At 53.4% G+C, this 68,578-nt stretch overlaps 3 protein-coding genes and 1 long non-coding RNA gene across 6 annotated transcripts; 2 read left to right on the top strand and 2 right to left on the bottom strand.

Annotated features, from left to right (window-relative positions):
- The first annotated feature begins 9,317 nt into the window (after nucleotides 1-9,317).
- On the top strand, nucleotides 9,318-16,094 carry KLHDC8A (kelch domain containing 8A). 2 transcript variants are annotated; one of them, XR_011247466.1, is made up of 6 exons: nucleotides 9,591-10,165; nucleotides 12,813-12,977; nucleotides 13,215-13,430; nucleotides 14,005-14,106; nucleotides 15,052-15,319; nucleotides 15,696-16,094. XR_011247466.1 is itself a non-coding variant. In XM_069544518.1 (5 exons), exons 1-5 carry the CDS (start codon nucleotides 9,790-9,792, stop codon nucleotides 15,243-15,245), a joined length of 1,053 nt encoding a protein of 350 aa, XP_069400619.1. In that variant the 5' UTR covers nucleotides 9,318-9,789; the 3' UTR covers nucleotides 15,246-16,094. The 2 variants fall into 2 exon arrangements, 1 of the variants encoding a protein (XP_069400619.1); XM_069544518.1 differs by having other exon boundaries at nucleotides 9,318-10,165; nucleotides 15,052-16,094.
- Nucleotides 16,095-24,263: 8,169 nt separating this feature from the next.
- LOC138415806 (large ribosomal subunit protein eL43-like) lies at nucleotides 24,264-24,647 on the bottom strand. Its single transcript, XM_069544363.1, has one exon. The coding sequence runs from the start codon at nucleotides 24,605-24,607 to the stop codon at nucleotides 24,329-24,331; it is 279 nt and encodes a 92-aa protein (XP_069400464.1). The 5' UTR covers nucleotides 24,608-24,647; the 3' UTR covers nucleotides 24,264-24,328.
- An 11,164-nt stretch (nucleotides 24,648-35,811) lies between these two features.
- Nucleotides 35,812-55,492, top strand: NUAK2 (NUAK family kinase 2). Of its 2 annotated transcripts, none has more exons than XM_069544515.1 (7): nucleotides 35,812-36,164; nucleotides 45,156-45,276; nucleotides 48,257-48,408; nucleotides 48,694-48,759; nucleotides 50,622-50,741; nucleotides 51,199-51,331; nucleotides 52,122-55,492. In XM_069544515.1, exons 1-7 carry the CDS (start codon nucleotides 35,919-35,921, stop codon nucleotides 53,216-53,218), a joined length of 1,935 nt encoding a protein of 644 aa, XP_069400616.1. In that variant the 5' UTR covers nucleotides 35,812-35,918; the 3' UTR covers nucleotides 53,219-55,492. The 2 variants fall into 2 exon arrangements, with proteins under 2 accessions (XP_069400616.1, XP_069400617.1); XM_069544516.1 differs by lacking the exon at nucleotides 35,812-36,164 and adding an exon at nucleotides 43,597-43,669.
- Nucleotides 55,493-62,199: 6,707 nt separating this feature from the next.
- Nucleotides 62,200-67,446, bottom strand: LOC138415962 (uncharacterized). The gene is made up of 2 exons (XR_011247465.1): nucleotides 67,336-67,446; nucleotides 62,200-63,046 (listed from the first exon to the last, which is right to left on the bottom strand). It is a non-coding gene; the product is annotated as an uncharacterized lncRNA (long non-coding RNA).
- Between the last annotated feature and the right edge of the window lie 1,132 nt (nucleotides 67,447-68,578).

Raw genomic sequence — 68,578 nt, 5'->3', positions numbered from 1 at the left:
CTGCCGGTCCAACCCGTAGACCCTGGTCCTCGTCCTCCTAGCTCCATAAACAGCCCCAGCACCTTCAAACCCATTGCACATCAGGTTCAGACAAAATCTGGGGCTCCAAGGGAGGAAGGGAAGGAAAGTCAGGCCGTGGAAAGCCCTCCTCCTAATGCAAGCAGCAATGACCAACAGAAAAGCAGTAAGTGTGATTTGCTAGGTGAGCCGTACTCACCTCTGGGCAGGGGCCCTGGTTGAAGGCAAGACAACAGCCTCCAGCCTGAGCATCTGTCCTCTCATGAGACAGTTTCGCTGGGGAGTGGGGGCCCCTGCAGGAGGGGAGCAGGCGAGCCTTTTGTTGAGGAAGGCCTTATTCCTGGGACCCGACTGCGTGTCCGCTGCCCTGCTCACTGAGAACCCGCCAGCCGGAGAGCCAGCACCCCCCACGGGGCCCCCAGCGCATACACACACACACACACGTGCACGCCTGTGCCCGCCCTGACAGGCAGGCCGGCCCATCTGCCAATCAATCTTCCTCGCCCAACGCCCAGCTGGAGCAGCGGGACTGGTGTGTAAATCATTCAGAGCCCTCTCTCAGCTTTGCCAGGACATGGAGCTCTTTTTAATTAAGAAGAATGGAGGACGCGGCTGGCTCTGGAAATGGCGATATTAACTTACTAATGGGTGTTTCAAGAGCTGTGTTTGAGTGCTCCACGGCTGCCTCCCCCAGCCGGCAGCCCCCAGCTCCTCTGCAGAGCCCCTGGACCCCCGGGAAGGCGTTGCTATCCTCCAGGTCAGCAAGGGTGTGGGATACGGCCCACCCCAGCCCACCCCCAACGCCCATCCAGGCCGTGGCCTGGTGACCTGGATAAACGCACCCATTTTTTTATTCTTAGAGGAGGCGCCAGAATCAGTGTGTCTTGAGCCCTGAGTCCTCTGCCTCCTGTTCCTGCAGCCTGTGGAAAGGCAAGAGGCACCCCAGAAATGTCAGGGTCCAGGAGGACAGGCTTCTGTGTGGGTGCCCAAGGTCTACCAGGAGCCAGCCCCTTAGCAGCAGTGGCAGCTCGCCCAGGTCCCCGGGTCCCTGGCTGAGCTGGGGAAACGAGGCTGGTGGCCACAATAGCGTCAGGGGAAGGTCCCTAGTACGGTCCCTTCTGGGGACAGAACCCTGGGGAGTGGGGAGCACCCACGAGCGCCAGGGAGGCCAGACCTCTGTAAGGTTGCCCCACCCAGAAGAACGTGAGGATGTCCATTCTGGAACTGCCTGCTTTGTCGCTCTGGTTAAACGAAGATTTCTCTAGGGCTTCCCACCCTGCATGCCCGTTGCGGAAGGACGCTCCAGTTGGGAGAGACCTCAGGCCACTGTCTACTTCCCTCCTCTCTCATTTCACAGACACCAGAATAGATATGCTTGGCCCAGAGGTACACAGCCTGGTTATGACAAGATGTGAGCTGGAACAGAGGTCTTTTGACTCTCAAGCCCTGTGTCTTTCCTATTTCCAGTACCTCCCAGGGGAGGTGACACCAAGGTCTCTCACCTCACCTCATGCTGGTATTTAATTTTCTGATGCTCCCGGGGCAGGAAATTCTTCCTTTTTATAAGCCAGATCCTCAGGCTTTATTACAAGCCCCATTTCCTCTTACAATTTCCTCAATAAACACAGAGAAGTAGCCGAAGTCTTTCCGAGAAGGCTCCTCTTCCTGCAGTCTTTATCATCTGATGCATTAAGGAGCAGAGGAATCTGTGCTCCCCAGCTCTTCCTTCTAAACTGTGTATCTTGTGAGTCTGAAAATCAAGGACCACCCTGACAACGCCTTATCTGTGACCCACTTTCCAATGTCCCGGTTTTACCTAAACGGGCAGAGGTTGCTCCCAGGCAGACAGAGGCGTGGATGGTGACCCCTGTTTCGTCCCTCTAGGCTCCAGGCTCTATGCTCTGTGCTGAGTGTCGTGCTGCGTGCCAAGCTCCGGGCACTGCACTCCGTGCTATGGGGGGGCAGGTAGTGGAAGGAACGTGGCCGACTCAGCCCTCTGGCTGAGGCTGCATGGTCAGGAGGTGAGGCCCTCTCTCTCATTCGAGGGCATCCTGAGGGGCCCCAGACTGCCACCCCAGAGGCTGGTGGTGCCGTGGGAACAGATGCGGATGACAGTTGTGACTGCGGCCCCGGCGCTGCCCTGGCTCCACTCAGGTCCGCTCAAGCCCTGAATCCTTCCTTGGGGCTGAGCAGGAGGGGGCTCTAATGAGGCTTTTCCAAGTTGGGGGAGGGATCGACCCTCCCCTTAGTCTGCTGTGGCCTCTGTCCTAATTCGATGAGTCATCCTCGCCCCCGGCTCCCTGAATCCAGCCCAAGCCTCAGATGAGGAATAAGAAGGTGATTATCTACAGGAAGAGCACAGGCTGTTCTCCTGATCAGAACACTGCTCAGACTGCAGTGGAAGAGAGTCCAGTGCAGTTCAGCCAGTTCAGTCGCTCAGTCGTGTCCAACTCTTTGTGACCCCATGAATCGCAGCACGCCAGGCCTCCCTGTCCATCACCAACTCCTGGAGTTCACTCAGACTCACGTCCATTGAGTCCGTGATGCCATCCAGCCATCTCATCCTCTGTCGGCCCCTTCCCCTCCTACCCCCAAGCCCTCCCAGCATCAGAGTCTTCCAATGAGTCAACTCTTCGCATGAGGTGGCCAAAGGACTGGAGTTTCAGCTTTAGCATCATTCCTTCCAAAGAAATCCCAGGGCTGATCTCCTTTAGAATGGACTGGTTGGATCTCCTTGCAGTCCAAGGGACTCTCAAGAGTCTTCTCCAACACCACAGTTCAAAAGCATCAATTCTTCAGTGCTCAGCCTTCTTCACAGTCCAACTCTCACATCCATACACGACCACAGGACAAACCATAGCCTTGACTAGACGGACCTTAGTCGGCAAAGTAATGTCTCTGCTTTTGAATATGCTATCTAGGTTGGTCATAACTTTTCTTCCAAGGAGTAAGAAGGCGGCATTTATTTCACGGCTGCAGTCACCATCTGCAGTGATTTTGGAGCCCAAGAGAATAAAGTCAGCCACTGTTTCCCCATCTATTTCCCATGAAGTGATGGGACTAGATGCCATGATCTTTGTTTTCTGAATGTTGAGCTTTAAGCTAACTTTTTCACTCTCCACTTTCACTTTCATCAAGAGGCTTTTCAGTTCCTCTTCATTTTCTGCCATAAGGGTGGTGTCATCTGCATATCTGAGGTTATTGATATTTCTCCAGGCAATCTTGATTCCAGCTTGTGCTTCTTCCAGCCCAGCGTTTCTCATGATGTACTCTGCATAGAAGTTAAATAAGCAGGGTGACAATATACATTCTTGATGTACTCCTTTTCCTATTTGGAACCGGTCTGTTGTTCCATGTCCAGTTCTAACTGTTGCTTCCTGACCTGCATACAGATTTCTCAAGGGGCAGGTTAGGTGGTCTGGTATTCCCATCTCTCTCAGAATTTTCCACAGTTTATTGTGATCCACACAGTCAAAGGCTTTGGCATAGTCAATAAAGCAGAAATAGATGTTTTTCTGAAACTCTCTTGCTTTTTTGATGATCCAGCGGATGTTGGCAATTTGATCTCTGGTTCCTCGGCTTTTTCTAAAACCCGTTTGAACATCTGGAAGTTCATAGTTCATGTATTGCTGAGACTTGGCTTGCAGAATTTTGAGCATTATGTTACCAGCGTGTGAGATGAGTGCAGTGGTGCAGTAGTTTGAGCATTCTTTGGCATTGCCTTTCTTTGGGATTGGAATGAAAACGGACCTTTTCCAGTCCTGTGGCCACTGCTGAGTTTTCCAAATTTGCTGGCATATTGAGTACAGCACTTTCACAGCATCATCTTTCAAGATTCGAAAGAGCTCAACTGGAATTTCATCACCTCTACTAGCTTTGTTCATAGTGATGCTTTCTAAGGCCCACTTGACTTCACATTCCAGGATGTCTGGCTCTAGGTGAGTGATCACAGCATCGTGATTATCTTGGTCGTGAAGATCTTTTATGTACAGTTCTTCTGTGTATTCTTGCCACCTCTTCTTAATATCTTCTGTTTCTGTTGGGTCCATACCATTTCTGCCGTTTATCAAGCCCATCTTTGCATGAAATGTTCCCTTGGTATCTCTAATTTTCTTGAAGAGATATCTAGCTTTCCCATTCTGTTGTTTTCCTCTATTTCTTTTCATTCCAGTTAGCTAGGAGGAAATATCCTGTTCAAGACACAGACCCAGAAATGGCTGGATTTCTGGACGGGTGTGGGCTCTGGTAAGGTGCCTCCCTTGTGAGACTGGCACCTGCTAGTCAGGCTCTCTGGCCAGAAGTATGGAAACCTTCTGTCGCAAGGGGAAGAAAGCACACTACTCTTTACAGAGGACCTGCTGCCTGCCCCAGAGCCACACCTGGCGTCTTGTTCCCCGCATCATGCTAGAAAGTAGTTTCCTTCTTCCCTTTCTCACAGACGAGGAGCTGAGATTCAGGACATCAGGGATTTATTCAAGGTCACACAGCCAGGGTTGGCCGAGCCAGGATTCAGCCCTGTCTGTCTGACTGACTGACTGTCTGACTCCAGAGTCCACACACCTTCCCAAGGCCGCCTGCCTGCAGAGAGAGAACTGCACCGGGATGGTGGCGCGGCCCCAGTGGAATGCGGGGTGCCGTCCCCCAGCATTGCACCCACCGACGGGAGGGTACACTGTGTTTCTGAAGACGGAGGAGGAAGCTAGCGCAGCACTTAAGAGCTACACAGCTCCCCTTTCCCCACCCCCAGCACAGCTGTGCTCTACGCTGGACCAGCCCCTTGAGGCCCTGCACACACATACGTCACCCTCAGTATGTCTGGCTGAGACTCAGCCTACTTTCCTGGGCAGAGACTGTCCTCTCACCAACACCCTCAGCTTCCCCACTACCTACCACAGAGTTCAGTGAAGGCCAGCCCTTGCATATCTGATAAACTCTATTGATGCTGAGTCAGACTGTGCAGTTTCTTGTATGTAAATTAGGCCTGCTGCTACTGCTGCTAAGTCGCTTCAGTCGTGTCCGACTCTGTGCGACCCCAGAGACGGCAGCCCACCAGGCTCCCCCGTCCCTGGGATTCTCCAGGCAAGAACGCTGGAGTGGGTTGCCATTTCCTTCTCCAAATTAGGCCTCAATAAACCCAAAACCTGGAGAAGGAAATGGCAACACACTGCAGTATTCTTGCCTAGGAAATCCCATGGACAGAGGAGCCTAGGAAATCCCATGGATGACCCCACAGTCCGTGGGGTTGTAAAAAAGTCAGACCTGACTTGGCGACTAAACAACACCCGAAAAGAGACTTCTTTAAAAATATACTTAACAAGTATTTCTGGGGCTAAATACCCCTTCAACCAATTTGACTGATGCATCGATATCACAATAACAAAGGCTCCTGAGTATCGAAGGCTTCATGTTTAGAGACTTTCATGAACTTCCTCTCCCCACCTTCCTACCTTTCCAGTGCTACCTTATAACCAAGGCAAAAACTCAAACAGTATCTAAAGAGGAAGAGAAACCCAGACCAATGAACACAAATTCTGAATGCAAGAAGGGTTTAGGCTTCTAAATCCTTCCTCCAAAGAGGAAGACCTTCCTGACAGGTAATGTGGTTACACACGGGAATGAGCTGGTGAGGAATCAAAGGGGATCACTGGACCCCCACCTCTGCTTGGCACTGCGTAAGTCCCCAGCCTGGTGCACTCAGCCCAGACATGGAAACGGCAGGTGACTCAGGGAATCCTAAGTGGCGGTTGCTAGGTTACAAGCTTTCTCACTGTACGTTCAGTGTAAGGACTAAAGGATGTCACCTGGCTGGGAGGAAGAGCTGTGGGGGAAGGAGCGGGGGCGATGCAGAGAGGCCGGGACTTCCAGAACAAGCAATGAGGCCATGGCCTGGAAGGCATCCTGTCTTAGTACTTTTCCACGGGTCTGACTCCCTGGATCCCACAGTCTTCAGAGCATGATGCTTGCAGGACACGAACATTAGGTTAGAACTGTCCTGTTCTGGGGGCTGAGTCTGGTCCTTTCCCAGCTATGCTGCCTGGCCTAGACTATATGGCAACAGGGAGAGGGTAGTCCCTGAAACCTCTGAGGGCCCCTGCTCCTTCCTTCACGGTAATTGGGCTGAAAGCTGAGAGGAGAGAAGTTTGATGCCCTTAGTAATACACAGTTCTTTCATTTGTGATTTAACTGGAATACAGTGAGAGGCGTTGGAATTCACCAACTAGACCCACATGAATGGTTCACATGGTCATAAGTCAATTACTTCATTTCACTAAGGCCCAGAGTCCTCATCTTACAAAGCAGATACTGATACCTGACTGACAACATTTCCTGGGGTTGTTTTCAAGATTATAGGAAAGCGGATGTGCAAGTTTATTTCAAGTTAGGCAAACATAAAGTAGTATGAGCTTTATATACCTGCTCACTGAGCTGTCCCAGCTGGGGTGGGTGGGGCCACAAGAAGCCTTGCCTCACTGCTTTGGTAGAAGGCTCAGTGGGCAAAAGAGGCTGAAGGCGGACCCACACAACAAACCCCTCTGAGGAATACGTGCGGCTTTCAATACTCCTGATCACCATGTCCAGATCTTGTGAAGACAGTTTAAGTTGATGGTTGAAGGTTTATTCCCAATTCCTCTGGGCAGACTGTGGCCTCCAGGAAAAAGAGAAATGTTTGTTGCTTCCAGTGAAACTTCATTAGTGCAGATTACATTTTTTTTGAATTTATGCATTCTTATTAAATAAACAGAACATTACTTTCGAGGAGGGGGAAATATTTCCCTTCCTCATCTTGAGTTCTTTCTGCTGGTCTAATAATTAAAAGAATACAAGATTATCAGCAGGGATAAAAAGTTTAACTCACATATCCAGAGGTCCCATAGCAATGGGACCCCCAAAGTGACCAGGGCAGGTTGTTTATATATCATTTTTAGACAAAGAAACAACTATTTGTGAAAATTTAACAAAGGAATTCATGGCTGGTATGGCAGACTAATAAAATAACAAAATTTGTTTATACAAATTTCTTAGCCTTGAATTCCCTACCATTCCTCTGGTGGTGAGGTTGCTTTCTCTCCTCTTGGTTTGGGTAGGGTACTTTGACATGGAAGAATTATTTCCCACTTTCAGAGGTAAAGAAGGAGTTCAGAGTGTTTTTCAACATCAATTTTTTTCCCGCCATCTGTTTCTTAAATAACTAACTTAAAACAGTCAATATGCCATTGTGGTATATCTCGGGGTGGCCTGCTCTGAGCCCCAGCACAACCATCCTCTGTGAGGTTCTAGAGGTGCTTAATATGTAAGTACAGAGAACTCAAACTAAAAAGCAGTGGAATTTCTAAGCCAAGAATCAAGATATTGAGATGGGCCTATCAGGAGCTGTGACTTCTGTTTCCCACAGGAAGTCATTTCTCAGTGAGGGGCAAATTCCCTTTTCCTTGGTTTTGTTGACAGTAGTTGTAATAGTTACGGCATGAATGGCGATGTACCAGGCCCTTGCCGTGTGTCAGAAGCTGAACTGAACACTTTGCAAATGTCTTCTCTTTTAATCTTTGCAGAAATCTACAGTGATGTATCTATACCATGGAATGCTCCTCAGAAACAGAAAGTAGTGAACTGGTGATATATGCAGCGACTTGGATGAATCTCCTCAGAATTATGCTGGGAGCAAAAAAAAAAAAAAAAAGCCGATCCCAATAATATTCTCTTTTTTTTGGGGGGGGGGGTGGTGGACCATCACTGTGGGATCTTAGTTCCCCAACCAAAGACTGAACCCCAGGACCCAGCAGTGAAAGTGCCAAGTTCTAACCACTGGACTGCCAGAGAATTCTCTACACAACATTCTTGAAATGACAAAATTATGGAAATAGAGAATAGATTAGTGGTTGCCAGGGGTTGGCAAGACAGAGGCAAGAGGGAAGAATGTATGGGTGTAAGAAGGCAACGTGTACATCTGAAACTAACATAGTGTGAACCAATTATAGCTCAACTTTTTTAAAACAAGGCAACAGGAAGAGTTCTTGCGGTGCTGGGAATTTTCTGTATCTTGACTGATCACTTCCATATTCTGGGTAGGATATCATTATACCATACATCTTGCAAGATGTTGCCATTGAGGGAAGCTGGGTAAAAGGTGTAATGTAATTTCTTACAACTGAGAGGGAATCCACAATTTATCTCAAAATACAAAGTTTAATCTAAACAAAATAAGGAAACTGAAGTTCAGAGTAAGTAGTTAAATTCTTTTAAGAGTCAGAATTTAAATCCAGGTCTGTCAGATTCCCAGGCCTGAGTGTTTCAAGACTTGGCTCTGTTCAGCAGAACTGCCTAGAGGGACCCCAGAAACCTGCAGTTCCCCACACCAGGGGGCTCACCGGCCTCAGGGGCACCTGTTACTGCAGACTGCTGTCCTGATAAGGCCATTGCCGGTCTTGAAAGAATTATTTGGCAAGCCCTGTGGGTTGGTGCTTGAGGGCCCAGATTCGGTACCCAGGCTTTCCCTTCCTAAGGCGTGTAAAGAAGGACGACGTGGAAGGGCCCACTCGCGTGTTCGCCTTTCCACTTTTGTCTCTGGCTGGCTGTGTGTCTGCCAGACAGCATTTCTCAGTTTCTCTGTGGATGTGGCCGTTGCCGGGCGGAGGGTGTGGTGCGATGTGTAAATTACGCGTGTGTGCACAGGTCAGCGTGTACACTGTTTGGGGGGCCCTGCGTCAGGTCTGTGTGTCACACCCACATAACTCGTTACTATTAGACTAAACCATCAGACAATACCTCCCCCAAAGCGGAGCCCACTGTTGAGCCAGTCTGTCACGAACTGGGTCTGTGTACTGTAGATAAACTGGGTAATTGGACTCTCCGCCTCTTCACCCAAAACAAACACTCACAAACCGCCCACCCCGCCCTGGAGCGAGTCCCGGCCCGTCATCCGGATCCGCGGCTCTAGGGCCCCGTTTTCCCCGAACAGGAGGCAAGGGGGTGCGCGCCTCCCGCCGGGCCCTTCCCCTCCCCCGCGGCCGGAGCACCGAGGCTTATGTAAAGCGGCCGCGGGGCGCACGCGGCTTCCCGCACAGGTGTGGCGGCCGCGGGGAGGCTGAGCGCGAGGCCGCCCCCACCCCGGCGGCAGCTCGGCTCCTCCTGCCGCTGCTCACTTGCTCTCCGCGTCCGCCTGGGCGGCGGCGGCGCGCGCCGGGCGGGACGGCGCGCCCCCTCCGCTGCGCCCCGCGCCGCTCTCGCGTAACGCGCTTTCCGCGCCCCGCCGCCCGCCGCCCCCTCCGGCCTGGCTGTGTGAGCGGCGCGCGGCGGGGGCGGGAGTCGGCGCGCGGGGAGAGCCGCGGGGCACGGGCGGCGGCGCCCGGCGGGGTCCGCTCCTCGCTTCGCCGGGAGGCCGCCCGGCGCCCGGCGCGCAGGGGCCCTCCCGGGCCTCCGCGCGCCCCCGGGTCTCGGACCCGCGGGGGACGGAGCGGCGCCGGGGAGACGCCGCCGCGTCTTCCCCTGAAAGTTGGCCGGGGCGGGGGCCTGGGAGGCCAGGAGGCCGCGCGCGGGGCCCCCGCCGCCCTTGATTCGCCCGGCTCATCCCGCGGGGCCGGGCGCGGACGTCGCCGGGCCGCCGAGCCTTGAGGGAGCGAGAAGCGCCGGCCGGCGTCGGGGCCCTCGCCGCGGGGCGGGCGGCGGCGGACCCCGGCGAGATGGAGACGGCGAGGGGCGGCGCGGAGTAGCTGGCCGACCCCGGGCTCGCTCCGCGCTCGGCGGGGGCGCGGCGGGCGGGGCCCCGGGACTGCCATGGAGGTGCCCGCCGTCAAGGACTTCCAGTGGAAGCGCCTGGCACCGCTGCCGAGCCGCCGGGTGTACTGCTCCCTGCTGGAAACCGGGGGGCAGGTCTATGCCATCGGGGGCTGTGACGACAACGGCGTCCCCATGGACTGCTTCGAGGTCTACTCCCCCGAGGCCGACCAGTGGACCGCCCTGGCCCCGCTGCCCACAGCGCGGGCCGGCGTGGCGGTCACCGCCCTGGGGAAGCGGATCATGGTGATCGGGGGTGTGGGCGCCAGTCAGCTGCCCCTGAAGGTCGTGGAGATGTACAACATCGACGAGGGCAAGTGGAAGAAGCGGAGCGCGCTGCGCGAGGCCGCCATGGGCATCTCGGTCACAGCCAAAGGCGAGTGGGGCCAGGGCTGGGGGCGGGCGGAGGAGGGGTGGGAGGCCCCGGGAAAGGGGTGGAAGCCAGCCCTGGATGAGGCCACTGTCAGAATTACGTGGACACTGAAGCTAAAGACCCGCTGGCCTGGTTTCATAGGTGGGAAAACTGCGGCTCAGGCAAGTGAAGTGTGTGGTAATTCCGCATGATGCCAGAGCTCCACCCCACCCCAGCAGCCTCCTCCCAGCAAGGTGGGCAAGCCGGGCTGAGGGGAGAGCCAAAGGGGAGATCCAAAGGGCACTCTGTCAATACCCCTGTGGATACCTTCATTCAGCAGAATGGTTGGGCCTCCCACCCACAGCAGCAAATCCCTGGAAATGTGCCTTGCAGGTGCCACCACCTCCAGACACATATTTGGGGTCCTGGGCCTGTTCATGCCATCTTCATACCATCCCCAGCCCCCACAGGGAGGGTCTTGGGACCTGATTCCAGGATCGTGTCCCTACAGTCTGCCTCCTAATCTCAGAGGTACTGATGAGTAGAGACCAAAATGTTCCTGAGGGTCATGCTCCTGCAGCTCCTTGCGCAGGCTCACTAGGTTCTCAGGGCATGGGAATGCTCACCACATAGCTTTATGCTTTTTATCTCAGTTTCTCCAAGCTCATCCTGTCTGTCTTTTCTGGCCTGGTGTATCCCAGAGCAGGGAAGGGGCCCTGGAAACTGTCTTTCTAAAACACAGTTTTATGGGAAATGGCCCAGTAGGAGTTAGGAGACCCCAAATGCAGATCAGACAGGCTTAGAGGTTTGCATTCTTACCTCCTTCGCTCGCAAAATTATTTCAGCTGCCTGTCAGGTCTACTCTTAGGTCAGAAATCAGCATTTCTTGAGTACCTGCTCTGTTCCTGGCACAGTTCTAGGTTCCAGGTGGGAAGGAAAGAGGCAGAAGATCCGATCCCTGCCTTTAGGAGCCCAGGTCTTACCAATGAAGATCAGACAGAGAAACTCAAGAAGCCCTCAGGGCAGAGTAGCCAACAGAGCCTCTTGAACTCCGAGTAAGAAAGATGGAAGGCCTGGAGGCCCATGGGGAAATGGAGAGGGAAAGGGGAGCCCTTTATCCCCAGGCCTCAAGAAGTGGTGCTGAACGGTTAAGAGTCCTTACCATAGGTGCTTAATAGGTATTGACCCCTTTGACCCTCAGAACTTGTCTGATGAGGCAGGTAGTACCACTGTCCTCATTTTACACAGAAGCAGTGTGGGGCCCAGAGAGGTTGAGTAACTCGCCCAAGTAACAGCCTGCAGGTGATGGTCCAGTCTGTGCTCTTAACTGTGGCGCTGAATGGGCTCAGCAGTTAGTTTACTAAAAATGTACATGCTCGTGTGCCAGGCTTTATACCAGATGCTGGGGCCACAGATTAACAAATTTCCAGGACCTAACAATCTATTGAAAGAAACATACAAAGGTTATCCCAGTAACAGTGTGTCAAGCAGGGTGGTGGCCACAGGAGCCACCACCTTCAGCCCAGCCTTGCAGTTCAGGGACACCAAGATGATTCTGAAAGGGTAAGAATCGGACGCAGGATTGGTAGTGTGGCGTGGAGCGGCGGGTTCCCAGCTTCAGCGGTATAGGTGAGAATAGGAATGGGAGACGCAGAGTGTGCGTAAGGTGAATGTCTCTTTAGCAAGCCCCATCTCCTAGCCACAGGCGAGGGTTGGGATTTCTGTTTTCTCTCTTTAGTAAGATTGGAAAGCAGAAAGAAGTACTCCTTCCTGTAATTCTCTTGAAAAATAAAAGCCTCTTAGAGCCAGAAGTGGTGAGGACTGGCCTCTAGTAGACAGAACCCCAAGCAGGGATGGGTCCCTGATAGAAGAGGGCTCTGGGGGTCGGGCTGTGTCCTGAGCGGGCTGCCTGAGGTCCTGAGGTGAGGGGAGCGTGGAGGCTGCGCGGCCTCCCTGGTGTGCTGTGTCACCTGTGGCCACAAGCAGTAGAGAAGCTCTCCTGTCCTCAGAGTGCCCAGATTGCTGCCTGCTCAGAGCTTCTTTCATCCAAAGCCTCTCTCTCCTTCACCCCTAGCCTTATCCCATTCAGTGCAAGCTGCCTCCTGGAGCCCACGAGCTTTCCTATGTGTCCAGGAGGATGGCCTTCCCCTATCCAGAGAAAGAAAGGGACAGCAGCAGGCCAGTGTCCCGCAAGGCCAGTGGCAGCAGGGCTGACCTCATCTCCAAAGGCTCCCTCTAAGTCTTGAGTTCTGGTCTGGGAGTGCCTGGCATCAGGCTGCTCCTGGAGGGCGTCAGGGAAATACTGTCCCTCTTTGGCATCTCTCTGGCTGCCCAGGAAGGAGAATGGGGGGAGCGATAAGACCTGCAAAGGGTTGTCCAGGCCTGGACTCCACCGCAGTCTACCTCTGGGCATGGTTTGGCATCTTGGGCTTAACCAAGGGCCAAGCAGCAAGGAAGGTAAGGCACGTAGGCCTGACGTGGTTTCAAGAAGACCCAGGCTTGAGTGTGGCAGGAGCTTTTAATGGTGCCACCAACCCATTCTCTGGCAGAGCAGTGGTTGGGAATGTGGCCGGGTTTCAGTGCTGGGATTCAAGGGGTTGACAGAGCCTGGCGTAGCAGCTGAGTGCCATGGGCCTGTCTCACGGTGTCTGCCGTGTGGCCTTTCTCCTAGATTACCGCGTGTATGCAGCAGGCGGGATGGGCCTGGACCTCCGTCCGCACAATCACCTCCAACACTATGACATGCTCAAGGACATGTGGGTGTCTCTGGCCCACATGCCCACCCCGAGATATGCCGCCACCTCCTTCCTCCGAGGCTCCAAGATCTACGTGCTGGGTAAGGACAGACTGTCTGGCCCATGCCCGTCTCTCCTTCCCTTCTGGATCAGTTCCTGTTGGAAGCAGTGTTTGTGTGCCCAGCATATCCTGGGCACTGGGGTTAATCACATTGCCCCCCCCACCCCCGCCTCAGGGAGCTTCCTATGTGATCGAATAACAGTGAGAAGGGGGAACCCAGCCCCAGTCCCCAGGGGCTTACTCTCCTGCCCAACCTGTGCCCTGCTCTGGCCTCCAGGAGGACGGCAGTCCAAGTATGCGGTCAACGCCTTCGAGGTCTTTGACATCGAGACTCGCTCCTGGACCAAGTTCCCCAACATCCCCTGCAAGCGGGCCTTCTCCAGCTTTGTGACCCTGGACGACCGCTTGTATAGCCTGGGGGGCCTGCGGCAGGGCCGGCTCTACCGGCAGCCCAAGTTCCTCCGGACGATGGATGTGTTCGACATGGAGCAAGGTAAGCTGGACACCAGGCCCTAACGACCCACCTCCCTTCTGCCCAACCCCCACCTTATCCCCATCCCAGCCATCTGCCCTGGGCCCATTTACCCAGAGGCGTGAGCCTTTCAGAAGTCTGAACGCTCCTCTCCATTCAGGGCTACTCTTGGGATCAAATTCTTTCATCTGTCCAGGGCTCCCTCTGATTGGCTGGCTGTTTTTATCAAAGCCTGTCCCAGCTGTTGCTCCTTCTTACAACATCCAGCCAGGGCCAGGTGAGGGAGGGCTTTGAAACAGAAGGATGCTGACTGGGACACTCTCGGCCTTTCCAGCGTAAAGTCTGTGAAGACAGAGGTGGGACAAGGTGATTCATGCTAAGAGCTTGTGGTTCCTTGGCCTGCAGCAGGCATGGAGAGGGTCGGTTGAGTGCCATTTCACATGGCAGGAGGCACTGTACATGCCCTGAGCATACAGGGTAGATGGAGTCGAGGTGCCGCCCAGGGTGAGAGCGGTTTGGCACTCGTGCGTATCTGGCAGAGGCAGTCAGCATCTCATTCTCTCTGTGTTTCTCCTGACATCGCCCACGCCTGCAGGGGGATGGCTGAAGATGGAGCGTTCCTTCTTCCTCAAGAAGCGGCGGGCAGACTTTGTGGCCGGCTCTCTGAGTGGTCGGGTCATAGTGGCTGGAGGGCTTGGTAAGGATAGAGCCTCCAGGCTGCGGCCTGGTGCTCCGTGGACTCTGGATGTGCATGAGCAGAAGAGGGTGCTGGCTCCTGGCACACTGCCTGCCTACCAGCTGATTCCAAAGCGCTCTCTTCCTCCCATCCTTGACGTCCCGCCTCCATGGGTGGGCCTCAGATACGGTCTCTCCGTGCTCTTACATGGGGGAAACTGAGGCTCAGAGAGCATAAGGGACATGCTGAGAACCATGGGACACAGGTGGGCAGAGCCCAGGTCCCCGGGGCCCTGTCCCGGGAGGGCTGGAGGTAGAAGGGATTGGCCTTGGTCCTCTTTGTCTTCTCCCTGGACACTCAGCTCTATCAGAGAGAAGGAAAGCAGTCTGATCGAATCAGCTGTTCTGATGAGCTCAAGATGCGTTGAATGAGCCCTCCCAGAGATCAGGGAACTTTGATGGTGGTGTCCCACCATCAACTAGGGAGCGATAAGTGGGCAGTGGGGCTCCTGGGAACCCAGAGTTTACTCAGTGTGGACAGATTCCCCGACTTCACCATGCAGGAAAGGAACTTGACGTGAGCTAGACCGTGTGAACAGCTTCCTTCGTCACGGGCAGGAGAGAGGCAGTAGTGTCTAGAAACAGGTGGTAAAAGCAGGCGGTGGGGGAAGAAAGCTGAGTCTTTCATCTTGAGGGGATGGAAGGACCGAGAAGGCAGCAAGGGCAGAGTGGCTGTTTGACAGAGGGTGGGGAAGGCCTGCGGCCCAGGGAGTCCAGGGTGCTGGGCTTCTGCCTGTGGTTCCTGAGGGAGGTGGGAGGTGGGTCACCTCCCCCGGGGCGGAGGGAGGGAGGGCGGGCAGTGGGTCACCTTCTGCCTGTGGTTCCAGAGGGAGGGTGCAGGTAGGCCCTTCCCCGGGGCGGGCTGGTGGCTGGATGCTTGGTGAGGCCCAGCCCCTTGCACTTTCAGGGAACCAGCCCACAGTCCTGGAGACGGCTGAGGCATTCCACCCAGGGAAGAGCCGCTGGGAGGCCCTCCCCGCCATGCCCACGCCCCGCTGCGCCTGCTCCAGCCTCGTCCTCAGGAACTGCCTGCTGGCCGTGGGCGGTGTCAACCAGGGTCTGAGCGACGCGGTAGAGGCCCTGTGTGTCTCGGACGCCTAGCTGCCTCTGGGTCAGGCCACAGCGTCCCGGACTGGACCACCCTCTCTGAACAAGAGTTGGGGCCACTTGCCCGGGTACCAGCTCCTGTCCGCAGCCAGTCGGGTCAGGCCCCGGGGCTCTAAGTGACCTCTCCACCTCCAAACCCTACCAACCCACAGAAGCTGGAAGACGTGTCTGGGACGCGGCCACCCCTGCTCCCCACTGGAGCCGAGATGGCCAGGGCGGGGAGTCCTCACTTAATGCTCAGGCAGAGAAAGGGACGGGAGCGCCTGCCACTTCCCCGCTGTGGGCTCACCTCTGCCATCTCCTGGGTTCTGACCCAGAGCATGGCTGCTCACTGCTGTCCTTTCCCTGGCTCTGCACCCATCCGAGGGTCTCCTGGGATGAAAAACAGACAAGGGCTGTCCCAAAGCCCTCTTGCCTCCCTTGATATCCATCTCTTCCCTGTAGGTGGCCGGCTGTGGGCCTGCCCCGAACCCCACCTGTTCAGCAAGAATGGCCCTGGAGCTGGAGGCGGCTGGCTTGGGAGGGAAGTCGGGTTCACGGGGGCCGGCCCAGGTTGGCCGCCCTGGCTGGAAAGGACCGGTCCCGCTTGGGGCCCTGGTGGGAATGTAACGACGTGGAAGGGGCAGACTGCTAGCCCAGGATCTGCTCCCCACCCTTCTCCTCGCCCCGTTTCTCCTCCGGGCACCCCTCCCCGCCAGAGGCCTGGCCCTGTGTCACTGATGGGCCCGGAGCACTTCCGTGTGAAACTTGCTCACTGACACTGTGGCATCCACATCCGTGAAGGGTGGATTTGCTGCACCCTGGTTAACAGCAGGAGCACAATGATTAAACCCTATATTCCTATTTTCCGTGGCACCCTCATGCTGGGGTCGGGTGGATGGGGTCTGGATGCGTGGAGGGGACCCCATAAAGCACGTTCTCAGGCCACGTGGCACCCTGAGGGGCCACTCGTTCTTGGCTGCTCACTCTGAGAAGGTTCCTCCTTCGAACCACCTCGTGCCGATCACTCCTAGGAAAACAGCACGCTTTCCGTCTCGGCAGCGTTGACGCGCCGTGCGTGTGCTGGGAAAAGGTTGCACTCGTTAGCTGACCTCTTTGTCAGGTTACCCTCGACCTGACCTTTGTCAGGCCTGGCCTTATCTCATGCAGCTCACGCTCGTTTCTGTTTTGCCCAGAGCAGAAAGAGAATGGCTGACTGATGTGAAAACATAGAGGATGTGCCTCCTCTTAGCTGGTACAGCGCCTCTTCCCGATTCCAAGTTGTTCTTAAAAGCTGTGCTAACACCAGGACTACAAAGATGAAAAAAATACCTGCCCTGGAGGAGCTGCGGGGGAGTCAGCACTCACTACGCAAGGGTATCATCATGCCTCTTGAGGCAGGAGCTCCCGAGGGGCCAGGGGGAGCCTCCTGGAGGAGGTAACCCCTCCACCAAACCTTCAGAGACAAGGGGACCCAGGCTCTGGACAGGATGGGGTTTTTCTTCCCTTTCTCTGGGCACGTGCTCTTCTTTACTGGGCCCTGGAAGGACACTGCCACCTGCTGACCAAGCTGTTCCTTCCCACCCTAGCATTGCATGGCAGCGGGTGCCCCCTGGTGAGCAGACTGCGGGAGGCCTTCCCCACTGCATCCAGACCCCCGCCCCACTTTAGTTTAGCCCTCTGAGAGACTGTTAGGAAAGGGGGCTGTGGAAGCCAACACTGTGAGGAATGGATGATATGTTAGGGAGAGCATTGCCAAACCCAGCCCTGGCTGCCTCCTGGCTCTGCCCTGCCTCCTTCCCTCTCAGCACCTCCCCAGGAAAGGTATTTACAACTGGGGCCCCTCCACCCTTTCTGATAGGAAGCCTAGCCTGTGTGTAGGGGGATTTCCAAGCACCCCAAATGGCACCAGACATGTGGATTGGACTGACATTTCAAATAGTTGGGGTTCCTTGGGGGTACAGCCTGCCCCAAAGGTTCTCTTCCCATCGTGAGAATAGGGGACTGACCGCTGGAATGTGAGGGCTGTCGGACTCAAGCTGGTGTCTGCTAGGATTCACCTGTTGGAGTCCACGCTGGGAGGACTGGGGGAGCTCACTGAGGAGCGAGGGAAATAGGGGGTATCAGGAGCATGCATCACAGCTGTGCCCTGTGGAGCTGCGGAGGGCGCTCAGCGTCGGGTCCAATGGCCTGGTGCCAGGCCTCAGCCCCTCTCCACTGGAGCCCTTCTCATCCCCATACCTCAGCCTGGTGCCAGGCCTCAGCCCCTCTCCACTGGAGCCCTTCTCATCCCCATACCTCTCAGGGTCCCTCTGCTTTCTTGTCTCTGCTTCCCAGCCTGTGAAACAACAGCAAGGACAGTGCCATCTCACCTGGTGCTTCAGTCCTCAGGTTACCCCTGGAGTAGGCAGCATCCTTGTATTTTGCCCTTGAGACAACTAAGGCTCCAAGAGGTTATATAACTTGTCCAAGATCACAAGCTAGTAAGTGTCTGAACCAAGTCTGACTCCAAAAGCTGTGACCAGAGCACTTCATTGCCTCAAGTGCAATAGCACATAGAAAAAGGGAGACAGTCAGCTGTACTGCACTATATAAGGGGCTCAACATGGCAAACCTGGGAAGATAAAGGCTTGGTTTCCCGAGGAATGAGTGTTTTCTGTTGTTGAGGGAGAGACAGAAGTGTTCTCAAGCCACTGGGGGACAGCACACACACAGAACCCAGGGAGATGCAGGCAGTGCCGGTCTGGGGGCCTTACATGCCTTGCAAAGGGCTCTGGACTTGATCCACATGAGACACTGGGAGCAAATTAAGGATTTTGACTGGAGAAGCATCATGGGACCGTCTTCTGAGAAAAATGAAGTGAGTAAAATCACCAGGGCATGTCTAAGATCACAAAGGACCCCAGTGGGTTTCCCCGGGGGTCCAGTGGCAAAGAATCTGCCTGCCAACACAGGGCACACAGGTTCAATCCCTAGTCTGGAAAGATCCCACATGCCAAGAGCAGCCAAACCTGCGAGCCACAAGTGCTGAAGCCCACGCAGCTCAGAGCCCGAGCTGCTCACAGCAACTGGAGAGAGTCTGTGCACAGCAATGAGCACACAGCACGGCGAAACGGGGACAATAATAACATCAGGTAGTTAGGGTAGGGAAAAGGAGTCCAAAGCGGCGGTGGCTAAAAGACAAGGAAGAGAAAAGCCCGCGAAGATAGAACAGAGGAAGGTCAGAGGAAGGTCTGAGGACCGAGTGAGCACTTCAGGTAGAACAGCACTCCTGACTAAGCCCAGCTTGCAGAGGGCAGGCCCGGGGGGAGAAAAACGTATAAAAAGAAGCCAAAGGGCTCTCCGCGGCCCCCGCCCAGGGCGCTCTTCACTCCGTGTCTTTGGATCTACGTGCCCTCACGACTCGAAGATGGATTTTCCTGCTATCTTCTAAGTAAAATAGAGCTGTAACACTGATTTGTCTAAGAGCTATAACACGGTCTGTTCGAGACCTGAGAGCTATAACAGGGTCTGTCCAAGACTCGAGAGCCATGACATGCCGAGGGGGTTTTACCGCCCGTCCCTCCAAATCTCTGTTGTGACGAGACAAAAACCAAGGAGCATACACTCACCTGACAATAATAACAATTTTTTTTTTTTAAAGAATGAAGCCCAGTTGGTGTTGGAGTCCTCAGAAAAACATGTGGGCCAAACCCTTCAGGTCTCCTCTGGAGGGAGGTCCGACTGCTGTGCGATCAAAGTGGCAGGAGGGTTTGGGACCACAGGGAGTAGACTAGCCCCTCCTCTCCATTGCTGCTTCTCCCCCAGAATTCCTTTCTGATGATCTCTTGCATTTGATTGAGCTTTCTGGCCCAGAGAGACCCTCACAGGAGATGGGGTACCGTCGGCCTTTTCCCATCTCCAGCTTGTAGAAGAGACTAAACCAGCCGCCCTGTGACTAACCCGAGCAGTGCAGCTAACAAGTGATGGAACGGCTAACGTGTGACAGGAAGGAGATTCGAATTCAGCTTGGGGGCGGAGGGGCGTGCAAACCCCCTCCCCCACCGTTCTGAGCTCTGCAGGAAGACATGGCACCCCCATCCCCACCCCCACTCCCAGTGTCTGCAGAGCCGGACCAGTGCTCAGGTGGCCTCCAACTCCAGAGAGCTGGAGAAATCTGCTTGGTGAGATCAAAGAGTTGCGTGGGCAGGCACCTCTTGTTGGAATTAAACAACTGCAGAAGCGAAGGCAAGAGGCGGAGCACAGGCAGGAGCTGAAGAGGCCGCTCGTAAAAGCACGCAGACAGGTCGGGCAGGTGAGTTTCCTAGGGCTGCCATAACAAAACACAGCAGACTGGTGGCTTCAAAAACAACAGAAATGTACTGTCCCACAGTTCCGGAATGGTGGGGGGGTCAGGGGGGAGGGAGGAGTCTCCTTGCCTCTTCCTAGGTCAGAGGGCTGAGCTGGCCTGCGAAGGCATCCTGGGGAGCCTGCTGGAATAACTGGGCCTCAGGGGAAGCGGGGATTTGGCGCCAGAGCGCACAAGGGAGTGGGGAGTGATGTGAAAAAAGCGTGGAAGGCAAGCTGGAGTCCATGAAGACCTGGAACGGTGGATGAGTGCCTCGGAAGAAGGGCGATGGTTCAGCTAGTCCAGGCTCCCCTCCCTACCTAAGGTGCAGGAAGTGACGGGTGGGGGGTGGGCACAGGGGGAGCTGATCTCTGAGCAGGGCCCAGGCCAGCTGGCTTGAGAGCACAGTGTCTCTACAGAGCCTGGATTCTCCCTCCGGGTGTGATCCTTCAACGCTTGAAACTGTAGGCTGTTTCCCCAAATATTCCAGTTCATCTGAGCTCAGCAGGCAGGTGCGTGCCTGGTGTGAAGATGCCCCAGAGCCCACGCTCCTGATGGCATGGATCGGAGCACTGAGAATCCCCCGGCCGCAGCCCAGAGGCCAGAGTGGCCCTCTTTCCAAGACCAAGGGAGCCTTTACAGTTCTCCGCACTTGGCATTTCACCCCAGACGAGCTTCCTGCCAGCAGGCTCTGGGCCAGCCGGACTCCTGCACACACACATACTTACAAACATACACACACGTGCAAGCTCATACGCATATACACACACACATACATCTTTCTCCCTTTTCCCACCTCTCTCTCTTTCATGCTCACACACACCTCAAACACCCACATACCCCTCACTGTAACACAGACCTTACGCACCCACACATCTTTACACTCACATAATCACATGCTCACAGACACGACTCACACACTTCCCTCTTATGCTTCACACTTGTCTCATACCCTTACAGTACAGCTCACACTCACCCGTGCCTTAAACTCATACTCACACACCTCAAACACACCTCACACTTTTTACACGGTTGCATGGACCCCACATGCTGGTGCACACATTTTCTCACGCATTTACACTCTTACACCTTGCACTCACACATATAGCCCTCACACTTATGCTGTGGTACACACCCTGGGAGCAGGTGCCTGGGCTCAGAACCCTTTCAGTGTGGATGGTGAGTTGCTAGCACAGGAGCACCCGCTGCTTTGACATCCACCCTGCGCCCCCTCCAGAACCCCCTGCAAAGTTTGCCGCAAAACAGCCAGAGGAACGTTCACGCCCTTGTTTCCCTAGGAGCTTGAGCAAGACTGGGATTCTTCAGTTTTACAGGAAACAGAGACCCAAAGGAGTCCTGTGATCTCCCCATTTCATCACGTGCTCCATAAATAGGGGACCAGGTCTTCCCTGAAGTTGAACGGTTCTTTGAAGACCTACAAGACCTCCTAGAACTAACACTCAAAACAGATGTCCTTTTTATCATAGGAGACTGGAATGCAAAAGTAGGAAGTAAAGAGATACCTGGAGTAACAGGCAAGTTTGACCTTGGAGTACAAAATGAAGCAGGGCAAGGGCTAATACAGTTTTGCCAAGAGAACGCACTGGTCATAGCAAACACCCTCTTCCAACAACACAAGAGAAGACTCTACACATGGACATCACCAGATGGTCAATTCCAAAATCAGATTGATTATATTCTTTGCAGCCAAAGATGGAGAAGCTCTATACAGTCAGCAAAAACAAGACTGGGAGCTGACTGTGGCTCAGATCATGAACTCCTTATTGCCAAATTCAGAGTTAAATTGAAGAAAGTAGGGAAAACCACTAGACCATTCAGATATGACCTAAATCAACTCCCTTATGATTATACAGTGGAAGTGACAAATAAATTCAAGGGATTAGATCTGATAGAGTGCCTGAAGAACTAGGGATGGAGGTTTGTGACATTGTACAGGAAGCAGTGATCAAGACTATCTCCATGGGAAGGAAATGCAAAAAAGCAAAATGGCTGTTGGGGAGGCCTTATAAATAGCTGTGAAAAGAAGAGAAGCGAAAAGCAAAGGAGAAAAGGAAAGATATAAGCATCTGAATGTAGAGTTCCAAAGAATAGCAAGAAGAGATAAGAAAGCCTTCCTCAGCGATCAATGCAAAGAAATAGAGGAAAACAACAGAATGGGAACGACTAGAGATCTCTTCAAGAAAATTAGAGATACCAAGGGAACATTTCATGCAAAGATGGGCTCGATAAAGGACAGAAATGGTAGGGACCTAACAGAAGCAGAAGATATTAAGAAGAGGTGGCAAGAATACACAGAAGAAATATACAAAAAAGATCTTCATGACCCAGATAATCATGATGGTGTGATCACTCACCTAGAGCCAGACATCCTGGGATGTGAAGTCAAGTGGGCCTTAGGAAGCATCACTATGAGCAAAGCTAGTGGAGGTGATACAATTCCAGTTGAGCTGTTTCAAATCCTGAAAGATGATGCTGTTAAAGTGCTTCACTCAATAGGCCAGCAAATTTGGAAAACTCAGCAGTTGCCACAGAACTGGAAAAAGTCAATTTTCATTCCAATCCCAAAGAAAGGCAATGCCAAAGAATGTTTAAACTACTGCACAATTGGCATTCATCTCACATGCTAGCAAAGTAATGCTCAAAATCCTCCAAGCCAGGCTTCAACAGTAGGTGAAACGTGAACTTCCAGATGTTCAAGCTGAATTTAGAAAAGGCAGAAGAACCAAACTGCCAACATCCGTTGGATCATTGAAGAGGCAAAAGAGTTCCTGAAAAACATCTACTACTGCTTTATTGACTATGACAAAGCCTTTGACTGTGTGGATCACAACAAATGTGGAATATTCTTAAAGAGATGGGAATACCAGACCATCTGACCTGCTTCCTGAGAAATCTGTACGCAGGTCAAGAAGCAACAGTTAGAACCAGGCATGGAACAACAGACTGGGTTCCAGATCAGGAAAGGAGTATGTCAAGACTATATATTGTTACCCTGCTTATTTAACTCATATGCAGAGTGAAAGTGAAAGTGAAGTCACTCAGTCATGTCCAACTCTTTGCGACCCCAAAAACTGTATCAGGCTCCTCCGTCCATGGGATTTTCCAGGCAAGAGTGCTGGAGTGGATTGCCATTTCCTTCTCCAGGGGACCTTCCCGACCCAGAAATCGAACCTGGGTCTCCTGCACTGCAGGCAGACGCTTTAACCTCTGAGCCACCAGGGAAGCACAGTACATCACGCAAAACGCTGGGCTGGATGAAGCACAAGCTGGAATCAGGATTGCCAAGGGAAATATCAGTAACCTCAGATATGCAGATGACACCACCCTGATGGCAGAAAGTGAAGAAGAACTAAAGAGCCTCTTGATGAAAGTGAAAGAGGAGAGAGTAAAAGCTGGCTTAAAATTCAACATTCAGAAAACAAAGATCATGGCATCCAGTCCCATCACTTCATGGCAAATAGATGGAGAAACAATGGAAACAGTGACAGACTTTATTTTCTTGGGCTCCAAAATCATTGCAGATGGTGACTGGAGCTATGAAATTAAAAGATGCTTGCTCCTTGAAAGAAAATCTATAACCAACCTAGACAGCATATTAAAAAGCAGAGACATCACTTTGCCGACAGAAGTCCACATAGTAAGAGGTATGGTTTTTTCAGTGGTCATGTATGGATGTGAGAGTTGAACCATAAAGAAAGCTGAGCTTCGAAGAATTGATGCTTCTGAACTGTGGTGTTGGAGAAGACTCTTGAGAATCCCTTGGACTGCAAGGAGATCCAGCCAGTCCATCCTAAAGGAAATCAAGACTGAATATTCACTGGAGGGACTGATGCTGAAGCTGAAACTCCAATACTTTGGCTACTTGATGTAGCCAAACAGCTGACTCATTAGAAAAGACCCTGATCCTGGGAAAGATTGAAGGCAGGAGGAGAAGGGGACGACAGAGGATGAGACGGTTGGATGGCATTACCGACTCGACGGACATGAGTTTGAGCAAGCTCCAGGAGTTGGTGATGGACAGGAAGGCCTGGTGTGCTACAGTCCATGGGGTCGCAAAGAGTTGGACACGACTGAGCAACTGAACTGAACTGAGGTCTTCCCTGCTTACTTCACTTGCTCAGCACACACACTGAGCAAGTGTATGGAAAGATCCTAATGCCCAGTCCTGGCTCCTGAGACTTTTGTGGGTTTTTTTTTTTTTTTTCATGCAAACCTCCCAGCCACCTACCTCCCCTGAAGAGGAAATATCTGACAGATGACTCAGAAGGTCGGTGGGGTGAGGGGCTAGGGGCCAGAAATGTCTGAAGACTTGATGCCTAAGGTGACGCTTTAGAAATGATGGGTTTTCTGGGTGGCTTCAGGAGAGCTCCGTCTCTCTCAGGCTGGTGGGGTCACTCTCCCTTCCCTGCACTGTCCAAGTTGCTGCTCCGAGGTGACGAGGTGGACGGGGAGTTCCCGGCTTGCTGCTGGCGGCCTTCTCACCTGCTGGGGCCCTAACTGGGCCGTCCAGACTCCAGCCTGGGTCGGCTGCAGAGGTGCGGCCGTCCCAGGAGGGCAGGGCTCCGGGCCCATCCACTATCTCCAGGACTCATCTGCCTTATCTGGAGGGCCCGAGGGAGCGCTGGGGGTCTGACAGAAAGTTGAGTCTGACTCTCTGAGGTCTCAACTCAGGTTAGCAATTCACATTTTTTTTTTTTAGATAAATTAACCCATTTATTACAGGCTAGCAACGTTATCGATGGTGGCGCTTCTACTGGTCCTTCAGTTCCTTCCGTCTTCTGATGGCGGACTTGACTGTGACAGCAGAGGTGGTGGTGTAGGTCCAGGCACCACCAGCTACTGTTTTCATGCAGGAGCCACAATGCCAAATGCCCACAGCTCTTCTCTTCATCTTCGTTTTGCCACAGAAGGAGCAGGCATACTTGGCGTGCTGGCTGATTTCAATTTTCTTCACCATTTTTCTGAGGGAGGCACCATAACGGGTCCCGTACTTGCCCACGATTCCGACCTTCTTGGTGCGTTTTGCCATGTTAACGCAACCTAGATCATAGCCCAAGAGGGCAATTCACATTCTTAACAACACATGTTTATCAGGGAAGAACAACTGCCAAAGCCTTTCCCAGCCTCCCCGCTCCGGATCAGCACCCCATCTGTAGAAGCAGGGACTGGATTGGAGCTCCCCTTCCGATCTGGTCTTACCTCAGACCTCAAGCCCCAGCGCCTCAGGGAAGTCGACTCAACCCTGGGTGGAAAACGACCACCTCATCGCTCTCTTCCAACCTCCCTCGCCCACAACAGATCATGGCTGGATTCCCCTGCCTTTGGGGAAATCGCTCCCGTCTACAAGTTCACCTACACGGTTACAGAGCTTAGACACCGTCCCCAAGCCCTCCTGGTCCTTCCGGTGATTCCTGGCCCCGGTTCCTAGGACCCTCCACCAAAGCCCTGCCCTTCCAGCCACCCCTCTGCACCTCTGCCTCTGGCAGCCCCTGGGAGACCACTGGGAGCAGGCAGCTCCCTGGACCACCCCTGCCGCTTGCCTCCACTCCCCGCCCCAGCCCAGCCACTCCCAGAATGTAGAACGCCCCCTCCCTTGAGTACACCCACCTCACCCCCTGCACGCAGGTTCCCCTCAGGACATGGCGATATCAGTGACGCTTGTGGGCCCACAACACTCTATGCCTAACCCTCGCTAGGCACCCAGAGCCTAAGTGTGTAACTGAATGGAATAAAAGTGCAGCCAATGACTGAGCTGGATGAATGTCAGACATCCAAGAGCACAGAGAGCACCAGCTTTGAGAATAACCTTTACAAAGCCCCCCATCCTCCGAGCACAGATATCTGACTGATGTAAGGAACCAGAGCTGGGAAATCAGCAGGATTTTAAATCCTCCTGCTTAGGGCTGGGTTCCCTCTCCCCTTTGCCTCAGGCTTTTCCAAAGCTATGCATGACAGCCAGCCCGTTAATCCAGGCTGGAGGTAACAGCCCCAGCGCCAGACTGTGCAAGCGGCATTCAGGGCCAAGGGAAGTGCTAGCTGCTGCTTTCCTTCCCGAGGGCCAGGAGCTGGTGACCTGGTGAAAGAATGTGCTTGGCTAGGGGTGTACATTCCAGGATCAGCTTGGGAGGCAAAGGGCTCAGGCCACAGGTGGGAGCCAAGCACGGGCAGATCCTCCTCCTGGGCACCCCGGGCACCCCGCCCACCCCTGCCCTGTGTGGACCTCCCGGGACCTCCCCGGGTGCAGGGCGGCAGCTGTGGCGCAGGCCAGGAAGAGGAGGGCCTTCAGCCCCTTCAAGGGAACAGCGTTTCAGTGGAGTCTGAAGTACCGAGTGCTGAGCCACAGTAGCTGCTAAGTCACTTCAGTCGTGTCCGACTCTGTGCGACCCCATAAGATGGCAGCCCAGGCTCCCCCGTCCCTGGGATTCTCCAGGCAAGAACACTGGAGTGGGTTGCCATTGCCTTCTCCAGTGCATGAAAGTTAAAAGTGAAAGTGAAGTCGCTCAGTTGTGTCCGACTCTTCGCGACCCCATGGACTGCAGCCTACCAGGCTCCTCTGCCACAGTAGGCACAGCCGTAAATCCCCGGCCACTGGGGAGCCTTTTCCAGCTGACAGAGAGCATCTGAGTTCAGGATCTACTCTGATGGACAGGAACCTAGCCTCAAGGGGACTGAGTCAGCTGCCCCAGGTCACGTGGCCAGCATGGGGTGGGGCTCCTCAGTATGGAAACCCATTCTCTGGCTGCCATTCTGAGTCTCATGAACCCCCTGCTTCATCTGGATCAGCAGCCCTAGGATCTAACCCAAGGCTCTGACTTCACAGGGTCAGTGATGGATCAGTCAAATATGGGGTATGAAAGCATGGATCCCTGTCAAGGTAGGAGTTTATTTTTATTTTCTTATTCTCCATCTCAGTCCATCAAGCATCTCAGTAACACACTAGGATTGGTTGGTGGGAAGGATTCAAACTTGGTGACTGGATACCCAGCGGATGAATCCCATGAGAGCTTTTGCCCCAGTCATAAGCTTAAGTGCTCCCCGCTACTTCCCAACCCCACAGCAACGTGAGTTACACAGCCTCAGAGACTGAGAAAAGAATACAGAAGTGAGGGGCAGAAAAAGATCTTCTTATTTAGCCATTAACAAATGAGGTAAGGAGGCCCCTTGCCAAAATAACTAGAAGTTCTAGACCTAAACTGACACAAATACCTACCCACCCCACCTCCCAGCTCTCAGAAAGAGCCCTTGCCTGCATTAAAAATCAGCAGTGAGAGTAATTCAAAGGCCCTCCTTTCCCCCAACCCCAGAAAGGCTGTTCTCTCCCTCCCCCAGCACAGAGCTCCCGCCTCCGGTGGTTTCCAGGACCACTTCCCAGCACTGGGCTTATCTGACAGTTCTTTGTCCCAGATCAGATCAGCTGTAGCTCAGGGAGTCTGAGAAGCTCCCGTGCTGTCCCAGCTCCCATCCGCAGAAACACATGCTTGGGTGTCTGCCAGAATGGGAGGCTGGGGAGGAAGGAGACTGGGGAGGACCAGAGTCCAGCAAAACCCCGAGCAGACTGAAGAAACATCCGTCTGACAGCTTCACGTCTTGTTTTGTCCGACAGCCGGCCCACGGGGAGGTCATGAGGTGCATTTCAGGTTGAGTGAACTATGACTTAGCTTAGGCTACTGGAAACTTGAGCCAATCAGGAATCCTCTCCGGGCTTCCCTGGTGGCTCAGCGGTTAGGAATCCACCTGCCAAAGCAGGAGACGCATGTTCAATCCCTGGTCTGGGAAGATCCCACGTGCCGCCGAGCAACTGAGCCCGTGGGTCACAACTGCTGAGCCTGTTCTCTGGAGCCCGGGAGCTACTGAAGCCCGCAGGTCCTAGAGCCCGGGCTCAGCAACGAAAGGAGCCGCTGCAGTGAGAAGCCCACGGCCCCGAGAGAGAGCAAGCAGCTCCCGTTCGCTGCAGCTAGAGGGACGCACAAGCGGCACCAAAGACCCAGCACAGTCAAAAACCAAGTACATTGAAAAGAATCCTCTCCCAGCCAAAGCCTGGTGGCTGAGAGTGCTGTCTTTGGAGCCAGACTGCCTGGGCTCCAATCTGGCTCCACCACTTGCCAGCTCTGTAACCCCACAAGGGCAGTTACTTAATTTCTCTATGTCTCAGTTTCTTCATCTGTGCAATGGGGATAATCATATGTTAGAGTCTACATAGAACTGTGATCAGGAGTGAATTCATTCATGCGGTAACGAGGGCACAGTGAGTGTTAGCTGTTCTAAGGGGAATGATTCTTTTTTTATATAATGTTATTTATTTTTGGCTATGCCAGGTCGTCGCTGCTTCACGGGCTTGTCTCTAGTCGCGGCAAGCGGGAGCCACTCTTCGTTTCGGTGCGAGGCCTTCTCGCTGTGGTGGCTTCTCTCGTGCCGAGCACCCTCTCTAGGGCGCTCAGGTTGTAGTGGTTGTTTTGCCGAGTGGGGTCAGAAGCTCATGGGTGATGATCACAGGCCCTTTTGGCAACGGTTACAAAGGTGCTCAGTCAGCTTCGGAGGTGATGTTGGTTCTGGGCTCCATGTCTGAGGCCAGGCTTCAGTGGGCTTAGCAGTTGCAGTTCCCAGGCTCCAGAGCTCAGGCTCAATAGTTGTGGCGCATGGCTTTAGTTGCTTCAAGGCGTGTGGGATCTTCCCAGATCAGGGATGGAATCTGTGTCTCCTGCATTGGCAGACAGTTTCTTTACTACTGAGCCACCAGGGAAGCCCAAAAGAGAATAATTCTTACCCAGAGAGGTGCCAAGAGACAGGGCTACTAGTGGCCGAGTGGAGCTTGGAGCGCAGGGTGTCAGACTTCTGAGTCAAAACATTGTGTCAGGGGTAGCAGAAGGAATAGGGCTCCTGAGTGTCCTGTAGTGAGGCGATCAGTTGCCAGGTGGGCCAAAAAAAAAAAAAAGGTGTGACTGAGATTTCTAACATGTTACTAAATACCACAGGACAAGTTACAGCAGAGTCGAAATGGAACTCAGTTTTTTCAATCCAAATATCTTGCTATAGATGAAGAAACTGCCCTCCAGAGAGAAAGTCCTCAGCCATGACCACACATGGATAGTGGTAAAAGAGAAGCTGGAATTCAGGACTTCTCTAGAATCCTTGCCTGGAAAATCTCATGGACACAGGAGCCTGGTGAGCTGCAGTCCATGGGGTCGCAAAGAGTCGGGGCTGACTGAGTAGCTAACACTTTTTTTCCCCTGCCTATGCCTCATAGCTTGCAAGGTTCCCCAACAAGGGATCGAACCTGGGCCTTGGCAGTGGAAGCATGGGGTCCTAGCCGCTGGACTGCCAGGGAATTCCCTGGAACCCAGTGTGGCGTCTGTGCCACGGCCATAGGTGCAAGGCCTTTCACCAAGGCCTTAGACATGGAGCCCAGAACCAACATCACCTCCGAAGCTGACTGAGCACCTTTGTAACCGTTGCCAAAAGGGCCTCTGATCATCACCCATGAGCTTCCTGACCCCACTCAGCAAAAGTGCCCACATCAGTACTCACCCTCTAGCGCCCTAACCAATCACCTATGCCAACTTTCCAGAGGGAATTATCTTTGTTTTGATAAGAAAAATTCACTACTAATCCACGAAGTGTCAGCTCTCTCTTGAACCAGCTTGCTGTTCTAACTTGTGTCCTGTCGACTTCCCTGGGCTGTTAGGAGGTCAGCTGACTGTGCTCACAGCCCTCGCGTTATCTCTGGTCTTAATAAACCCACTCCTTTCTGCAGCACCCGCGTTCGGACTGCCATGCCACCCAGGACTCAGGTTCATCTATGTGCATTTCCCCTGCTGCTGCAGGTGGGAGACAGTGCAAGTTGTCCGGCTTGCAGAGAAGAGCTAGCTTCTCCTTGGTCACATCTTTCCTAGGCCTGGCCTGTGAATAACATTAAATTTCCCATTTTAACGGACAGCTTGGGGACTGTTTTCAGAGTTGGTAGCACAAAATTTCCCAAACTCCTGATAAGGCTTACTTATTTAGATTATAAGTAGCTCATCAGTTCCATCTTGTATTTCCAGAGCCCATCTGGGTCCCACAAGACAGCGTGATTCTTAGGGACTTGAGCTGTGATGTCAGACTGACGGGGTCTGCCTCCCAGCTCTGTTACTTCTAGCTAGGGCTAGGTGGTCTTGGACATGTATATTGAAGGTGCTTAGAACCAGAACTGGCTCAATAAATGTTATATAGAAAGTAAAGTGAAAGTGAAAGTTGCTCCGCCGTGTCGCTCTTTGCGACTCTAGCCTAGAATACTGGAGTGGGTAGCCTTTCCCTTTTCCAGGGGATCTTCCCAACCCAGGGATCACCCTAGGTCTCCCGCATTGCAGGCAGGTTTTTTACCAGCTGAGCCACAAGGGAAGCATAATATTGTACCTAGTACTGTAGTTGCTCAGCACATATTTGTTGAATGAAGGGATGAATGAATGGCTCATTAAATGAACAAACTGCCTAAACAGACATATACCTGTGGTGACAGCTTTCAGTTCAGTTCCTCAGTCATGTGCAACTCTTTGCAACCCCATGGACTGCAGCACGCCAAGCTTCCCTGTCCATCACCAACTCCCGGAGCTTGCTCAAACTCTTGTCCATTGAGTTGGTGATGCCATCCAACCATCTCATCCTCTGTCGTCCCCTTCTCCTCCTACTTTCATTCTTTCCCAGCATCAGGGACTTTTCAAATAAGTCAGTTCTTTACATCAGGTAGCCAAAGTATTGGAGTTTCAGCTTCAACATCAGTTCCTCCAATGAATATTCAGGACTTATTTCCTTTAGGATGGACTGGTTGGATCTCCTTGCAGTCCAAGGGACTCTCGGGAGTCTTCTGCAACACCACAGTTCAACAGCATCAATTTTTCAGCGCTCAGCTTTCTTTATAGTCCAACTCTCACATCCATACCTGACTACTGGAAAAACTATAGCTTTGACTAAACGGACCTTTGTTGCCAAAGTAATGTCTTCGCTTTTTAATATACTAGGTTGGTCATAGATTTTCTTCCAAGGAGTGAGCGTCTTTTAATTTCATGGCTACAATCACCATCTGCAGTGATTTTGGAGCCCAAGAAAATCAAGTCTGTCACTGTTTCCATTGTTTCTCCATCTATTTGCCATGAAGTGATGGGACTGGATGCCATGATCTTTATTTTTTGAATGTTGAATTTTAAACCAACTTTTTCTCTCTCCTCTTTCACTTTCATCAAGAGGCTCTTTAGTTCTTCTTCTCTTTCTGCCATAAGGGTGGTGTCATCTATATATCTGAGATTATTATTTCTCCCGGCAATCTTCATTCCAGCTTGTGCATCATCCAGCCTGGCATTTCGCATGATGTACTCTGCATATAAGTTAAATAAGCAGGGGGACAATATACAGCCTTGACGCAGTTTTGAATCCATCCATTGTTCCACGTTGGTTCTGTCGCTTCCTGACCTGCATGCAGATTTCTCAGGAGGCAGGTTGGGTGGTCTGGTATTCCCATCTCTTGAAGAATTTTCCACAGTTTGTTGTGATCCTCACAGTCAAAGGCTTTGTCGTAGTCAATAAAACAAAAGTAGATGTTTTTAGGGAACTCTCTTTTTCTATGATCCACCAGATGTTGGTCACAGCTTTGGGCATTCCATAAAACACGCTAGGCTTGATTTTGTCAGCAGAGGGCAGCATTGAGTCAGAAATGAAGAATTCAGTCCCAGTTCTCTTTTCAGAGCCCACCTCCCAGTCTTGGAAGGCCACTTCTAATGAGCAGGTTCACAATCAAGCAGTTCCTCTAGCCCTTGAAAAAGAAAGGGCCATCCTGTCCACCACCCGAGAGTGACAGTTACAGAGGGTTATAACTCAGAGCTCTGAGGAAGGGAAATACAATGATTGTGGTCTCAGGCAAAGCAGTGGTAAGCTGAGCCCTCCAGCTTGCACCAGCCCTTTTCCCAGAGAAAAGGAAAGAGGAGTCTAGGCATCTATACACAGATAAATCCCAAGGCAAGAGATGCTCTAGGGCCTGGGAGCCCCCCCAAAGCTCAGCAGATCCATAGAGCGCTCAGCTGGCCCTCATCTACCTTTCTCCCCTACTGCTCTCTCAGTACCGCCCCTCACTCTCACCCCACTACCCCATCCCTGAACGTCTCTCATCACAGTTTACTCTCCCTTTGGTCCAACTGGCCTCCTGTGAAGCCCTCCCTCGAACCCCTGAGCCAGAATAAGACCCATCATTTTAACCGTACGTGGCATTTTGTGCCTGTCTCTTAAAAACAATACATACATTATTTAAATTTATTATAGTTTGTTTTCATCTGTCCAAGAGAATGACAGAAGTAACACTATAGACACAGGAATGTGAAATTTGTGACATGAGATGAGGCATAGGGCAATTGGTTGCAAGAAGCTGCTTATTTTTTGGTTAACACATGAAAGTTTTCCCTTCATATTTTCTTCAAGCATTTAAGTGTTCCTCTTGTGCCCTAAATTTGTGCTAGCGGCCCAACCACCTACCTAGTTTTCTTATTTTTTATTTTACCTTTCAAAATTTTTATTGATTTACAATGTTGTGTTATGCGCTGGTCTTGAGAGCCTTCCCACTGTCTGCTTTGGATTAGATGGTAAATTGTTTACTTATCTTATATCCCTTGCTAAACTGTAAACTTCCTGAGAGCAAGGAGCTAATTCTTGACCATCCCTCAAGAGTCACCTGAGATCCATTTCTTTTCCAGGAGAACTGCTTTCTCACCACTCCCCACCTCACCCCCAAAGTATGGCCTTGATATCTCTCACCAGCCCTCCCACAGGCACCCTGCGCTTAACCCATCACTGCAGTCCTTACTCTGAGCCGTCTTAACATCCGCTCCCGCTGATATGGACCCACCCAGACACAGGCACAGATTGTGAAGTGTGTCAGGGCTGGGACGGATGTGTGTTTCTAATTGTCTTCCCAGCGAAGCATCTAGCAGGCTCAGTAAACCATTAATCCCAGAGCCCCTCACACCATGATCACCAAGGGTAAGCTCCTGCGCGCCCACCTTCAACCGGACGGCTCAGCTCCGCCCAGCCCAGCCGCCTAGGCACATCCGCGCACATGACCCAGGAATTCCCCGCTATCTGCCGGCAGCCAAGCTCCCTGACGTAATCCCATCCTCTGTCAGGCATTCTCACTCTGTGACAGACCAGGTCTCCCTTCCAGGAGTCCGAGCATTGAGTGTCAGCAGTTAGGGTCATTTCCGAGTCTCATGCCGTTCCGGCTCTCTGTTTGTCTGCCCCCCAGCCTGTCTGCTGCAGACAGATAGCAGCCCCGTCTATTCATGACTAAAGCCCAGCCGTCACCTTGTCTGGAACTGAGGCGGTCTCTTTTCTCTGAAGACTTTGGCTTTCACGGCTTGCCCCCTAAAAGGGGGTTCACATTCTGATCAAAGGAAGCTGAAGTGGGGGTGGGGAAGGTCCAAGAGGTACAGGGGACCCCTCTCGGCGACCCCTGCCTCATCCCCCACCCCTGCAATAGTCGGTTTAGGTGGGAACAGAGGGAAATCCCTCGAGTCTTTGAATTCCACTGCATATGCATTCTTTTAGTTCATAAACGTGTGCTGAGTGCCTTTTTGTGCCTAGCAATGGGCTGTGTATTCGGGATGCCTGGAGTCTAGATTAGGTCTAGATTAGTCTGGACTTCATAGGCATCTGGATCAAGCTTGAAAGGAAATTTTAGATTCATCTGTACAATTCTTTCACCTTACTTATGAGAACATACTGATTCATCTGGCTGTCTCACATCTTTCAGGTCTCAGCCTAAAAGGCTCTGTCTGCAGGAAGCTGCCCAGACCAGGCTCTTCCAGAGAGGGCTAGAGGTGCCCTCCTGAAATACACCCCAAGGGCATTCTGTTCTCCCTCCTCATGGATACATCTGCCTCTAGGATTTGCTTGTTTATTTCTCACTAGATGGAGAACTCTCTGAGGGCAGAAGCCACCCTGTCACCTTCAGATCCATAGGTAGTACCTAGTAGGCACCTGTATTTGTAGAATGACTAAGTGATGGGATCAAAGGCCACAGACGCGGCAGGTATCAGTCAGAACGAGAATTCAGGGGTCCTAACACGCTGCCCTGTGGCCGCTCTTATGTTACCCATGCCTCCTCTTGAGAGCCCTTATCTATCTAAATGGCCCCAGACAGACAGATCCCAGGAATGGATGCTAATCTCATTGCTGAAAGGAAACAGCAGGTCAGGGGAACGTTCACCTGGACCTCATTCTACTTTCAGATGATTCAGAGCCAAAGGGGAGGCTGCAGAGAGGAGAATGCCAGACTGGCTACCAGCTCCTGTGGCTCTCCAGGTTTGGGGTTGGTACCACCTCCTGTGGCTCTCCAGATCTGGGCTTGGTTTCCTGAATAAGCGGATCCTCTGCAGCGACAAAGGAAGCCAAGGGCCCCATTCTCCAGCCCTAACTCACACTAGAAAGGACAGTGGAAGTAGGAAAGTGGGCAGACTAAATACAAAATTCAGTCACGGGGGTCTAGTCCTTCTTGGTCCTCAGCCTGCCCTGAATACACAGCTGGAGGCAGCAGCATCCTCCAGGGGTTTCTGAATCCCAGCTCTGCCAGCTTCTTACCAGTTGTGTGGCCTTGGACAGAATAATGCACCCTTCACAGGACTGGACTACTATGAAGACTCAGGGGGAAATGTTCCTTTCTCCCCATTACATCCCATACTTAGAGGAAAGAGGCGAGCCTGTGGGTAGTCTCTTCACTCTAAATGACACTCACAATGGGGATTCTGGACTAAGGATTCTGCTCCAGACCTTAAAAACCAGGCTCAAAAATCACAGAAAGGAAAATTTGAGCCTTTTCTGGTAAGCGGCCTGAGGTGACCCCTAAAAATGGTGCACTATTCACTTGACCCAGAAAACCCCACAAAATCATGCAAATCAAGAGGTTCAAATCTTCGTATTCACTTTAAGAACACTCGTGAAACAGGCCATAAAGGGTATGCATATCCGGAAAGCCACCAAGTACCTGAAGGATGTCACTTTAAAGAAGCAATGTGTGCCATTCCGTCGTTACAACGGTGGAGTTGGTAGGTGTGCACAGGCCAAACAGCGGGGCTGGACGCAGGGTTGGTGGCCCAAAAAGAGTGCTGAATTTTTACTACACATGCTCAAAAATGCAGAGAGTAATGCTGAACTTAAGGGTTTAGATGTATATTCTCTGGTCATTGAGCAAATCCAAGTGAACAAAGGCCCCAAGATGTGGCGCAGGACTTACAGAGCTCACGGTTGGATCAGCCCCTACATGAGCTGATCCTGCCACACTGAGATGATCCTTACTGAAAAAGAACAGATTGTTCCTAAACCAGAAGAGGAGGTTGCACAGAAGAAAAAGATGTCCCAGAAGAAACTGAAGAAACAAAAACTTATGGCCTGGGAATAAATGCCGCAAAAAATAAATGCAAATAAAAGTAAAAAAAAAGAAAAGGAAAACTTGAATGGGCAACTATTTACAAGTTAAATAGTAGGAGTGTAATATATTTTTTAATGAATGGATGTTTCCCTTTGGCTCTGCCTCCTTCCCTTGCTTCATCAGTTCTACCACATCCTGAGGAACTCACTCAACCTTAGAAGCCTTATTTGCTGAAGAAGTAGGAACTTCCCAGAACTGCATGTCTGGGATACAGTTAAGGTTGATCCGACCGAAAGCAGAACTCAGAACCTTGAAACGGCTCTCCCCTAACCCTCCAACTCGAGAGTTTGCCTCCATTCCAATCCATCCCTTTTTCCTCCTTATGGTCTCAGAGAAGTAGTGGAGTGACTTTATGGATTTTGACTTGGGAGAAGCAAATTACTCAGGATGGAGAAATCCTTTGGGGGACAGTATCATTGTCAGTTTGCCTCTGGCTAACCGAGAACAGCGCGATGAAAGGACAACAGGTGGCTCTAGGCAGTACCAAGAGCCTCTGAGAGGCACAGAGCAATGTAGGGGCTCTCAAAGCGTCTGGGTCCCGGCAGCATCAACCCCAGCCCGCCCCGCCCCAACGGCCGCCCCAACGGCCGCCCCGCGCGCCCCTGCCGCTGCAAGGCACCCCCGGAGCCCGGGGGGCGGGGCTCCACTGTTACTCTCCCCGCAAAGCGCGGGGGGGAGCCAATGCCAGCGGCCCTGGTCACGCGTTCCGGGCGGCCCGGCCAATGGACGCCGGGGGGCGTGGTCCGCTGCGGGCTCGCGGCGTTTATAACCGCTTGCAGCTCCGCGCCGGCTCGCGAGCGCAGGTGCAAGCTTGGGTTCCCGGGCGTAAGCGGCTCAGGTGTCCGGGTCTTCGGTTCTGTTGAGCCGCCGACCCACTCCGCCCGCGCCGCCGTCTGGCATGGAGTCCTTGCCTTTCCCCCGGCGCCTCGGCCCTGCGCCCTCGGCCACTGCCGCGCTGGCCGCCGAGCTGGTCCGGCCCCTGGCCGACGGGCTTCTCAAGTCGCCCAAGCCCTTGATGAAGAAGCAGGCGGTGAAGCGGCACCACCACAAGCACAACCTGCGACACCGCTACGAGTTCCTGGAGACCCTGGGCAAGGGGACTTACGGGAAGGTGAAGAAGGCGCGGGAGAGCTCCGGGCGCCTGGTGAGTGCGGCGCCGGCCGGCGGGCTCCGGGCTCGGCCACGCCTGTGGAGGGACGGAGGGTGGGCCGGGGGCCAGCGCCCTGCTCGGTGGGGTTGCCTGCCTTCAGTCTCCATCTTCGTGTGTGTGTGTGTGTGTGGTGGTTTGTGCGTGCGTGCGCGCGCTGATGGTGTTTTCTATACATTTGTCCATGAGTATAGGGACAATGGTCGTGGACTTGAGAACCCGAGCAACTCTGGTCAGCAAGTGATGGTTTCCAAAGTGAGTCAGGGTGAGGAGGGTCCCTAGAGATGAGACTTCAGTGGAATTTTGTTTGTAACAGACTATCCAGTGGAGTAGCATGGAAGGAGGAAGTAGAAGGCACTTGATCTTAGCGGGGGTAGTGCGTATGTGTAGCCGACTGAATAAAGGGATGAGGAGTCCAGTTCCTCAGTTCAGTTCTGGGAGTTTGGCAGCCCAGGAGACGATGGAGACATCCCTCCCTCCTGAGGGGCGTTGGGTGGGTTTGACATTTAGGTCCTTGCCAGATCTGACATTCAATCAAAGTTTTATTATGATGTGTTTTTAACTCTGGTAAATGTGAAACCAGGCTCTGGTGAAAGATCCACTGTGCCCCAAGGTACCTTTGGATTTGGGGCCTTTTCAGGGACGTGTCCTGTTCATTTGGGACGTAGGTGTGTATAGCAGTAGTAATCTGTGGGTTGTTCAGTTGCTCAGTCATGTCGAACTCTTTTGTGACACTATTGACTGTATAGCCCACCAGGCTCCCCTTTCCATGGGATTGTCCAGGCAAGAATACTGGAATGGTTTGCCATTTCAGTCTCCAGGGAATTTTCCTGACCCAGGGATCAAACCCGCATGTCCTGCATTGCAGATGAATTCTTTACTGCCGAGTCACCGGGGGGAGTCCTTTAATGTGTGTCCTTATGTAGTTTATTTTCTCTGTACTTAGTTTCTCCTTTTGCAAAAATGAGGAAAATATGGGCTCCCTCAGAGTTTCTATGAGGATTGAATGAGGTACAAATATGAATTTAAATTGTTTCCTGACAATAGACCCCTCAATGAGAACTGATTTGGGAAGACTAGCCCTAAAAGGATGGCAAGTTTGCAGAAATTAACAGTGGTTCCCTAACTTGAGCTTAATGTACATTGGAATCACCTGGGTGCTTATTGAAGCACCTTCTCTGGTTCCGAACTGGGAGGATTTCATTCTGAAGATCTAGGATGGGGCCAAATAATCTGTATTTTTTTTTTTGCCACACTGTGCAGTATGTGGGATTGGGGATGAAACACGTGCCCCTACGGTGGAAGCACCGAGTCTTAACCCCTGAACCTCCAAAAAGGTCGAAAGTGAAAGTATTCGTGGTTTAGTCGTGTCTGACTCTTCGTGACCCCATGGACTTTAGCCTGCCAAGCTCCTCCGTCTGTGGGATTTTCCAGGCAAGAATACTGGAGTAGGTTGCCATTTCCTTCTCCAGGGGATATTCCCAACCCAGGGATCCAATCCAGGTCTCCCGCATTGCACGCAGACTCTTTACCATCTGAGCCACCAGACAAGTCCCTAAATAATCTGTATTTTAAGAAGCCTTTTAAAAACAGGTGGTTTAGGGATTGTTTTGCCAAATCCAGTTGGGTGCTGGTTATGAGATGTGCGTGTATGCACGGCCGTGGTTTGCCTATTGGCTATGGCAGCAAGTCACCTCCCTAGATTGTTTGCTTTTGCAGCCAGTAGCTGGTTTGAAATTCAGGAAGTCATTTCATTGGTGAAGGAGAGTGGATGCTGGGGAAAGGGAGTGGATTATGGCCCCATCAATAGAACCGAGTATGTTTTTCCTGCTGACGCCTGGCACAGTCCCCAGGTGCCCACTGCCAGGTTACAGCTATTGGGCAATCATGTACTTCCTGACTTTCCTTTTCTTTCTCTTTCTATAAAGTGTAATGGCCCAATAAGCCTCCAGGCTTGGGACTGCTGGACCCAGGCTTTGTTAGGGACTCAAGTGAAAAGTAGCTGCTTGTGGCTTGTGGCTCATACCTCTTGGGGGGCAGACTGGATTGGGGAGGAATGGGGTGGCCCAGAAACTGAGGCTGAAATTCAGAAACCCATTAAGCTCTTGACCTGGGTCACTGCGTGTGTATGCCGGTTGTGTGTATGTAAAAGAGAAAGAGAGAAATCATTGATTCTGGAATGAGATGAACCATCTTTCAGTTTGCAAACCTCAGTGGCTGTAGGCAGAGATTTCCGCTCTTATTACATCAGAACAGAGAATTCAAAGGTGCTCCCTGGCTTCATGTCTCTTGTCTCCAGGGAGCCGAGATAAGCAGGAATGGAACCTGCTCCCTGATCCATAGATCACCCTGTACTTCTGCTGGGAGTTTGCTCAGGGCCTCCAGCCTCCTTGGAGAGCAGCTCTACACGATGCTAAACTCTGGTTTCTCTAAATTCTGGGGAGGAATCCTCTTCTCCACTGCAACCCCACTCCTGCCTCTGCAGTGTCCTCCCTGAAGAAAGACTGACCTGGTGCCCCAGGAGAGGAGTGTGGGAGCAGCCCACGACCTCCCCCAAAATGAACCAAGGTCTTTGGGGAGGAGGGTCAGAGGAAAGCCTGCTGGGTGACTTCCGCCCCATTCCCAATTCCCAGCCTGTCTGATGGGATTCTCAGGGGCCCGATGGGATTGTCTGCAGGGAGGGGCAGGTGGGCAGGACTAAGGGCCACTCCAGGAGGACATTAAAAGAAAAATAAATATTTGCTCTGGATCTTCTAGCTCTGAGTGCATTCCTGGTATCCACATGACATTTCCTCCTGTGACTCTCCTAGCTCTCCTGACCTACGCCCTCCCCCAGGAAGAAAAGCACCTGCTGGGTGCCTGGAATGGTGGAGTCCACCACAGCTGTTAGGGTGATCTGCATAGAGTTCTTACCTGCACGAGCAGAGTGGAGTCCCAAGGGAGAGTGATCTGGGCCAGGGGAGCTTCTGTCTCATTTTTATATTGGATTGTTGCGTGGGATTTCAAAATGTTTGAACGCGACCGATATGGTCTGATCCCCTCATTGACAGATGGGGAAACTGAAGCCCAGGGAGGGCAGGTGACATGTCCCGGGGGTGGTTAGTGGCATGCTTGCAACATTGGCTCCTGACTTGACCACCCAGTGCGAGATGACCAGGCCTGAGTCTCTAACTGGGAGCTGGCTCTGGGCTGAGCCTGGGCTTGCCTCAGTTTGCTTTGTCATTCCAGCAGCTAGCTCTGACTGCCCTTCCCAGAGCTCCAGGCACACTGAGAGTGGGAAGAGTCTTCGGGAGCAAGCCCCACCCCCACATCCTCACTGCCTGCGCCCAGGGATCCTGAGTGGGTGAGCTATACTACATTCGAGGCTTTTGCTTTGTCAGGAAAACTGCTCCGCTCATCATCAAGGTGCAAGCATTCAAAATCCGGGCTCTGCTCCTTCCGAGCCGTGTGACCTCTGTGCGTCTCAGCTTCCTCATCTGTAAAGTGGGGATTGTGATAACTCCTGCCTCGTGGGGGTTCTCCTAGGGTTAAATGAGGTAATGTGCATGGTAGCTGACATGCGTGGTAGTGGTGTTCCCTAGCAGGGCTGGCTTTGTCACGGTCCTCCTCTCCCTCTCCTGGGGAAGGCAGAGTCCCTCCATCCTGGGTCTGTCCTGCCCTGAGGAAGAGAATGGCATGTGCTTCACTTCCCTAAGCCCTTTGGCCTCTGCCTTGTTCAGAGTCCCAGTCTCTCCTTTAGCCCCTGATCCAGAGAAGGGCTGCCACCGGGCCAGGTGCCAGAGGCCTCTTCTGAGTGATGCTGCCCTCCCAGCGCCTGCTGCACCTGCCTGCTCAGGGCAGAGAGAGAGACTTTGGCTGCAGGTGACTGCTGTTCCTGGGCTTTGGCCAAGCCGTGCAGGAGGGCTGGGTAGGGAAGCGCTTTGTCTGGCAGAGCGGGCTGGAGGGTGGCAAAGAAGGGGTGGGCACAGCATGGGATTTAGGGGAGGCAGCACCCCCTCTCCTCAGAACCCATTCCTGGTCCCTGCCGGGTTCTCTGGAAGGCTTGGTGGGATGGTGAGCCACCCCCAGGCCTCTCTCCACCCTGCCAGCCTAGCCCAGCTTCTCCTCTGTAATCTAAATGGGTCATCCTCCAGCTCTTCAACCTGCCTCCCAGAGGCAGCTGCTCCGTGAAAGGCCAAAAAGGAGTCAAAGATCTTGGCTCCAACTCTGGCTGATAGCTATGACCAGAGATGTCCAATTTGTACCCTCTCTCTTGTCATCTGCAGCCAGTACCTGTAGGTCATCTTTTTCTAAGATCTTTCTGCCATCCTCTCCTGAATGCATATTATTCTTGATCTGAGTTCCTATGGGGATTAGAAGGAGAGAAGGCAGTGTTTAACCAATTGATCTCAGCACCCATCTGTCCAACATGTTTGTTTATCTGTAAGTGGGTTGATGGTGGCTGGTGGTGTACAGCCCAGCCCAAGGCAGGGTGTGGGGTATTCCCTTCCCCAGGGGTTAGAGGCAGGCCAGAACATCTGTAAAGACCTTTTGTCTTCTGAGATGGTAGCTTCTTCTCACAGCAGCCCTCCATCTTGGACCCTGACAGCCTGGCCTTGTTGAGGAACCTGGGAAGAGCCACCTTTCTGGACTTCAGTGTTTGCATTTGCAAAATGGGATAGGGAATTGGCCATGCTGCCTTTCAGGCAGGCAGGGCCGCAGAGGCAAGAAAACCACTGGGCTGGTAGCAATAGGAATTTTGCTCAGGCAGGTTAACACGGTTATGGCATGGGGCCTCTGAATAAGCCCATTATAACAACCCTTGGCCAGCACCTTCCTGGCATGATAGCAGGTGACCCATTTCTGAAGAAGCTCATCAGAAAATGCTGGAGTTTAGAAGTGAGCTTAGAGATCCTAGTGTGCAAATTCACGAATAGTTCCTTTCCTTTCTTTCTGGTGTGTTCTCAAACCTTTCTGTCTGCCTGGAATGCCCTTGTTGTCCCCCTCCAAAAGCCTATGTGCCTTGGCTTGGTGAGCCCCACTGTTCCTCCAAGATCTAAAACGAAGCTTTCTCCCAGGGGTAATTGACCTTGCTCCTCCAGGCAAAGCTCTCCGGTGCTCTTGGAGCTCCCGGGTGGGCAGGGATCTCAATCATACTTGACTGGATCAAGGGCCTTGGTACAGGGACTGTCCAGTTTTTATCTGAATCCAGCACCTACTGCAGTGCCAGACATGTAGTAGGCGTTCAGCAAATGTTTGGAGAATAGATGCCCTTTTATTTTTCAGATGAGAACATTAGAACTAGCCAGACCAGTTAACCAGATCATTTAAATGACTTGTCTTGAGTTGCATAGCTCCAAAGGGGCAAATAAAGATTAGATACCTGGGCTCTTGGCGCCCCTCCACTGATCTAATGTTCACATTTATATTGTCATTATTGTGTTTCAGTTTCCTGGCCCTTCTGAGTAGGGTGGCCATGTAATATAACATCTCAGCCTGAATACTTCGGTGAGTAAGAAGGGCACTGTTAATTACATGGGATGAACCAGGATTGTCGGTACGCAGGTGGCTTTCCTGCCTCTGGGTGATCCATTCAGCGACTATCTTTCTCTTCCTTTAGTCTGGTCACTATATTTTAATTCTAGAGAGTGGTTCCTCAACTATCTTGCTCATAAGAACAAAGGTCTCTCAAAATGAGTTCTAGTAAACAAGGTTGACTCCACCCATGCCTCACAAAAAGGGCAGAAAATCTTATTTGGGCACTGGTCCCGTAGGTCCCAGGGATCAGCCCAATGATGTAACCAATAAATATTTATTTGTGATTTGTGTTCACCAGTAAACAGTTGAGTGTTTTCTGTATGCTGAGCTCCTTATAAGCCTGAGCTGTTGCTCTATCTTATATACTTTGACAGGCTCTCCAGCAGTTAGAGGCCTGTCTGGTGGGGCTAGGGTGGGTGGGGGAAGTGCCCCAGGCCCACCAGGGCAGTGACACATTGCTCTTCTTGTCTGTCACTTGCTTGAGGACTGGTGGTGGCTCGATGACGTAACCTGTTTCCTTCCTGGGAAGTGCCAGCCAAACTGTGGTCTCCTAAGACCTCGCATAGATAATGGGGCCAGAGCATGAGCTGGCAGGGGGATGGAGCTGTCCATTGAGGACGAACAATTCTGGTTTTAATTGTAGGCTTCCAGAATGGATTTCAGGGTTCAACTTGTGCACCCTGTATCCCCGCAGTGACTCCTCCTAGCACCCCTCAGGGCCCTTTCCTTTTCTGAGACCTCTCTTCTGTTAGGCCTGCCTTCTTTAGAGCTCTGAGCCCGCCTACAGTGATTTGCTTATTGCGCATGTCTGTGTGTGCACAGTTGTACACCTGAGATATGCCCAGGTTTTGCATATGTATCTTAAATTCTCAAATATTTGTTTCATTATCTAAGTATGTGATTTATATGTGATTTTCCTTTTACATAAATAGATTCAACTTATGGCCCTTTATCTGAAGAGCTCGAGGTATTACCTGATTTTTAAAACAAAGAATTTAAAGAGAGAAGAACGAGTCCATAATATCTCCCCTTCAGGGGGAGAAAAAGGGTATAGGAGAGGTGATCAGGAGCCAGGCTGCCGGTTGAAGCCTGTAGTTGGAGGAGGATTTAGGCCCCTTCCCCCGTCCCCACCCCCTGTCCAGTTCTAAGCTGGGGATTTTTCTGCTTCGCTCGCTCCTCGGGGTCATTTGGAGCGGGAGGGGTGGAGGGCGTGAGGAGACGCCCGGGGCGCAGCCGGCCCTGCAGCTGCAGCGGGGCCCCCGCGGGGCGCGGGCGGGAGGCGCCGAGGGGGCCGCCCCTCCCGCCGCCATTGGCCCCGCCCGCCGGCCGCCCCTCTCCCAGGCGCGCCGTCCCCGGCCCGTTGCTGGGGTGACCGGCCCGGGCATTGTGAGCGCCCCTTTGCCGGATCGCGGCGGTTCCGCATTCCTGGCTGAGGGGACACAGGCCCGCGGGCGCGTCAGAAGCAGGAAGCCTTTGTCTGCCCAGAGCCCGGGGAAGGCGTGGGCGGCCCCGCCCCCGGGCTCCTTTTTCCGGCTCCTTTGAACCTCGAGGGGCGGCAAACCCTCCTGGGGGATGAACCAGGGGCCGTTTTCCCCGGGTTTCTTACAACTCGCCAGGCTCCGGGGAAGGGGGGGGTCTTGTATCTGCCACCCGTGCGCTCGCAAAGACCTGTCGCAACGGCCCACGTCGGTGACGCCTCGCCCTCCCCCGCCCGGCCCCGGTGCCCGCCTTGCATCTCCGTGGCCCGTGGCGTTTATGCGGTCGTTTCACAGAGGCAGAGGAGGAGAGCGTGGCAGACATCCTCCTTAGTCCAGCCCGGTTCCCCGACTGCCCGCACTCCACGCGCGCGTTTCCTGTGTCGCTGCTCCGTGTGGCGGGACAGAGGCTGGGACCCCTCTGTGTGTAAGAGCTGTGCGTAAGCGGCTTCTTGGCAGTTCTTTCTCCATTTCCTCTGCCTCACTCCACCCTTCCTGAACCCACCGCAGGTACCAGCCAGAGTTTAATCCTTAAATGGCATGTTCACCTTTACAGACAAGGTAGCGAAGCCCAGGGGACTCTGTTTAACCGTCTGGTTGTTTGGTGCTGAGGGAGAGACCTTACTATTCACCTGGATTGAAAACGCTAGTACTTTTTTCATAACTTTTTTGAGTGATCTTTTTGTAAGCAGGGACTTCCCTGGTGGCTCAGACAGTAAAGCGTCTGCCTACAATGTGGGAGACCCGGGTTCAATCCCTGGGTCGGGAAGATCCCCTGGAGAAGGAAATGGCAACCCACTCCAGTACTCTTGCCTGGAGAATCCCACGGACGGAGGAACCTGGTGGGCTACAGTCCATGGGGTTGCACAGTGTCAGACACAACTGAGCGACTTCACTTTTTTATGTGGGGTAAGACATATAAAAGTTACCATTGTCATCATTTTAAGTGTACAATTCAGTACATTCACAGTGCTGTGCATGGTTACCACTATGCGTTTCTAAAACCTTTTCATCATCTCAAATGGAAGCTCAGTATCCACTAGGCAATAACTCTCCATCACCTCCGCACCCCCACCCCGGTAACCAGCCTCCTGCTCTCTGTGCAGTGCGTTTGTCTGTCCTGGTTACTCAGATAAGTAGAGGTGTGCAGCATTTGCCCCTGTGTGTCTGGCTTCTTTCACTGAGCATGCTTTCAGGGTTCGTCCGTGTTGGGCATGTATCGGTACTTCATTCTCCTTTGTGGCTGAATAATACTCCATTGTGTGAACATAGCATATTTTGTCTGATCAGTCATCGGTTAATGGGCCTTTGGGTTGTTTCCCACCTTTTAGCTAGAGACTGTAGCGAAGTAGAGGGCTGAGGTGGAAAAAGTATCAGGTGGAAAAAGTATCAGACGTGGGTCAACAGTGCAAGCCAGTCTGTGCCAGTGAGTGCCTGTGTGATGTTGAACAGGAAGGAAACAGCCTCTCTAGGAGCGCGCTTCCTCACCTGGAAATGGGGATGGTGGTGCTTTCCGCGCCTGCCTCTCAGGCTGGTTGAGGCCAGTTCATTGTCAGCTGCAACAAATGGCTATTCAGTGCCTACTGCGTGCCAGGCACCGTGCTCGCCACCCAGAGGGGAGCAGAAGAGGCCCAGTCCTTTTCTCGTGGCGGACCAAGATAAATTTGCTTTGAACCACGAAGCGTCGGCCTTACAAGTACAGGTTGTTACCTACCGTCTTCACCTATCCATACTCTGAGTGAGGTCATCGGCTTATCCTCATTCCTACTACATAAACCGTACCCAACCCAGGCAAGAATCTTTGCCAGAGAAGGTTCTCTCTAGCCTCTCTGCTGCCTGCCCCAGTGAAGGGTAGAGAGGCTTCTCTGGGTGCAACCTATGGCCTTTGTAGCAGCGGGAGGCAGATCACCAGGGTCAGGGCTCCCCCAGAGTGTCCTCAGGGATGCCTTTGCCTGCCAGGCCTTCCTCCTCACTCTCCTGCACCCTCTGCTCCCAGGTGGCCATCAAGTCAATCCGGAAAGACAAAGTCAAAGATGAGCAAGATCTGATGCACATTCGGCGCGAGATTGAGATCATGTCATCGCTCAGCCACCCCCACATCATTGCCATCCACGAAGGTACAGAGGCAGGGCACTGAAGCGGAGAGAGTGTGTGCGTGCGGAGAGAGTGTGTGCGTGCGGAGAGTGTGTGTGCGTGCGGAGAGTGTGTGTGCGTGCGGAGAGAGTGTGTGCGTGCGGAGAGTGTGTGTGCGTGCGGAGAGAGTGTGTGCGTGCGGAGAGTGTGTGTGCGTGCGGAGAGTGTGTGCGTGCAGAGAGTGTGTGCGTGCAGAGAGTGTGTGTGCGTGCGGAGAGTGTGTGTGCGTGCGGAGAGTGTGTGCGTGCGGAGTGTGTGTGCGCGTGCGCGTGCGGAGTGTGTGTGTGCGCGTGCAGAGAGAGTGTGTGCGTGTGGAGAGTGTGCGTGCGGAGAGTGTGTGTGCGTGCGGAGAGTGTGTGCGTGCGGAGAGTGTGTGCGTGCGGAGTGTGTGTGTGCGTGCGGAGAGAGTGTGTGCGTGCGGAGAGTGTGTGTGCGTGCGGAGAGAGTGTGTGCGTGCGGAGAGTGTGTGTGCGTGCGGAGAGTGTGTGTGCGTGCGGAGAGAGTGTGTGCGTGCGGAGAGTGTGTGTGCGTGCGGAGAGTGTGTGCGTGCGGAGAGAGTGTGTGCGTGCGGAGAGAGTGTGTGCGTGCGGAGAGTGTGTGTGCGTGCGGAGAGAGTGTGTGCGTGCGGAGAGTGTGTGTGCGTGCGGAGAGTGTGTGCGTGCGGAGAGTGTGTGTGCGTGCGGAGAGAGTGTGTGCGTGCGCACGCGCGGTCGGAACAGATGACACACAGGAGTAGAAAAGGGCATGGGCTTTAGGCTTGGGCAGGAGCTGGATTTGAAACCCAGCTGCATGACCTTGAGCAAGTAATTTAATGTAGCCTCTGGGTCTCAGTTCCTCTTCTGTAAAATGAGATAATCTCACCTACGTCACAAGGTTGTTGCAAAGATCAAATTTAATGTCACCAAGTACTCGGCTCAGGAGAGGAACTCCACAGATTGTAGGCATTTTTGTTCTTAGGTTTCCCATACTTAAACACTGCCTCCCCAAACCCACTGAGAGCCTTGGCACTGTGGGGGTAGCTGAAGCATACGGAGACCTGCGCCTGTCTCAGGCGTGTGGGTGCTCTCTTTCTTTGTACGTCTCAAGAGCCAGGCCTCCTGTCCTCTGAATCATTCCCACCGTGAGGCCGGTTCCTACCCGTCCTCGTATCTCGCAGCCTCCTCTTGTACTGACATCAGTGCTGGCTTCCCACCCTAGCTACCCTGCTCCCTGTGACCCAGACAACAAAGTGAGCGAGAGATGGTGATGCGGGAAAGACAGGGAACGGCCTCCACACACTCCTGTCTCCTGGCAGCCTCTACATAATATCAGTTAGGCAGGAAGCGAGGAATGGCAGGAGCAGCAGGAGGGAGGAAGGGAGCCTGAGACTTTGCTCTCAGCCTGAATATTCCTGATGGGAGGAAGAGAGGTCTCCTCTCTCACGTTCTGTTTAGAAGAAGGCTTAAGAGCAGAACCACCGCCATGGTCCCCTGGCCTGACCCCGTCCCATGAGGAACCCAAGCAAGCGGCTGAGAAGGCTAGTGGTTATCTCTGCAGGGTTGTAGAGACCCACAGGGTTGGAGTCTCTAGGCAGGCCCCAGCAGTCTGGGCCACGGTGCTCTCCTGGGAAAAAGCACAGTCTTCCTGGCCAGATACCCAACTGCTTGGGAGCTCGGACTCTCCCTAAGAGTAGCCTCCTCTCTCAACTCCTTCTCCCAGGCTAGACAGGAATCGCTCTGGGGTTGACTGAGCAAGCCAGACTCATAGGACCCGCTTGACACGAAGATGCAATATCACGGACATACATGTTTTGACACACACCCAGCTGAAGGGCCAGTTTGATGAACCAGCCGTTCCCTGCTTTTCCAGGAGAACAGACGAGGCCTGTGGGGGCAAGCGGGCCCCTCCCACACGTGGAGATGAGCCAGCTGAAACAGGCTGACCGCCAGGAGCCCAGCGAGTCAATTAATTATCAGATGTTTATTGATTGTTTCTGTGTACAAGGCCCAAGCCTGAATACTCTGGACGGGAAATCAAAGAAGTTCAGAGTGATGAGTGTCTCAGCTCTCCATGGATTACAAACCACTTTCATATGCTTTTATCGCTCTTCTGATCTTCTGAGTATTATTTTTCAAGTTTATGCATGAGGATGCTAATAATAAAGGCAATGGCACCCCACTCCGGTACTCTTGCCTGGAAAATCCCATGGACAGAGGAGCCTGGTGGGCTGTAGTCCATGGGGTCGCTAAGAGTTGGATACGACTGAGCAACTTCACTTTCACTTTTCACTTTCATGCATTGGAGAAGGAAATGGCAACCCACTCCAGTGTTCTTGCCTGGAGAGTCCCAGGGATGGTGGAGCCTGGTTGGCTGCCATCTATGGGGTTGCACAGAGTCAGACACGACTGAAGTGACTTAGCAGCTTAGCAACCATCTATTGAGTGCTTGCTTGCTTGTCAGGCTCCACACCAGCTCGCTCAGCCAGCCTGAGAGCTGTCACTTGTTTTTATCTTATTTCTCGCCCCAGCCCTGTGAAATTGCTGTCATTATCCCTCTTCATATGAGGAAACTGAGGCGCACTGATTGAATGACTTGCCATGGTCACCCAGCTAGTAAGTGATGGGGCCAGGATTTGAATCCCAAACCTATGTCCTTACTGAGGTGTCTGGAACAGATTTGCTGAAGGTCACCAGACAAAAAAGTACTGAGTTCTGAACCAGGGAGCCTGACTTTTCATTCTTATCCAGCGATGTCTCAGAATTTGTAGGGTAGGTTTAAGAATGCTCAGAAGCCTGAACTTCCAAGGAGAGGGAAGTGAGCCAGTCCTCTTGGCCTGAACTCACTGCTACTGGGAGGTGCTGGGAGCATCGGCGGGCAGCATCCTGCCCCCTTGCAGTTGTCCGGTTTGGGGCCGGGAGGAGGGTGTGACCCGTGGTGGGAGCGTGCCCCCCGCAGGGCCTGACTCTGTGCCTCGCGCTGCCCCAGTGTTTGAGAACAGCAGCAGGATCGTGATCGTCATGGAGTACGCCAGCCGGGGTGACCTGTATGACTACATCAGCGGGCGGCAGCGGCTCAGCGAGCGTGAGGCCAGGCACTTCTTCCGGCAAATCGTCTCCGCCGTGCACTACTGCCACCAGGTGGGCGGGCCCTGGGCCCGGGGGCTGGCTTTCCCAGAGAGGTCCCGAGACTTGCCAGGACCACACAGGGAGCGAGAAACAAAGGCGAGATGGGAGTGTTGGCGCATCTGGCTTCAAGTCTCTTGGCTGGGGTTGGAAGGACCCATGGTTTGTTGTACCGGTGAAGCTGGGCTCCCTGCCTGTCTGTGCTTACCCCACCTTTCATGCTTCCTCACTGTCCAGACTAGGTCTTCATGTCCGTCTCCCCTCATGGCCTTCCCCTGACCCCTGCCCTCCCTCTTTCAGAACGGGGTTGTCCACCGGGATCTCAAACTGGAGAATATCCTCTTAGATGCCAATGGAAATATCAAGGTGAGCCTCACTTCTTGTTTAAAACTGCCCCCCACCCCTCCCCAGATCGTCTGCACTGGCCCCACCTAAGCATCTTTTAGTCTCCAGGAGGTTCCAGGAGGAGTTGAGTCCCGGTAAGGACTCAGCCACCCTCCATTTCAGCACTTCCTTCTGTGGGTTGAAGACTGAGGCCTCATGATAAGGCGTGTCTTACCCAAGGGCCCATGGCTAGCAAGGTCAGCTGGAACCAGTCTTCTAACCCCCTCAACGTCACAAGGTTGAAGGAGTCCAGATCTAGGGTCGGTTGCTGCTCACAGCCTTGGGACTGGCAGGGGGAGGCCGTGGCCTGCGTGTTTCCCACCTGCACGTGTGCACAGAGATGCAGGCACACATACGCACGCACGCGTTGCACTTTAATCTGCTGCCATGAAGGAGCCCTTTGCACCCTTCACCACAGCAGGCACTCCCGCACCAGCCTCCTGCCTCCTGCTGCTGCTGAATCCCCATGGCTAGGTAGTTAAATTTAGGTCTGAGAAGTTCGTGTTGACGTGATAAGCTCGGATCTCAGGGCTGGAAGGGGCAGACAGCAAGAGCCGGCCCTGAAGACACCTGGGAGGGCTCTGACTCTGCACTCGGACCCTCCGCAGAATCTTCCCGAACCCAGGTCACAGCCTCTTCCCCAGTGGCCCCTGACCTGTGCCCTGAGGTGCCCTGAGTTCATTCTCCTTTCCAATTCCCGGAGTAGGTGGGGCTCGCTTTGATGCTAACCAGGGAGGGGGAGGCCAGAGCCAGTAAATGCACACAGTCCAGGCAGGCATGAACTTTCCCATCTGTACCAGTCATCTGCCTTGTTATGGGCGTCAATAGGTAACTGCTTGATAAGAGGCCAATAAAACCCATAAAAGAAGGAGTTCATAAACAGCTCCTCCCCACCCTGGACACACGTGACCCTCTGCTAGGGAGGAAGGCTAGGAGCGAGAGGGCATAGGTCTCAGCCTCTGTCTGAGGAGAGCTGAGGGAAGGGTCTCTCTAAGGAGCGAGAAGATGGGCTTGGGGGCCCTCAAACCCCCAGTATCCGAGGGCTCAGGAGGCCCTTCCTGTAAGAAGATTGCGTCTCCTGGGCCATAATGATGGCCCTGATCTCTGCTCTGCCTTCCCTGTGGCTTCTCAGATCTCCTGGGCTGACCCCAGTCCCACCACCACTTTCCTACCTAGATGTGGGCCAAGATGAGCCCTTTGCTGGGAAGGCAACCCAAGCCCATAGGTAACTGTGTTCTGAAGTCCTTGGCACTGATATGAGACATTGTCTCTCCCCCTCCAAGTGAGAGCCGTCCTTCAGCCATTAAGTGGCCACTAGTCCCATCCATGGGCCGCAGCTGGGCAAGGAGCCACAGAAGGGGTCGGGGCAGGTGGTCCACGTGGGGAGCATATGGACATGGCAGCGTGGGGAGACGGAACTGACAAGCAGGGCCCCCTGTGAGCCATTGGAAACCGTACGGCTTTATGGAAGAGGAGACCTCAGGGCAGTGGAAGGCTTCCGGGGGAGGTGGGCTCTCTGGGTTGGTAGGGTGTGTGTAGGCCGAGTGAGCGTCCCTGGAGTGGAGAGCAGGCTGAGCAAGGGCCTGGGGAACAGTGAGGACTCTGGAGCTGCCCTTACCTCTGCCCAGGCACACCTCGTAGACACAGCCTCTGAAGGGCGCTTTCTTCCAGGGCCTGAGCTGTGTTGGTAGTGCCCAGTGTGGGGTAGAGGCTATGGGCACCCTTTCCTCCTGCCAGGGCCTGTGTTTCCTCAGGGTCTGGAGAGGGGCAGACCAGGAGCTACAAAACAGTCCAGGCCCCTAACCCTAACCCTAACCCTGTCTGTGTCTGACCCAATCCTACAGATCGCTGACTTTGGCCTCTCCAACCTCTACCACCAAGGCAAGTTCCTGCAGACGTTCTGCGGGAGCCCCCTCTACGCCTCGCCGGAGATCGTCAATGGAAAGCCCTACACAGGACCAGAGGTGAGCACCTGGCCTCCTAATCTCTTGGCTTAGACCTTGAGAGAGGGATGAGCTGGTTTTCTAATGATTCCCTTTCTCAGATTGCAAGACTCACTTCCCCACCAAAGCAGTGCCTAGCCAGTTCTGTAGCTGGGAGTAGCAAAACTGGCATGAGCGCTCAAGTCCTCTGACCTCTGACCCCTGACCCCTGACAGCGTGGCTCTGTGCCCCACACCTTCTGCATTCCTGTTGCCTTTCCTAGCCCCCGGCCAGCCTCCCCAAGCAGAGGCAGGTGACGCCTCCCTCCATGACTTCCAGTCCCTTCTACAGTATGGCCCTCTTTGCCCCTGGGTACTAGAAGGAGGTGGTCCCTGGATGCTCTGGGCTCTGGGTTCCCCCTCATGGGTACTGAAGGCGAGCCTGGAGCCATTTGCCCTGCGGCATGAGGACCTCCTGGCTGACCCCGTCTCTCCCTCAGGTGGACAGCTGGTCCCTGGGCGTTCTCCTCTACATCCTGGTGCATGGCTCCATGCCCTTTGATGGGCAGGACCACAAGACACTGGTGAAACAGATCAGCAACGGGGCCTACCAGCAGCCTCCTAAACCCTCTGGTGAGTGAGGGATGTGGGCATTCTCATCCAGACCCTGGGTGTCCTTTGCTAATTCCTGATGCAGGAATTAAACAGTGACGTAAAGTGAAGCTTCCCTGGTGGCTCAGACTGTAAAGAATTTGCCTGCAAAGCTGGAGACTGGGGTTCAATCCCCGGGTCTGAAAGATCCCCCCGAGAAGAGAACGGCAGCCCACTGCAGTATTCTTGCCTGGAGAATTCCGTGGACTGAGGGGATTGTCTGCAGTTGCAGCCTGGTGGGCTACAGTCCATGGGGTTGCAAAGAGTCAGACATGACTGAGCGATTTTCGCTTTCACTAAGTGAAGACGGCAACCCAGTGTAGCTGCTCTCATCTCCCTGCCTCCTGTGTCTGTGACCTGCAAGGAAGGAAGGGCTAAATCTTCCTTTATGGGCATGCTTATTTGGGAAGTGCTTCCTAAAGCCTAGTCTAGATCCTCTCTGCCACAGTTGTCTCATTGCCTACTGCGTTTGTCCTTAGAAATCTTGTCCTTTCATGTACAATGTGTAAGGTGAGAAGAAGGGTGTGAGGACCTTGGTTTACTCTTGAGCAGCATAGCCTCCACCCCCAGAGGCCTGCATTTCACTGGAGCAAAGGAGCAGACCTGTAAACAGGGCTGTGGTCCTGCGGTTCTGGAGACTGGGGAGCCTGCCTGGGGGCACAGCTGACCTGGGAGGGAGCCCCGTCTTAGCATCCATGGGGTGAGCCAGAAGGGATGCTGTGGGTGCCCGAGCTTGTGGCTACGGAGCTGAAGCCTCTCTCTCCCCTTCTAGATGCCTGTGGCCTAATCCGGTGGCTACTGATGGTGAACCCTACCCGCCGGGCCACCCTGGAGGACGTGGCCAGCCACTGGTGGGTCAACTGGGGCTACACCACCCGTGTCGGGGAGCAGGGGGCCCTGAACGAGGGCGGGCACCCCAGCAGCGACCCCGGCCGGACCTCCGTGGCTCAGTGGCTGTGGCGCTCCTCCCGACCCCTCCTGGAGAACGGCGCCAAGGTCTGCAGCTTCTTGAAGCAGCAGGCGCCGGGCGGCAGGGCCCTCGCCCCTGGCCTGGAGCGCCAGCACTCGCTCAAGAAGTCCCGCAAGGAGAACGCCATGGCCCAGACCTTCCAGGGGGCCCCGGCCACTGATGCCTCCCCTCGCCCTGGGAAGGGTGGCCTCAAGCTGCCGAAAGGCATTCTCAAGAAGAAGACATCAAATCCCGCAGAGGGGGCAATGCAGGGCCCTGAGCCCGGCCCCAGCCCCGCCAACCCAGGCCAGGCTGGCCCGCCGCTCCCCAAGAAGGGCATCCTCAAGAAGGCACGCCAGCGGGAGTCCGGCTACTACTCCTCGCCTGAGCCCAGCGAGTCTGGGGAGCTCTTGGATGCCGGGGACGTGTTTGTGAGTGGGGATACGGATGCCGGGAACGTGTTTGTGAGTGGGGATACCATGGAGCACAAGCCCCCTCCAGCCTCGGGGCGGCTGCCGCATCGCAAGGGTATTCTCAAACACAATGGCAAGTTCTCGCACGCGGCCCTGGAGCACACAGCGCCCACCACCTTCGGCTCTTTGGATGAACTGGCCTCCCCACGCCCTCCAGCCCAGGCCAGCCACCCCTCGGGGGCTGTGAGTGAGGATAGCATCCTGTCCTCTGAGTCCTTCGACCAGCTGGACTTGCCCGAACGGCTCCCCGAGCCCCCTCTGCGGGGCTCTGTGTCTGTGGACAACCTCATGGGGCTGGATGCACCCCCATTGGAGGGCCCCGGAAGCCGAGGCCTGAGGCGCTGGAGGCAGGACCCCCTGGGGACTAGCTGCTTTTCTCTGCTGGACTGCCCGGAGGGGACAGAGGGCGGCCAGCAGGGACTGAGGGTCTGCTCGGAGCTCAGCTGAAGAGGGGGTATTGCCCATGCGGGAAGGCTCTGAGATGCAGCTGAATGCACCCTAAGGGGGAGACTGCCTTCTTCCCTGCCTCCCAGGACCCACATCCCAGCCCAGAAGGCTGAGGTGGTTTCAGTTGAGCCATGGGGAGGGCTGAATGTGGGCAGTGGGCAAGTGAAGTGTGTTGAGGGTTCAATGTCTTCAGCCCCGTGGAACCAAGAAGGTAGCTCTAGAGGGGAAATGAGTACAGAGAAGCAGTGAGGAAGGCCCGTGGCTGAGTCTAGGTTGCCTGTTAATTTCCAGGTTGCCTTGCCCACTGCCCCCTCTGAGAGGGTCGATGCCTTCTTCTTGAGGATGCCTTTGGCAGCTTGAGGCCACCCTTACCAGGGCGAGGGGCGGCGTCCCCCTGGAGGGTCTGGGCTGTGTAGTTCTTACTCTTGGACTTCTTAAACAAAGGCTGGTGCCGCAGCCACTGGGCCACAGAGGCCTGGCCAGGGTCTCTGCCGGCTGCCCGCCCGTGTGCGGGTACAGTGTAGCCTGTGCCCTCTCCATAGCAGGGCCACAGAGAGCTGGAAAGAGCACTGTATCAGTGCCTAGCTCCTGTAAAGAGTAAGTTTGTGTGTGATGCCGTCCTGCCAAGGTGTTCTTCATTCACGCACACATTCCCATTTCCACCAACTGTTGCAGGAAGGGGGACCCCTTCCAGGGCCTGCAACTGGGCTCTTGTCTACCACTCAGAAATGAATTGTCCAAGGAGACACATGTGCTGACAAAGCAAGAGATTTTATTGGGAAAGGGCGCCCGGGTGGAGAGCAGGAGGGTAAGGGAACCCAGGAGAGCTGCTCTGCCACGTGGCTCGCAGTCTCGGGTTTTATGGTGATGGGGTTAGTTTCTGGGTTGCCCTTAGCCAATCATTCTGACTCAGAGTCCTTCCTGGTGGTGCATGCCTTGTTCAGCCAAGATGGATGCCAGAGAGAAGGGTTCTGGGAGGTGGTGGGACAGGTGGTGTCTCCTTTTGACCTTTCCTGAACTCTGCCAGTTGGTGGAGGCTTATTAGTTCCATGTTCCTTACCGGGATCTCCTGTGAAACAACTCGTGCAGACGGTTACTATGGTGCCTGGCCAGGGTGGGCGGTTTCAGTCAGTGTGCTTCTGCTAAGAGAACCACTCAAACTGGAATGTGGCCCTCCCCGCTAGTTTTCCCGGGGGTGTCTTGGGAATGGTCTCCTAGAGTGTGCCCTTCCATACTTACCTGAGCAGTAAAAGAACACAGCCTCTGTTTCCTCAGAGGTTCTCTCCCCTTTCCCATCCTCCAAACTTGGAAAGTGGGAGTGAAAATCGCTCGGTCGTGTCTGACTCTTTACAGCCCCACGGCTGTACCCACCAGGCTGCAATTGCAGACAGTTCCCTCAGTCCATGGAATTCTCCAGGCAAGAATACTGCAGTGGGCTGCCGTTCTCTTCTCGGGGGGATCTTTCCCACTCTCCAGCTCTGCAGGCAAATCCTTTACAGTCTGAGCCACCAGGGAAGCTTCACTTTACGTCACTGTTTAATTCCTGCATCAGGAATTAGCAAAGGACACCCAGGGTCTGGATGAGAATGCCCACATCCCTCACTCACTAGAGGGTTTAGGAGGCTGCTGGTAGGCCCCGTTGCTGATCTGTTTCACCAGCGTCTCGTGGTCATACACCAGGATGTAGAGGAGAACGCCCAGGGACCAGCTGTCCACCTGAGGGAGAGACGGGGTCAGCCCGGAGGTCCTCATGCCGTAGGGCGAATGGAGTCGCTGCTATGGATCTAAAAGACTTGAAAAAGCTCAGGCTGCTAATGGACTTCATCTCAAGGGGCTCAGAGTCCCCCGGACCCCACTTTGGACCTCAAGGACTCTGAACTTCTCCAGCCTCCATGCTGCTCCTGCTATTGAGAATGGATGTATCTGTTTCTCCGGGCCTTTAGGGCCCTAGAAAGTCCTTATTTATTTTAATGTTTTCAGCTCTGTGTTTTTAAAAGAGCGAATCTTACTATTTTCAATACTGTGAATGCTATGCTCTGGGGAATTCCACTGTGACATCAGGTTTTGTGTACAGGGAGGTATTAGTGCAGAGCTTCCCTGCTGATCACAGGCGGGGGTGGGGATCTTTTGTAAGCCTACGTGCCCCATCGCACTCTCTGGGAGGGGTCTCTGGCTCCTCGCTCCATGCCCTGACTCTGTCTACCTGATGGTCCCTCTTCCCTCCTGTGACCAGAAAGAACCACCCCATTAAAAATGAGAACGGTGATTGGAAAACAGCTTCAGTCATTCTGTTTGGGTAGTGGGACACAGACCTTTGAGTTTTCTCCTAACACACACTTCCTTGGACTCTCTGGGGTGAAAAATGGAGACCCTGCTTAATGAAAGCAAAACACACAGCAAAAACCCGGCTCTTAGCTCCAAAAGACTCCCAGGCATACCTCCATCAGCACTTCTGCCCTTGTAAGCACACAGGGGAGAGAGCCCTGGGCTGAGGGTCCCAACTTGCCCTTTCTGCCTTTAGCACTGAAGAACTGGGTTTGTCCAGTTATATAGCCCGCCCTTCCCTCCCCCATCCAGCTCTGTCCCTGGCTGCTGGAAGGCACCCCGCCACCTTTATCCTCTCCTTCCAAAGAAATCCTTTTCCCGCTAGTGCAGGGCAGCTTCTCACTCTTGCACCCAACCGCCTGGCTCCTGGAGGATGTAAAGAATGCCTGGAATGCCCCCCTCGTGGGCCAGCCCTCTCCACCCCCTGCAGAGCATTCCCCAGACGCCGGTTCCATTGAGAAACTCCCAGGCTCGGAGGGCAGGATGAAAGGGAGGATAAGCACAAAGTGCAGGCCAGCAACCGGCTGGCTCCGGCTCCAAGCAGACGCCCTCCCCCATGCCTTATCCGCCTCTGCTGTGCACAGGCCCCCAAACAGCCCCAGTCGTGGCCAGCTGCAGCTGCCTGCTCCACACACACCTGCCCTCCCACCAGCCTGCAGTGCCTGCTGGCATGGGGCACCTGCCCTTTCCTCCCCTTCCCTGCTTGTGTGAAGCTGGCAAAGTTGCTGAGTCTGGGAAAGAAGTGAGGAGGCCAGGTAACTGTGGGGTCAGGATGGGAGAGGAAGCAAACTGTTCAGGCTGCGAATGGGATACTTCAGTCTGATATCTTTGTTTGTGGTCCAAATGAATGCCGGAGCTCTGGGCCAAACTCTGGGTAGACATAGGAAAAGCTTAAGAGAAAATCGTTACCCAAGAAGCAGAGAGTTCAGATGTGGAATCAACTGTGTTCATTTATTCACTGACTCAGGAAAAAAGTGAAAGCTCTGTGAAAGACAGAAGTGCTCTGTTGCTGGTGCAACACAGAAGATCGTAACCTCAAAGAGGATGCAGACTGAGCAGCAAGCCCGCATGTGTTAAAAGGAAAGTTCAATAGAAAAATTGCCAGTTCAGATGATGGTGAAGGGGCAACGGGGTGATGGAAAAGAATAATTGCAATTTAGGAGGTAACAGGGGCTACCATTTAAGTGCTTATGTATCAACCACTTGGTGATGGTGGTTTAATCACTAAGTCACGTCCAACTCTTGTGACCCCAGGGACTGTGGCCCACCAGGCTTCTCTGTCCATGGGATTCCCAGCAAGAATACTGCAGTGGGTTACCATTCCTACTCCATGGGATCTTCCTGACCCAGAGATCAAACAGTCTCCCCTGCGCTGGACGCGGATTCTTTACCACTGAACCACCAGGTGAAAGTGAAAAGTGTTAGTTCGCTCAGCTGTGTCCAGCTCTTCGCGACACCAGGTTTTCCAGGGGATTTCCCAGGCAAGAATGCTAGAGTGGATTGCCACTTCCTCCTCCAGGGCATCTTCCCATCCCAGGGATAAAACCACATCTCTCGAACTCCAGGTCTGGGGGAATGCCAAATCTCAGCAGGAGTGGGCGATGTGGGATTTATTTAATCTAGGAAGGCTTTGGAGAGTTGGGAGAATACCAGTGAATATCAGTGAATGGAACTACAAATGGACAGGCCCACTCTTGTCTAGGCACAATGGAGGTAGTTATTTCTGCCCCAAATGCCTTCCCCTTCCCTCGAAAGCCTCAGAAGGGAGCTGGAAAAGCAGAGGGTGAGTGGGAACAGGGAGAAGCTGGTGTGGGGAGCCAGGATGGGAGAAGGGACACCACAGCCCCAGCAGCACACCCTACCGGCACTGGAACGTCTAAGAAGGGGCCGCGGCTGTGACAGTCGCTCAGTTGTGTCCAACTCTCCGACCCCACGGACTATACCGTCCATGCAATTCTCCAGGACTGAGATCTTTTGTCCTCTTTGGGGTTTGTTTGCTTAATCTCTTTCAAACCAGGGGCTGGGAGGGGTGGGCAGGAGAGAGGGAACCAGGGAGGTGGGCAGGCCGCTGGGGAAAGAGACTCTGGGGGAAGCGAGTGTCTACTACACCAGCCCCTAAGGAGACCCAAGCTCTGGGGTGTGGATTCCATGTTGCTGGGCCCTTCCCCTCACCTGCCAGATGCTTCATACCAAAAACATTCCAGAAAGTAGACTCAGAGAGATGACTCTGAGCCCCAGGGGGGAAGTCTGGGGCCCTAGGAATACTTAGTGCCACATCAGCGCTTCCGGAATGTGAATAACCCAGACAACCACCGGGGGGCAACTCTGGGAGACAGGAAAGGGCCTTCAGAAACCAGACCAGAATTCTCTCCACACCCTCAGCCCTTCCCTGGGGCAAGTCCATCCAGGCTGTCCCTGGGTGGAAACCCCCTCGCTGGGGAGCATGGAAGCTCCACTTCATGCAGTGGGGAGAGCCCCCCACCGGGCACGTCAGGAGGAGCTGTCTGATCCCCCCAGGACCCCATCCAGTTGGGCTGCCTCAGACCCTTCTGGTGGGCTGGTGGGGAGGGGAAATGGCAATTCAGATGGGTGGGGAACAGCAGTCCTCCGCATGAAATAGTGCCCACACCCCACCAGAGCTTCTGCTCAGCTCTGCCAGTCCAAATCTGGAGACTCACTGAGAGCCAGAGCGTGTCTGAGCTGGGAAGGACCCAGGACAAAGGGTTAGCCGAGCAGCCTCGGCATTTATAAGAGATTGGGGCTGGGGCAGGAAGCTAGGGAGCACTCAGATCTCCAGTGGAGATGAACGGTATAAGGAGTCTGGAATTTCTGAAAGACATGTGAGTTGGAGATAAAGACAGGAGTTGTTAGGAAAGAATTTCTGCTTTGGGTGGAAAATCAGCTTAGTTGATCTCTGAAGTCCCTGAGTTCTAAAGATTCCTGGATTTCATTGACTAGGAAGGACTTCCCAGGTGCTGCTGGTGGTAAAGAACCTGCCTGCCAGTTCAGGAGATGTAAAAGACACGGGTTCCATCCCTGGGTTGGGAAGATCCTCTGGAGAAGGGCATGGAAACCAACTCCAGTATTCTTGCCTGGAGAATCCCCATGGACAAAGAAGCCTGGTGGCCTGTAGTCCATGGGGTCGCACAGAAACAGACACAACTAAAGCGACTTAGCATGCACACACACATTGACTAGAAAAGCAGTTATTCTGTGGCTGATCAGTTTGTGAAAGCTTGACAGTGGAGGAGATGGGTGTTGCTGAGTCAGAAAGGTGGTTTTGCCCATATGCAACTGACTTTCTCCTCCTGAGGAAGACACAGGCTTCTCCCAGGGATGGAAGAAGACTGCGGGGGGTCGTCCTTTGTCTTCCTGTACAAGAGGGCTGTGCTAAAAGACCTCTCAAAACCATCCAGCCGTGAAACTTCATGACCGCACATCTAAGGATTTTAGAGATTTTATAAGCACATTGGAAATGTCACTCTGGGGCCAGGCCTCTGCCTCTGACATTGGCAAAGGGGAGGGGAGTTGCCTTGTACAACCCAGGCCCCAGAGAACAAGCCAGCTCCCGGATTCCCAGTTCTCTTCCGCTGTTTCAGAACTTCCTGCTTCAGATCATGGGCAAGCTTCCACGCAGCCCTCATTTTAACAGGCCTGGTGAGTGGCTCTGATGACACCAGAGTTGGAGGACTGACTCCAAGTGAGGGCTTTTAACCTCTCTCTACAGAGCTGCTGCCTTTAGAGAAATGCCACGCCACTGGGCAAGCAGCTTCCTCTCTGGGTTGCAAACTTCTTTCTCTCTCTCTCTTTTATTCCGCCTGCTTTCGGCTCTAAAATCCTCCTTACTGATCGTGTTTCATAAGAAGGTAAAGAACCACCCGCCAGTGCAGGTTAAACATAAGAGACCCAGATCGGATCCCTGGGTCAGGAAGAAACCCCCCGGAGGAGGGCACAGCAACCCACTCCAGTGTTCTCGCCTGGAGGACCCCATGGACAGAGGCACCTGGGGGGCTACAGTCCATGGGGTCACACAGAATCGGACACGACTGAGGCCACTGAGCACAGCACCCCATGCTTCTCAGGCTTTCCCCTCCTCACTCCAGCTAATCCCCTGACTCAATTTCACCCTTTCCCCTCTGGGGATGTTTAGGTTGAGTTGGGGGAATGAGTCATCCTAGAGTTGGGGAGGGGGCTTCAAGTCCATAAATGGGCAAAAGTTCTGATTTCGGGTCTCACTCTCCCATTCCTCCCCTGCGTCACCTACCCCCACAGGAATTCCCCAGAGAAAAGGAAGCTGTTGGGAGAGGGGAGTGCCGGCTTTGACCAATGAAATTCTACAAACAGCAGCTTTTTAGGAGATAGGAGACTGACTCAGCTTCCCTAATAAACAGAAAAAGCACAACAGGATTTTTCCAGCCCCAGAGGCCAAAATCCCATTTCCGGGTGGAAGCTACTCCCTGCTCGTCCCTGCTTTCTCCTCCTTGGAGGACACCAGCTCCCAGGGGTGCTGACCCAGCTCCCCAGCAGGGCTGACCACATGCCTCACCCAGCAGCAGAGGGAAGGGTGCAGTGACCTTTCAAAGTTCTCTGGCTGGATTCCGAATCCGCCTCCAGCCTCGTCTGCAGTGTCTTCCTGGTCCTTTGGCTTCCTGCCGAAGCAGGTCAGCCCCTGGCATGGAGCCCCACTTCTGCTGAAGGACCCCTGGCTGGCTCTAAGTGCAGGGCTCTATGAACGGAGAAGCCGTGGGCTGGGTGCCACCTGGGGGGAGCTGGCTGGTTCCTCCTCAGAGTCTCACGTGGTGGCCAGGTCCCCTTTGAGACGCTTTCTCAATTCAGGGTCTGGGCCTCACATGGCTGCTCAGAAACCTTGCTAGCCACAGGCCCAGGAGACTCAGGGGCAGACTTGCAAAGCTCCAGGAGATGAACAGACACAGCCAGAACGTCAGTTTGTTGGTTCGTAAACTGCTGTCAAACCAACCAGGCCCTTGGGTTGCTGATGAGCACGTTCACCCCTTGCTTCCACACGCGGCGAAGCTGAGATTCAGAGGGAAGCTTACTCAGAGAGCATGGAAACTGGGCAGAGAACACTGTGGCCATGAATGGCCTTCGTGGCGTGGCAGCCTCTCAGCCAGGACGCACCAGGTGGCTGGTTCAGGGCGCCCTCCCCCAGCAGACCTCTGGAGAGCCTCCCGCACACACTGCCCCAGAGACAAGCTCCCTGGCTTAGCACATTCCTCCTGTAGGCAGGGCACAGTGCAATCACTTAGACGGTCACTTTCCCAGCGCGCTCACGTCAGCTCTGCTGCCCCAGGACATCACTGGATGACTCCTGAACGTGCTTTGTAAGCAACACCTCCCCGAAGAAAACGAAGGAGTGGGAGAAGGCGCTCAATAAATGTTTAATAAAGGGCCTCCACCTGCTCCCGCGGCCCCAGCCCCTTAGAAAGGGAATCTGATAGTTACATCAGTGAGAACTCACCCCCTAATAAACCCGTCAACACGTACCGAGACCCTACTTTGTTGTAGGCGCCAGGGAGGACACAAAGGCAGTCAAGGCATGGCTCCCTCCCTCAAGGAATGTGTATATAATAAAGCTGAAGCCATAAAATAACACCCACAGGATGACCGCAAACAGCACAGATGTGAGCGTGCTAAGGGTGTGTGTCTGGTACAGAAAATGTGTCCAGCTCCCCTGGACTTGGCTGTAACGGGACCACTCGCGTGGCTGAGGGGTAGACCCCTGGCTGGCTCTCCCCCCAGGCTTCGGTCACAGGTTGGTCAGAAAAGGAATAAGTGCCCATAACTAAGGCTCATGGTGTTCCGGCCCCAAGGCAGGGTCTCCCTGAGCCCACTCGGTAGAAACGGGAGGGCCCAGGGGTCCTTCCCCACAGCCACAAGTCGTGGCAGGAAACGAGGGTGAGGGCCAAAATGAGCAGCCGGCATCGGACAAGAACAGCTCCCGCCTCGCCAGCCATGGGTGAGGGCAGGCTGGGGCATCAAGCATGTTGGTTCACTGACCATGTCCTGAGAAAGGCATCCACTGTTTCCTCCCTGCCTGGAGGAGTTTGCCTTCTTTAGTCTCTCAGAGGCTCAAGATGAAGCAGGACTGTCTCTCTCTCTCTCTCTAAGCCAGCTTGGTCTGCTTCACAGCTTGTGTGCCATTTGCTAGGTCCCTAGGTCCCGAGTCTTTCTAGGCCCTTTTTTTTTCATCCCTGCTAGGGCACTAGGCAAGAGCCAGCCTCAGTCTCCTCCCACCCCACTGCTTAGCTCAGAAGTGAGAACCAGCTTGGAATCACATCCAACCATGTGTGTGCTGTGAGTAAATTATAGCAGACTGAATGCTGAGAGGTACAAGAATCCAGTTCTGCACGTGAACATACTTAACACTATTGAACTGCACACTTAAGACAGTTAAGGTGGTGAATTTTATGTATTTTGTTACTCAATTAAATTTTTTAATTAAAAAAAATCTATCTTTTTCATTAAGCCAACCATTAAAAACATTTGCAAAAACGTAGAACAATGCTACTCTTCTCACTAATTTTTTTTTTTTTTAATATAGCTTTTTTGGTAAAAAGTGTTTTGTATATATAAACATGTAGTGAGTTATTACCATTGTTTTTTTAGACTGGTCTTTTAAAATAAATTAATAAATATTTTAAAATTTATGTTTTAATTGATAATACAGTAAACATCATTTCACCTACATAAAAGCTCTTTGAGTGTCCTAAATAATTTTTTAGAGTGTAAAGAGACCGCAACATTAAAAACTGCTGCTCTACCAATAAGGAGTATAGCAGGTAGGGTTGCCAGACAAAATAAAGGATTCTCTTCTCAGTTAAGTTTGAATTTCAATTAAACAATGAATAATTCTGTAGTGTAATATTACCTAAAACAGACTAAACTGAGTATGTATTATTTGTCTGAAATTCAAATTTAAGTGGGCATTCTGTATTTTTATTTGCTAATCTGTCACCCTGACAGCAGGAAAGATTTAGGTCAGGTTGAGAACTTGAATCAGATTTTGGGATCCTGACCCAGAAACGGATGGAGAATTTCTGACAACTTTTAACAGAAATGAATGGGCCTGAGGGCCCTAAATGCTTAAGGTTGGAGGTGCCAGCCTGGAGGGGTACCAGCAGCAAAATCTTCCCTGAGCTGGCCTGAGGTTCACTCAGCCTCCAGGAGGAAACCCAGGCAGCTGGAGGATGAGCAAAAGCAAAGGAAAGTGAAACTCAGCATCGTGTTGTTGGAGGAAGTGACGCTGGCCGGGTGAAGGCTGGGTGGGGGCAGGCGAGGACTGAGGTCTCTGGAGGATGTCAAAAACAGGAGGCAGTGAGGTCACTTAGCTCTGCTAAAAATAGCTGTGGCTGCCATAGGGGTGAGTGCGGTCAGGAAGCCAGGGGTGAACCTTCGTGTCTGGGTGGGGCTGTGCAGAGATGCAGCTGGGGTGGTTGGGGTGTCAGGCCAGGTGGCAGGAAAACCTAAGAGGCATATTTGGGGCTAGAAATAAACAGAAACAAAGTATTAGTCTCAGGAGCAGCCCAGGGGAAAAAGGCCCACCCCTCCAGCTAAGAGAATGGAGGCCAGTCACAGGTTGCTCCGCATATCAGCATGGGGAAACTTTAAGAAGCTCTTTCCATAAAGAGAGGGAAGGGTGCCCCAGAGATAAGACTAGCAGGGAGGTTATGATGCTTTTTTTTTAAACGGCCTTTAACTATGTAACTGAGCATCTACTGTGTACTTGGCATTGTATCCAGCCTTGAGGAACTCAATTTGGATAAAATGTGATTCCTGCCCTCCAGAGCAGTGGAGGAAGTCCAGTAGAGAAGACAGGTGTATAAAACCGACACAGATTTATGAATTCGTTGTGCCAAGAGTCACCCACCCACTGCAAACCTGGGCCTCTGCCTCAGCAACCACCAGCCCAGGCCAGGCTGCAACCCAGCTGAGGACAGAGAACCGCCCAGAGGCCTGCAGAGCAATGCTCCCAAGTTCCAGACCCTTTCTCTCCCCACACATCTCTGCTGGTTGTTTGGAGCAAAGGAAAATAATCCTAGTTTGGAGAAAGAAATTAAAATGACAGTTTTCTTTCTTGAACCTTCTCCCTCACCCCATGCCAGCCTGGGAAAGACTGTCAGACGCTTCTTGAGAGGGTTTCTAAAGGCCATTATTGGCTTCTGATTAAAGGGGCGTGTGTGAGCAGGGCTGGCCTTCTTTGACCCTGGAGGTTTAGAACCCAACCTGAAGTCACACAACCAGTAGAGACAAAGATGGTTCCTTGTTTCTGGTGTCTAGCTTACTGAATAACATGGATTGAGCCCCTGTTGCCAGGGGCCAGGGGAGATGCTGAGTCCAGAGCCCTGGCCTGCTGGGGCAGGCCATTTCAGGGCTCAGTTAGTGACCAGATAGTGCCTGAGGAGGGTGTGAACACAGGGCTGGAGCAAGCCCTGCGTCACAGGCAAGGCGGGGAAGCTTCTTGGAGGGATTGAGCTGGGTGATGCAGGCTGAGGAGTTTACTGGGTCAAGCAGAGGTGTTTTAGGGGAGCCGGAATTCCTTAAACCTGACCTCAAATAGTTGTCTGGTGCCTCTATGCAAACCTTAGTCCCTCAGGTATTCTCTGGGTCCTGACTCCCACTCCCTCCCAGGCCCATTTGATCTGCCCAGGTGTCTGCACCCCAGGGAAAGGTAGGGTCCAAAGGCTCTTTCCCGGTCCACTGGCTTCCTGGGGTTCAGGCTCCAGGCCTGGTTTCTGCCCTTGTCTCTCTTCTCCCTCAGGCCACAGCCTGGTGCTGCTTTGCCAGGATGGAGGTTGGGAGCAGCACAGCTCAGCATGGAGGCAGCTGGGTGTGTCTTCCCGGAGCAGCGGTGGGAGCCCGCTGGACCCGTCAGAACCAGTCAGGACCAGTCTCCCCTGTGGCCAAGTGCAGCCGCTTCTCTGTTATGTCTTTCCTGCTGGCGGACAGATTGTGTGGGCTCTTCTGAGGCCCCATGTGAGTAGGAGCGTGTTGACTCTGCCCAGATTGTCTACAAGACCTCAGTCAAGTCCCTGGACCTTGACCTCCTATTTATTCAATTGTAATCGGTACTCTGGGCTTCCCAGGTGGCACTAGTGGTAAAGAACCCGCCTGCCCATGCAGGAGACATGGGTCGTGGGTTTGATCCCTGGGTCAGGAATATTCCCTGCAGGAGGAAATGGCAACCCACACCAGTATTCTTGCCTGGAGAATCCCATGGACAGAGGAGCCTGGTGGGCTATGGTCCACAGTGTCGCAAAGAATCGGATATAACTGAGGCAACTTAGCACGCAGTCTGTACTCCAGGGTCTGTCTGAGGCCATATGTGTGAACATGCTTTGTGAGCTGTAAGGCACAGCACTGGTGTGAGAGTCTATTAACTTGTGGGAACCCTCAGACCCCACAGGTGGAACAGGAAGGCTATCTCAGAGTTTACTTTTCAGGCACCATCTTCCAGCTGGGGATTCCTAACCCGGGATCCAGATGCTCTTCAGGGAGTGCTGGTCTCATTTGCAGGGTCCATTTTCATTTGAGAAGGTACATTTTCAGGGAAGAGGGTGCCGAGTTTTTCATCAGACCCTCAAGAGAGTCCACAGTGAAGGTCTGTTGAGAGCCATTGCCTGAACCTTGGGCTTCATCCCTGGAGATACTCTGCCAGGGAACCCTGACCCAAGAAGGCAGAGGGGCCTCCAAATCATTGGAGACCACAGTCACACAGGCTGGGTGACCTGTGTACCCACTCAACATGGACATGGCTAAACAGCCACATGAGTCCAAAATCGCCAAAGAGGTGTCTGCTGACCCCAAGTTCAGTGCAGACCAGCAAGACAATAGAGCTCATGGGATCTACATCATGCCGAAATTTAGGAGGCGATGATTCTGTACTATTCTCTGTGCTGGCCTGATTTTGGCTGGAAAGCCAAGTCCCATTCTAGAGACCATGTTACAAGAAAAAAAGCAGATAAATGGAAAGGATTCCAGAGGACATAGGCCAAGGTGTCAAAATGTTTTAAATCCAGTCTTCTAGGAGGAATGACTTTGGTTGAGAGCAAAGAGTTATAGAGTAGAGAAAGACTGGGAGTGGATAGTAAATTCTTGAAATAGTATCTAGTGGATTCTATAGGGAGGCAATAGAAACTCAGCGAGTAGACAGACTGGAGCTCTCCACTTATTTGGTCTCGCGAAAGGGAATAAATTGTGGGGTCCAAGCTCTATCCCAGAAGAAGAGACAATGACCACTCCTCCTCTGGGATTCAGGGAGAGTTGGTGTCACCTTGTAGAGGCGAGAAGGGGCAGGGCAGGGCAAAGCAGGCCAGATCTGGGATCCTGTGTCTGCTTTCACAAATGAATTTTTCTCTCACTGCCTGGATCCCCTGCGCTTGAATCCCTCCCTCCTCGAGCCTGATGTTCTTCAGAGGGGGGCACCCAGGGCTGGGTGAGGACAGAGGAAGGGACTAGTCTCCAGCCCCCTTGACAGACAGGCTGGGATGTCCTGGGCCAGGCTGGGGGTGGGGATGGAAGATGGCTCATTGGTGAGTCACCCGTGGCTATTGTCTGCTCCTGCTCCCTCTGGGGGAGGGTGGCTGGGGCAGACGAGGCCTCTGGCCAGCTGGGCCTGTGAGGACAGGTCTCCCACGCCTGGCCTCACAGCTCCAGGGCCCCTCCTCACCCACCACCCAGCAGGGCAGGGCCCTGGACCGTGTTGAGGGGCGTGTGTCCACCTCCGCCACTCTTCACTAAGGGCGGGGGTCACACAGGGCAGCCCAGGGGCACAGCCTGTGGGAGAAGCTGCCCGGCCCGTCTGGCACAGCCGAGGAAGCTGGCGGGCGTGCCCCCTCTCTGGTGACCACACCTGAGCCTGCCCGGTGCGCCCTCTCCACCACACCCATCCCAAACCTCCTTCCAAACTTGCTCTCATCAAGCAGGCCTGTCGAGCGCCGCGCCCCGCCTCAGGGCCCCGGGAGAGCCCGGGGTGAGCGACGTAAGCGTTGGTTGGCCCCTCACCAGGGCCTGGTCTGCTCTGAGGGGCAGGCAGGCCTCCCACCTCCAGGCGAGTCTGGGTTCCTGAGGCCTCCTGGGGTTGGAGGTCGCAAAAGTGCAGAATAACGGGCAGTTATATGTTTGGAGACACTGAGGCCCTCAGAGAGCAGATGCAAGCAGCAGGCTGCTGAGTCTGCTGCAGGGAGGACTGCTGTCCTCGGGGCGGGGCAGCCTCTGACCGGGGAAAAGCCTGAGGGGTGGGGCCGCCATACAGCTCTGCGGCTGTCACCCTTGCTTCTCTGCTTCTCTGGGGGCCCATGTGAAGGTGCTCCAAGGGGCAAAGAGAGGGGTGGCCTGTGGGGACAGCAGGGTGGGCCCCGGAGCCAGACACACGAGGTCAGAACCCTGCTTCCTGGAGAAGGAAATGGCAACCCACTCCAGTATGCTTGCCTGGAAAAATCTCACGGACAGATGAGCCTGGTGGGCTCGTCTATGGCATCGCAACTCAGCAACTGAACAACAACAGCAACACACAATCAGGCAGATTGTGATCTGGGGAAATAGTTCTTGATGGAATTGTGACATGAAATGAAGAGGGAAGTGACCTAGCCATATGGAATACAGAGTTTTGTAAGGAATTAACGTTTGTGTATAGAATAATAATTGCCAATATTCAAACAATAAAGTCCATGGCTAAAGAAGCTCCGAAAAAACAAAGAACCCCAGTTCCCGCCACCTCCTACCAGCGGGAACTTGACCCGTGACTAGGTCTCATTGAGTCTCAGTTTTCTCACCTGCAAAATGACAACTGCTTAGCACCTCGAAGTGCAGAATGTACTTCAGCAGGCATCTAGCGTCTCACGGAACTCTCACAGGAACCCCTTGCGGTGAACGCTGTCTCCAGCCTTCAGATGCGAAAACAGGCTCAGAGGTCACACCCGCCGTCAGCATCTTGGGAACCCCGTGCGCGGTAGAGCTGGGACATCACCCGCGACAGTCTGATCCCAGGGCCTGCGCTCTGGGCCGCCCCACTATTCCGTTCCTTTCCCCCCAGGATGGCTGGGAGAGATGACGGGTCAAGTGAGGGAAAGGCCGCAGCACCCCCGCCCCAGGCCTTGATGAGGTGTCACAGGGCGCAGAGCTGGGTGAGGGAAGACGAGAGAGGGGCTTCCGGGCCCAAAGCAGGGGCCACTGAGAGGGCGCTGGGTCCAGGGCGGCACTTCCGGTTAGTGGTAGGGAGGCGCCGGAAGTCTGCTGGAGGCAAAGCCGGCTCAATGGCTGCCCTGTGGTTAAAGCGGCCCCTCGGTGTTCCTGAGCCTGGGGCGGAGGAAAACCAGACTCGGGAGCCACGTGTGCCAAGCTGCCCCCAGGGCTTTCCTCCGGCAAGGGACATTTTTACTCTCTCTGCCCTCATACTGTTTGCACTTTTTACACCAACTGTGCATACTCTTGCCTGGAAAATCCCATGGACGGAGGAGCCTGGTGGGCTGCAGTCCATGGGGTCGCCAAGAGTCGGACACGACTGAGTGACTTCCCTTTCACTTTTCACTTTCATGCATTGGAGAAGGAAATGGCAACCCACTCCAGTGTTCTTGCCTGGAGAATCCCAGGGATGGGGGAGCCTGGTGGGCTGCTGTCTCTGGGGTCGCACAGAGTCGGACACGACTGAAGTGACTTAGCAGCAGCAGTGCATTATTTGAATTTTCTTTTAAAGAAAGAATAAAGGTGGGTGGACAGCATCTTCTGTTTTGGAGTTTTTCTCCAATTTTCTACAACAAACGTGTTAATGATCTTCAGGAAATGCTATTTAAATGAGATTGTACATGTAGTGTCTGGAGCAGCTCCCCTGCCATGATGGAAATGTGCCCCATCCGTGCTGCCCAGTACGGCAGGCACCATCTGCATGTGGCTCCTGAGACTTGAAATGTGGCCAGTGCAGCGGAGGAAATGAATTTTTAATTTTATCAAATTTTTATTAATTTACATTTAACTTAAATAGGCCTGGCTTTTGAGGGTTCAGTAAGACAGACAGTGGGT

The sequence above is a fragment of the Ovis canadensis genome, chromosome 12, assembly GCF_042477335.2.
Source record: "Ovis canadensis isolate MfBH-ARS-UI-01 breed Bighorn chromosome 12, ARS-UI_OviCan_v2, whole genome shotgun sequence".
Taxonomy (NCBI): Eukaryota; Metazoa; Chordata; class Mammalia; order Artiodactyla; family Bovidae; genus Ovis; species Ovis canadensis.
This window is presented reverse-complemented; position numbering and strand designations above follow the sequence as displayed.

Coding starts and splice junctions, on each gene's coding strand:
- NUAK2 (XM_069544515.1), top strand. CDS start 35,919: ATGGAGTCCTTGCCTTTCCCCCGGCGCCTCGGCCCTGCGCCCTCGGCC. Junction 36,165..45,155: donor GGGAGAGCTCCGGGCGCCTG/GTGAGTGCGGCG, acceptor CTCTGCTCCCAG/GTGGCCATCAAGTCAATCCG. Junction 45,277..48,256: donor CATCATTGCCATCCACGAAG/GTACAGAGGCAG, acceptor GCGCTGCCCCAG/TGTTTGAGAACAGCAGCAGG.
- LOC138415806 (XM_069544363.1), bottom strand. CDS start 24,607: ATGGCAAAACGCACCAAGAAGGTCGGAATCGTGGGCAAGTACGGGACC.
- KLHDC8A (XM_069544518.1), top strand. CDS start 9,790: ATGGAGGTGCCCGCCGTCAAGGACTTCCAGTGGAAGCGCCTGGCACCG. Junction 10,166..12,812: donor CATCTCGGTCACAGCCAAAG/GCGAGTGGGGCC, acceptor CCTTTCTCCTAG/ATTACCGCGTGTATGCAGCA. Junction 14,107..15,051: donor CATAGTGGCTGGAGGGCTTG/GTAAGGATAGAG, acceptor TTGCACTTTCAG/GGAACCAGCCCACAGTCCTG.